Source organism: Hypanus sabinus, unplaced genomic scaffold, assembly GCF_030144855.1.
Source record: "Hypanus sabinus isolate sHypSab1 unplaced genomic scaffold, sHypSab1.hap1 scaffold_1077, whole genome shotgun sequence".
Lineage (NCBI taxonomy): Eukaryota > Metazoa > Chordata > Chondrichthyes > Myliobatiformes > Dasyatidae > Hypanus > Hypanus sabinus.
The window spans coordinates 85,635-151,108 of NW_026779133.1; the positions used below are offsets into that span (position 1 = coordinate 85,635).

A 65,474-nucleotide genomic window follows, 5' to 3' on the forward strand; every position below is an offset into this window, starting at 1 on the left:
GAGAGAGAGAGAGAGAGAGAGAGAGAGAGAGAGAGAGAGAGAGAGAGACGGGATGCAGTGTTGAGAAAAGCAGCTGTCTTCTACTGCTGCCCGAGTTGCTATGGAGAGAGAGGATGAGTTACATGATGGACAGCTGATGTTCAGCTGTGTAAGGTCGACTGTCTTTCTGGCAGACAAACAGAAGAGACTCACAGAGGCCGGTGACGAAGGAGTCACTGGATGAACTCTTCGAGTGCACACGAGGGTGGGTTGAGGATCGATCAAGTGAGATTGATCACAGGCCGTCACAGTGAGTGCAAGGGTGACGCTGTGCAACCTACCGGAGTGTTTAACCCTGGCCTGGGTCAGTAGATTTTCTACTGAAGTCGGTACCCTTAGGGGAGTCACATTTGACTAACTTGAAGATTTCAGAGGAGAACGGCAAGAGCAACGACCCCTGTTTATTCAGATTACAAATACCTCTCTCTCACCTCAGTTCTGTGGATTCAACTGAACTTTCTTCCAGACCATCGTCAGACTGTAACTCTTGCCAGCCGAACTTGAATGAGTTTGGGAACTTTATTTTATTCGCCTATATCAGCATAAATCTGCTAACTTTCGATTTACCTGGTTTAAGATGCTTTTTTAAGTGGTTGCTGATTGAAAAATGTTTGCTAACAGCAAGACCAGACTCCAGGTTTGTTCTATTGCTGCTGATGGTTTTATCACACACATTTCCGTGTACTTAACACTCCCTATCTCCGTTCTGAAAGGACGGACCTCCATTCCGATGTGGGTCCGCTGGTATTGACTGTCCCGCCACGGGGAACCTTCTCTCCACATCTACTTTATCGATGCCTTTGAACATTCGATCATTTCCAAAAACAACATCCGTCCCCCTCATTCTTCTGAGATCCAGCCATCAAAGGCATTACATGTTTGAATATTTTGCCTTAACTCTGTGTAAAGTTCAATTCAATGGGCATCGCAAACCCGCTGACACCCCTACACGCCCCACAGAGTGTCGCAGGGCAAGAATAATTTCGAACAGTTCACGAAGTGCCTGCCTCCAGCATAAAGTTACAAGAATACTGGTGAAAAGTTCAAGGTGCATTGGTTCTGAAATTATCTATGAATGAAACAACCTTAAGATATCCAACAACTCCAAATCACTAAATCTGTTTGAATCCTCAGATGAGTGTGTGAGGACATATTTGCCAAAACCAGTAAACATTCACATACTGGCCTGCACGCTCCTCGCTCATCAATGAGCGTTACAAATAAGTGTGCACCTCCATATTGTCGGACACATCACTGAATCTGTTCGCATCCTCAGATTAATGTGTGCGATCATATTTGCGAACACCACACTAAATCTGCGTAATCCCAAAAAACAGTGCTCTCCCCATACATGCTGAGTCTCCAACATGTACAATAGATTATCTCAGAGCAGGAATCATTTCAAATCGATCAGAAAATGACTGCTTCGACATTAAAATCAGCACCCATACCGAAATGCATCTTTAATTCCAGATCGTTTGACACATACAGATCTGGTTATAACCTATGTACCTCCATATTAGACAACAGACACCTAAATCTGCACACATTCCCAAATCCGTATTCAAACATAAATCCCTAAATCCATATGCACCCCAGTCCTGACGACCAACCCACATGCACGCTGGATTATCCGAAATCACGAGTCAGGTCAAACAGTTCACAAAATAGCTTCACTTTCAAAAATCTAAAAAAAAACTTCCAAGTTCTATTATTAAAGTACCTGTAATCGATACAACCTTGTGATTCGTCAGCCAACCCCAGCCAATCCACCGACACACCGAAATCCGCGTGCACCCAAACTCGCCGCGCACATGTCAAAATCACTGAGACCCCCCAAATCCGAGTACGCCCCTACATGTAAAATTGTTCATCCTAGAGCGAGGAAGATTTCAAACATTTCACAAAATAGCTTAATCCACTTAAAAAAAAATAGCAAGAACAAGGCTCAACGTTACGGTTAATTATTTATCCGAGTGTCTGTAAAAGAATCAATTTGAATTTTGGCAATTTTGAAAGAGTCCCAAAATCTAAAAGTCCCAAAAAGTAAGGACGCACATTCGGTTGACCCAGACGTAGAATAATTTCAAACACAAAATGGCTGCCTTGACATTCAAAGCCGCACGCATCCCAACAGTCGTGAGCATATCACTAAATCTGCCGATCAACCCAAATCCTTATGATCTCACAGATACACCCACAAAAATGTGGCGACTTCATATCCGCCGACAAACCCACAAATATGCTATCCCCAAATACGAGCGCATCCCCATAACACGAACAAACCCCAAAAGCCTTGCGCATCCATGTGCACCCCGAGACCCTGTGCAACCCATTTTCGCTGACACGCAATACCCAATACCCAGTGCAGATCGCACCCTAAAAACCCGCTGACACCCCCACATGTCAATGAGATTTTTCCGAGCAAGATGCATTCGAAACAGTTGAGAAATTGGCAGCCTCGACGTTAACAATCCGCACTCAACGCATTCGTGTGCAAATCATGATTCGCCAACACACCCAAATCTATGTGTATCCCCAAATATTTGCGCACGGGCATGTTTGAGACTAAATTTAGAGTGAAGTTTCTTCATTAATCTCACCGGGGATTCTTTTATTCGCATTCTCTTAAATTGCAACAACTTCTAAAACGCAGCGCAGTACCTTTAAAAGTAAATCTAAAATATGTTACAGTATTGATTAAGAATTAGACCAATAGTCTGTAAAGTTGCCCAGCGCTCAGGATTATCGGAATTTACTTTAGCAGAGGCAGTGCATCGATAAATCAAAACTGCCCGCCATGAATCCACAAAACACGTGCACATCAGCAACTCAGTGCGCACTCCAAACACACTGACACACCACATAAATAATAGACAATTCCAAAGCAGAATTCATGTCCAACCGTTCAGAAAATGGCTGTTTCAACATTTAAAATTCGCACCACACGAGAATATGATTGCAACTGTTGATTGGTAAACAAACAGCCCCCGAAATATACGAAGATCACAACATCCAATTACGTCCCTGTAATTGACTACAGACCCCTAAATTGGCTCGTATCCCCAAATCCTTGTGCAAATTTGCCGCCCAACCTTAAAGCTACGCACACCCAAAATCAGTGCTCACCCCATATATTTGAGGACTCAATTTTAAATCCGTACGCATTCCCAAATCCAAGTTCACACCATAGCAGTGTGCACGCCTTATTCTACGACACTGCCCGATATCTGCACGACCCAATTCAGTGCGCACCCCAAAACCGCTAACATCCTGACTTGCAGTTTAGAATCCTTTCAAGAATTCATAAAGTGGATGCCTCGACATTAAAACCCGCACACAGCCCAAAATTCATGTGCAACTTCAGATCCGCCAACACGCCCAAATATTTATCTCACCCCAAATCCGTGTTTACATGTACACAGTCCCAAATCCATGTACACCTCAAATATGGACACCACATCAACTAGGAGCGCACCCTAAAATTCATGCGAATATCATACCCGCGGAGAAACACACTCGCACATTAGATTATTATTAGATTATCATTATTATTAGATTATCATCTTTTAAAATACTTCACGTCAAATTTCAAATTAAATTCATTATTCACGTGATCGAAATGAAACAGCTTTGAGTTTCGGCACACATCCAAACCGCCGGCACCCGAAATACGCGAGAAATCCGTGCGCATCTCCAAAAGCAAATGCATCCCCAAAACTTCAAAACCGTGGGCGCACACCCGCTAATTAGATTATCTCAAAAGAAAAATTTCAGACATTCACAAGATGACAAAATCTGTGCACAGCGAGCCCCACAACTGACTGTGGGGGTTTCAGCGTGTTTGCGCTGCGCTTGCTGAGGCGCACCAATTGGACGATGCATTGGACGTGTGATGTTCGCTGATTTGGGTTGCCTTTTCGATCACGGGACACACATAGATTTGGTGAGTTGACAGATCAAAATTTGTGTGCGGATTACTAATGTCGATTTTCTGAATAGTTTTTATTTGATTGTTGCTCCGGGAAAATCTGATGTACAAGTGGCGGAGTCGCCGGGTTTCGGGTGCGCACTGAACTTGCGATTGCGCAACTTTATTTCTTGCGTCGAATATGGGTTGCACACGGTCTTGTGGTTCATAAGGTTGTGCCTGGATTTAGGAGAGTTCTCTAATAGTTTTTCAAACTGATTTAAGGGTGCGCACCTTTTTAGGGATAGCCAATTTCGGTTAGAGTCCCCACGTTTTGTGAGTGCATATCGATTTGGTGACGTACGTAGGGACTTTGGGATACGTGGTGGTTTTTCCCAGACACCCATTTTATTTTTGCATTGTTTATCCGTCTGGGTCATCTAATATGCCTGTGGGGTGCTCTCGTATTTAAGGATGTGCGCAGATGTGGGGGTGCGGACGGATTTTAGTGATCAGCGTCCAGTTTGAGGTGTAGTCTTGAATACGAGGCTGCACACTGATTTGGGTGGACGCGCTCATTTGGGTGTGTCGCCGATCTGCAAAACGATTTTGGCGCACATATGGCTTGCTAACCACGAGACGGTAATTTTCTGGAATGAATGAAATGTTGCTTGTCTGGGATAATCCATTATGCCTCTCGTGTGTCAGAGGGTTTGGGGTGCGCACCGATTTTGGGTTTGCGCAGATTTAGGGCTGCTTCGACATATATGGGTGGCAACCGATTTGCGATGCGAACAGATTTAGTGAAATCTGCGGATTTCGGGATACATACAGATTTGGTCTCGAGGAGAGTTTCGGCGAGGACGTGTTCACAGTGATGGGTGGATTTGGAACCACATACGTTTTGATTTCTGATTGGAAGTTTGTTTAAGATTAGGAACTAATATTGGTGCACACGACGTCAGTAAGGATTTGAGGTGCACACGGGTGCCTGACGATGCCTGAGGTCAGGTTTAGGTGCGCGTCGGCGCGTATGTGTGCACATAAATTTGTTAGAGTCTGTCGATTTGGGGTTGTGGTGAATCTCAAAGTCATTTCATTTATAGTGTCTCTGATAATAGCTGCACTATGTCCTCGCAATTTCTTAAGGTGACTCTTCCTTTGGGAAAATCAAATGTGTACACGGGAGTTTGGTGATGGACTCGATGTTAGATGCTCCCGGATTTGGGGTCCTGACAAACCTCACGGTTGTTTCATTGATAGGTACTTTACTAATAAATACACATCCTGTTTTCTACGCTGCTCTTGCTGTGATTTTTAAGTTGGAAGTTGATACTTTCTGAACTATTTGAAATTATTTCTGCTCTCGGGTAATCTGTCAGTGGGAGGTGTTGAGACGTTCGGATTGTGCACCCATTTGGTGTGCATACAGATTTGGGAGTTCACGTGGATTTTGGTTGTCGGACGAATTGGGTATAATGCCAAAATTCAAATTGTTTATTTTACAGATACTCGGATAAATAATACACTTTATCGTTGAGCTTGTTCTTGCTATTTTTTTTTAAAGTGGATTAAGCTATCTTGTGAAATATTTGAAATGTTTCTTTCTCTAGGATAAACAATTGTACATATAGTGGTGAACTCAGAGATTTTGACATGTGCGGGGCGAGTTTGGGTACACACGGATTTGGGTGTGTCGGTGGATGGGGGGTGACAAATTACAAGGTTGTTTCACTTATAGATAATTTAATAATAGAACTCAGAAGTTTGTTTTAGATTTTTGAACGTGAAGCTATGTCCATTGAATTGAACATTACGCAGAGTTAAGGCAAAATAGTCAAACATGTAATGCCTTTGATGGCTGGATCTCAGAAGACTGAGGGGGACGGATGTTGTTTTGCGCTCAGGTCAAGGGTCAACGCCTCTAAGCATGACACGGCAGATTTTAGTGAGTCTGGATTGCAGGAGGGACACTGACACTGACAGGCTCTGCACCGAGGCAGGGTCTCACCACTCAACGATACCAACACAGAGTCAGGCCCTGCAATGTAACTCGAATACAGTCCTCCCCGTATGCATAACACCCTCCCTCTCCGAAACCACTCCCCGACTCCGTCACCCTACTCCTACACGATTCCCAGTCACCGCCACACAGACGGCAGTGCACCGCTCCCGTTTCCGTCACCCATCCCTCGCCTACAAGCCATCCCGTCTCCTTGACCAACATCCTGTCCTGCCCATTTCGCCATCTCCATCATCCCGTACGTACCAATACGCCCCGCCCCGTCTCCATGATACACTCCAACCCCTAAACGCTCCCCAACTACGTCGTCCCTCTGCTCTCCTCCCACTCGATGTCCGAGAGACGGTCCAGCTGCAGTAAGTGCGACGCGTACTGGAGCTGCAATTGCAAAAGTAAATACAGATTCATCTGTGAGAAGTCGGCACATTTATACCAGGATATTACTGAAGAGATCCGAGGTCTCTGTCAACAGCCTGTCGGGTCGACTTCAATCAAGTGACTTCACGCCACTTATCCCCATTTAATCTACACCACTCTAACTCCCCCATCTTTTCTTACACTCCCACCCTCTCCACCACTCCTTCCTACCCCATTATCCTCCTATACTCGCATCCGCATACTCCTCCACTGCTTTTCCTCTCCCCATCTAGTCAACTCTTTTCCCTTCCCGGACCGAACTCCCCCGATCCCCCATTGAGTCTCCCTTTCTACTCCTCTTCTCTTTCTCCCATTCTCACCAACTCATTCCCTTTCCACCCCTTCTCTTCCTCTCGGACCCCATTCTCTGCCTTTCCTCTCTACGATCTCTCCACACACTCTCACCTCAGTTCTGTGCACTCTGGCTCTCCAGGGGAAAAAAAAAATCTGTGTACATTCACACTATCTGTGCCTCTCCTGGCTTCATACCCACGCTTCAAGGTACAAAGTCCCCTCCTTCTTGCCATCTCTCCATAACTCAGACCCTCGAGACCCGGTAACATCCTCGTAAATCTCCCACTACACTCTTTCCAGCTCAGTGGCATCTTTCCTTCAGCAGGGCGACCAGAACTGAACACCGGACTCCAAGTGCGGACTCACCGACACCTTGTACAACTTAAACGTGACCTCAGCACGGTAGAAGATGCAAAATTAAAGTAAATAGCGAAAAATAATAAATACTGGTTCAAAGGTGAATACCGAGGGAGCGTTTAAATGTGTAGGGAGTGTTCTTAAATGATGGCGAAGAGGCAGCAGCTGCTTGTAAATTGTTCAGTTTACAGGCGCCGGTACCCCCTCCCCGATTTTACCGATGAGCACAGGGCACTTACCCGGCTGGAGAGGGTCCTCGCTGATGGATGCGATCTTCCCGAGGCATTCCTGCTTGAACATGTCCTCGATGGAGGGGAGGTTTGTGCCCGTGATGGGGTTGACTGAGCCTAGAACCCTCTGCGGCCTCTGTCGACCCTCTGCGTTGCAGCCTCCACACCAGACGGCGATGCGGCAAGTCAGAACGCTCTCCACAGTACATCCGGAGAAATTCGCGAGTCGTCAATTAGAGACTACATCCCCTAATATTCCTAACCTTGCAATCTCTTCTGTACCGAGAGAGGTATGGATGGTGAAGAAGGCAAGGGCCGATTAGAGTCAAGAATACACTCCGGCTCAGACTGGAATTAAACAAGAGCACAGTGATGAAATCCAAAGATAAAGTCACAAACAGCAGTACAAGAAATGGATCCCGTACGGTTGAGCACTGAGTGCTCGGCGCGAGGCCTTCACCGACAGACATTCCATGAAGGAACATTGGCCGACAATAATTGGCGGTCTGAGTCTTAAAGGGAAAGTGACAGCGTCCTGCTCTCCGAGGAATGGGAGTGCTGAAACCTCGATATCTGCGGCTGTTCTGACAGGAACATGACCCTTCTTCGTATTACATGAATTTGTCGTGCCCAGTGTAGACCCTCTAAGTCGCTGATACCCACTATCCCAGGAACTTCAAATACGATCATACGGCAGAGTGGTAGAATTAAGCTATTTGCTCGATCGTGTCGGCCCACCATTTGATCATGGCTGATACACCCTTATTCCCAATGTTCAGCCTTCGCTCCGTATCTCTTCTGTTGCGAATTCACATCCCTCTATCCTGTGCCCGTCAATGGTATGATTGGAGAAATGAAAGTGCAGAATTTCCTGAAAAGAACAGCTGACCAACTGCTAAATACGTGGTGGATCGATCATGCTTGTTTCGCAGCCAGTGGCAGAGGGACAAATTTCACTGGTAGACGGAAGAATGCATTCAATTGAATTCTAGCGAATTCTGGAAGCAAACAGTAGACCGTCTGTAAAAATGAAGATGAAAAGAGGACGGCTTCTACAACAGGGTAATCATCTGAAACACATCCTAAACTCAAACTCCGCAACGGACTACTTCAAGAGGCGCGAGCTGAATGTTTTGCCATGGCCTCTCTGTCCCCCGACTTAAACATTATCGACAATCTGTGGATAGACCTCAAAAGAGCAGTGAACGCAAGACGGGCAAAGAATCTGGCAGAACTAGAAGTCCTTTGCAAGGACGAATGTGTGAAAATTGCACCAAACAAGAACTGAAAAACACTAAGCTGGATACAGAAAGCGTTTACAAGATGTGACACTTGCCAAAGTGGGCTTTACTAAGTACTGACCATTCAGGGTGCCTAAACTTTTGCTTCGGGCCCTTTTCCTTTTCTGTTATTTTGAAACTGTAAAAGATGGAAATAAAAAAAAGTAATCTTACTAAAATATTAACGAAATATGTCACCTTTAACATTCTGCCTTTTGGAATTCAGGTCCTGTTTTACTCACTTAGCTATTCACGATAACAGAAATTTTGACCAGGGCTGCCAAACTTTTGCATGTCACTGTCCGGGCAAACTGTTGGTAGGTTTGTTTTCACTTTATTCATTGTTTCCTTCTTTAAAATTGCACAATTAGAACTGTAAGCATGCCTGGTAGGAGAGTTAAATGCACCTCTTGCAGGATCTGTGACCGCAAACATATATACAATCAACTTCGCCTCTGATAATTGCATCCGGATGCAAACTCTAACACTCGGATCTATGGAGTTGGAACTGATACTGAATGAACTCAGCGTCATTCGGGAAGGTGAGGGGGTGTTCGGGAGGACATATTGAGAGGAGGTTAGACCCAATGTGCAGTTCACAGGAAACTCGGTGACAGTCAGGAGGTTGAGCGGTCACTGTAGAGAACCCCTGTGTCCAACTGGCTTAATAACAGATATACCACTTTGTAAACGTCTGGGTGGGTGAGACGGGTGGAAATGACCGTGAAGAGGAAAGTCTCACAGTTCCGGTCACTGGCTTCGTGTTGGTCTCTGTGGTTCAGAAGGGAAGGCGAGATGAAACAAGCTGTGGTTATCGGCGATTCATAGTTTGGGGAGCATAACAGTGGTTTTGTGTGCAGAATAGAGATTTCTACATAGTATTTTACCTCCCGCGTGTCAAGGCCGCAACCTCTTCGATCCGGTCCTCAGCAATCTCAAGTGGGAGGGTAAGCGGGCAAAGTTCTGCACGGGCTGGTGTCGCCAGAAATAGGAGGGTAATAGAGATTAACACGCGGCTAAGGTGTTGTGTTGGAAATGAGTGTTTCAGATAGTTGGATCACGGGGTTCTTGTATAAAGAAGGTGAGACCTGTGCATAAGAGACCGTTTCAATCCATCCGAGTTTAATTGTCATTCAACCATTCATCAGTAAACATGAATACAGTCAAACCCGTCAGCGTTCCTCAGCATAAAGAAACAAAATTCCAACAATCACACGCGGCACAAAACACACATATTACTGAAGTAGGTTTTGGGAAGAGGGAGGGGCACTGGAATTTGTTTGAAGACTCTACAAGGTTGTTGGGAGCGGGTGGTACTATTGGAAAATTTTGGGACGTCATGTGTCTGTCGGGGACGAACAGGACAGTGGGAATTCTTTGAGGTCTGGACGGGGACAGTGGGGAGGGATCAGCACACTGATATTATTTTGGGGACTGACTCAGGGTTGTGAGGATAGTGAGGTGAACTGCGATTAGTTTGGAGACTGACAGGAAGCTGTGGGGAGAGGGCAGGGCAATGCGTTTAACTTGGGGACTGTAAGAGAGTGGGCAGTGGAATACATGTCGGGACAGTTATAGGTCTGTGGGGAGATGGCGGGCCAGTGGGATTTGTCTGGGGGCTGAAACAATCTCAGGGGAGAACGAGAGCCTTGCCCATTCGTGCGGCGACTGAAAATACTGTGGAGAGAGTGTGTCACTGGGATTTGTTTGGCGATGGACCAGAGAGAGAGGGGGAGCGTGGTGTAGTGGGATTATTGTTGGCGACTGACACGGAGCTATGGGCAGAGTGTGCGTCAGTGGGAGTCGTTTGAGAACTGACATGTGGTTCTGGGGAAACAGTGGATCTGAGGGTTCAGATTGGAGACTAACTCTGGGTTGTGGGGAGATATTGGGTCAGTGGGATTGTTTTTGCCGATTGACACAGGGCTGTGGGGAGACAGTGGGTCAGTGGGGAAGAGTGGATTGGTGTGATTAGTTTGGGGGCAAACACAAGACTATGACGAGAGGGGGTTTAATGGCATTAGTTTGACGATGGTCCCGGGTTTCTGCTGGAGCTGTTTTGTCTCTGTTGAACATGTTTGACGCTCTTGGACAGCAATGTGGCCTCTGGTTTCCTCTACAAGATGAGCTGTGGAAAGTACGCCTGTAGTGAGTGCGAATCGTGAGTGTGGGGTTTGCCTTGCAATCGGGCTGAACGGTTCGGCTGCGAGAAATCTGTACCTTTGTTCTGGGATATTCCTGCAGAGATCCAGGGTCTCTTTTAACATACCCTGGAACCGACATGAATCTTTTTCCAGCTTCTCTCTCCTGCACTCACTCTCTGATCGTCTCAAATTCCGTCCTCACCTCCTCTATCCCTTATTGCTGCTACATTCTCCATTTTTACCGGAACACCATTCCCGATACTACACACCGACCAAGCTCTCTCCCCATCTATCCCTTTTTTCTCATCATCGAGACTGCTTGCCATTTCATCATGGCTGATCTATTCCCCTCCCAGCACCAGTCTCCCGCTTTCTCCCGCTGTCACTTCGGGCATTGAATAATGAGGAATTTTTCAAACTCTGACTTAAAGTTCTGAATGTTTGGGCCTGCACGACAGCCTGCGCCAATGATGTCCGCAGACTCACCACTATGGCCAAGAAAATTTCGCCTCATCTCCGTTCGAAAAGATAACCCGATTTTCTAAAGCTGTGTCTTCTGGTCCTAGCCTACCCTACAACAGTAAGCATTCTCTCCACATTCACTCTGTCATGGCATTCCGCCATCCGAGAGTTTTCAATAAGGTAACCCCGCATGCTTCTGAATTCCAGCAAGTTCAGACCCCAGAAACATTCACCCACCTTCAGTCAACAAGCCAGTCAAACCAGGAATCATGTTCGTGAATCTGATTTGAACCCTTTCCAATAGGAGAACATTCTTTTTTCGATAAGGGATCAAGACCTGCTGACAATGCTGCAAATGTGGCCTCACAGTTCCTTATTAGGTCTTAAAAACTTTGTACATTCCAGTACTCTCGAAATGAATGGGTGGAGGGGAACCGCACATAATGTCTGAACTGCGAGTGTGTGACGAGACGAGGAAGAAGAAGTTTCACTCTGAGTATGTACCATAGAACCATAGAACATTACAGCACATAAACAAGCCTTTTGGCCGTTCTTGGCTGTGCCGAACATTTCTTCTGCCTCGCCCCACTGACCAGCACGTGTCCAATATCCCTCCATACATCCTCACCTGTCCAAGGATTTTTCTTAAATGTTAAAAGTGACCCCTCATTTACCAGTTCATCTGGCAGCTCATTGCACAGTACCACCACTCTCTGAGTGCAAAAATGTTCCCTTTAACCCTCCCCCACCCTTTCGCCGTAACCAATGTCCTCTGTTTTTTCTGTCCCCTAGCCTCAGAGGAAAAAGCCTTCTTTCCGCAGGAAGAATGTGATGGTGCAGTGTGGAGGGGGCTTCGTCATGTGCCTGGCCACGGATCGTATGATGTCTAGTTGCTAATTGAGCGTTTCTCGGTTTCTGACCACAGGAATGTGTGATGGGAAGGTATGGAGGGAGCTTCACTCTGTATCTGATCCCAGGAATGCGTGATTGGACGGTGTGGATGGAGCTTGACTTTCTGTCTGACCTAAGGAGTGTGTAATGGCATGGTATGAATGAAGCCTCCCTCTCTGTCTCTCTAATGGCTTCACAGATTAATGTAATTTTCAGGCTGGGAAATCTTCCAGTCAGATATTGGGAGCGGGAAGATTGTGTGTTTTCAAAAGCAGCTCCTCGCAATGTCATTGATTTGCCGAACAACAAATCAACGAAGCCGGTAGATTAGCAGGGGAAAATAAAGAGAAGGCAGGGGTAAACAGTTGGAGGGTTTGGTTTAAGTATATTGATTGTTTCATTCTTCATAATTGCACAGTCAGAGCAGAAGACATGCTTGGAATGAGAGTTGAATGCTCCTGTTGCTGGACATGGGACGGCAGGGAGATCTGCAGTGTCTCCGACGACTTCATCTGCGAGAAGAGCATCCAGATGCAGTTTCTTACAAACCGTGTCAAGGATCTGTAAGTGGAACTGGATAACCTCGTGGGTGGGAAGGGGGGCATGCGGGAGGTAGTTTGACCAAATGTGCAGATCAGAGGAAACTGGGTGACGATCAGGTGAATGAAAAGGGTTTAAAAGTCAGGTACAGAGCAGAGTGCCTCCTGTGGCCAATCCCCTCAATGACAGGTATACAACTTTGTATACATCTGGGTGTCGGAGAGGGGTGCAAACGTCCAAGCAGAGATACGTCTCACAGGTCAGTACTCTGGCAATGGTAAAGAGTCTATGTTTGGGGAACAGAAACGTCGATCGTTGGGCGAGAGAGAGATTCCTGGGAGTTATGTTGCCTCCAGGCTGCCAGGGTGCCACCCATTGGATCGGTTCTCCAGCAATCTGAAGAGAGAGGGTGAGCAGGCAAAGTTCCGCTCGTGCTGGTGTGGCCAGCAACATGAAGATAATACATATTAACACGTGACTAAGTCGTTGGCGTAGGACTGAGGAACACACACAGCTGGATCTTTGGGTCCTTATTCCAAGGAAGTTGCGACCTGTGCATAAGAGACGGTTTGTACGCAATCCAAGATAAATCATCATTCACCTATACGTGAATATCCATGAATACACAGAACATAGAAGACTTACAGCGCAATAATGACCCTTCGACCCGCATTTGTTTTTTTTTTTTTACCGAACATGTCCCTACCTCAAAAATTACTAGGCTTGCTCACAGACCTCTATATTTATAAGCTCCATATACTTGTCCAAAATCTCTTAAAAGACCCTATCGTTTCCGACTCCACCACCGTTACCAGCAGCCCATTCCACAAACTCACCAGTCACTGGGTAAAAGACTTACCCCTGACATCTCCTCTGTACCAACTCCCCAGCACTTTAAACCTGTGGTAGCTTGTGGCAAACTCTTCAGACCTGGGAAAAAGCCTCTGACTATACACACGATCAATAATTTTCATCAGCTGATTCACATCAATTAGGTCACCTCTCATCATCCGTCGCTGCAAGGAAAAAAGGACGAGTTCGCTCAACTTATTCTCATCAGACATGCTCCCCAATCCAGGCAACATCCTTGTAATTCTCCTCTGCACCCTTTCTATAGCTTCTACATCCTTCCTTTAGTGAGGCGACCAGAAATGATCTCAGTACTCCAAGCGGGTTCGTACCAGGGTCCAATATAGCTGCAACATTACATCTCGGCCCTAAAATTCAATTCCACGAATGAAGACGGCCAGTAAAGCCAATCGAGACGGAGTTACTCCAGGGAAATCACAATAGCAACAAAAGGGGGAGTGGCTGGGTTTAATCTTGAGTTGAAGGGGGATGAAAAACAGAACAGCTTGACACATAGTGGAGAAGTAATTAAAACTTCAGGCCAAGTCGGGAAACAAAAGATTGAGCCTACTGGGACACATGTTCTGAGCTGCGGACAGTTCATTGCAGGAAGTATTGTCGGAAAGGTAGATGAGCTCAAGGCAGGGGTCAACACCTGGAAGTATGATATATTAAGCTAATGGTGATACTTTGTTGCAGGACCTTTATATAAATAACCCGGATTTGTTCTATTTTAATAGAGCTACTATGAAAGTAATTGAAGGAGAAGAGGTGGCTTTACCCCATGCAAGGCTGATTGAATAAGTAAGGAGGTATGGGATCCAGCGGGACATGGTTATGTGGTTCCAGAACTGGCTTGCGCAAAAAAAGGCAAAGACTGATGGTAGAAGTGTCAGATTCTGCATGGAGGCCATTGACCAGTGGTGCGCCTCAGTGATCTGTTCTAGGACATCTACTCATTTTGATTTTCGTAAACGACCTGGACGACAAAGTGAAGGGTAGAGTTAGTAAGTTTGCTGATGATACAAAGGTTGGAGGTGTTGTGGATAGTGTGGAGGGCTATCAGAGGTAACTTCGGGACTTTGATAGGATCCATAACTGGGCCGAGAAGTGGCAGACAGAGTTCAACCCAGAGTAGTGTGAAGTGTTCATTTTGTTACATCAAATATAATGGCAGTATACAGTTTTAATAGTTAGACTCTAGGCAGTGTGGGAGATCAGAGGGATCGTGGGGTCCGAGTCCAGTGGACAGTCAAAGCAGTTTGACTCTTGTGGTTAAGAAGGCATATGGTGCACTGGCCTTCATTGATCGTGAGATTGAATTTAAGGGCCGAGAGGTAATGTTGCAGCTATATAGGACACAGGTCAGACACCACTTGGAGTACTCTGCTCAGTTCTGGTATCCTCACTATCGGAAGGAGGTGAAAGCAATCGAAAAAGTTCAGAGAGTATTTACAAGGATATTGCCTGGATTGCCTGGATTGGGAGCATGCCCTACGAGAACAGGTTGAATGATCTCGGAGGATGAGAGGTGACCAGATAGAAGTGTATAAGATAATGATCAGCATTGATTGTGTGGACAGTCAGAGTTTATTTTTCTTGTCGTTTTTTTTTCCCCCCAGGGCTGAAATGGCTAGCTCGAGAGGGCACTAAGGTTCCTGGAAGTAGGTTCAGAGGAGATGTCTGAGAGTAGTGAGTGCGTGGACTAGGCTGGTGGCAGCAGTGAGGGAGGCGGAAACGATAGAGCCTGTTAAGAGTCTCCTGGATGTCTACATGGAACTCAGAGAAATAGAGGACTGCGTGTAAGGCCTTGGTAGATCTAAGATAGAGACTTGTTAGGCACAGCTGTGTGGGCCAGAGGGCCTGTGTTTTGCTGTATGTTTTCTATGTTTCTATATTTCTGTACAAGTTAATTATGGAAAAGGATAGGTCTGACCTCGGGTTTAGTTTCTAAATTGGAGAAAAACCTACTTTATTGTTATGAGGAATGATCTGCAAGTGTAAACGGGGAGGGGGGGGGGGCGGGAATACATATTCTTTGTAATGGGAAAATAAAGAAGACAGCGACTTCAGTGTACAAGATTGGTGTACCGAGGAACAGACGCACAAAGGAGATAGGAAAAATAAAACAATAGAACATTACAGCACAGAAACAGGCCTCTTGGCCCTTTTTCTCTGTGCCAATTTTTTTTTCTCCCTAGTCCCACTGACCTGCTCCAAGAACATATCTCTCCATACCCCTCTCATCCATGTACATGTCCAAGTTTCCCCTTTTCAAACTTACCTATGTCTTTTTTTTTCTCCCCTGGCCTCAGTGGATAAAGCCTGCTCGCATTCAGTCTATCTGTACCCATCATAATTTTGTACACCTCTGTCAAATCTCCACTCATTCTTCTACACTCCAGGGAATGAAGTCCTAACCTATTCAACCTTTCCTTGACCTCGGCTAAACTCCCCTTCCTTTCTCTTCCCGCAGCACACCAACTGGTCACACACACAACCATCTCCGAGAACCAGACACAATTCGAGACACGAACGCCGAAATGCTGGGTATTGGAGAGTAGGGAGAATGGAGGAGGGAGAGCGTTGAGTCGTTTCTCTGACTCCAGTAGAGTGTGTGCTGCGATGGTGCGGGAGTTACTTCACATGTCTGACCCCGGGAGTGTGTGATGGAACTTTGCACAGGGAGCGTGACTCAGTGTATGTTTTCAGTGTGATTGGACTGTATGGAGGGAGTCTCGCTCTGTCCGTAACTCCTAGTCATGAGTCAGTGGATTTCGGCATTTAAGCAGACTCCAAATAGAAATAGGGAGCAAGAAAATGGTGACTCACATGTTCTGCTCCAAAGGCTGCAAATTGGAACACCCTTTCAGTGGCCTCCAGTAATGTCCCCATCCTTCCGCTTCTCTCAGCAACCCATTCCTTCTGTATGATTTTAAGTGGATTAGTGAGCGGCCGTATCGGTACCAATGACATCGGCATGAATAAAGTGAAGGTTTTACAAAGTGAGATCAGTGATTTACCAATCAAATGAATGGACAGGACAACTATCCGTCCCAGTGAGGCCAGACCCAGGAAGACCATGCACTTCAACAAGAGGTACAAGTGTTGGTGTATTTGGGAGGGCTTCAGAATTTGGCATCATTGTGTTTTTTTTTCAAAGGATGGTGGGATCTGTACAAAAGAGATGGAAGACGGTTTGTAGATAAACTGGCGGGCAACTGAAATCCCATTGGGATTGTTTGCCAGTACTGTGCATGAGAGATCGCGGGTGAGTTGTGGATCTTGAGGAGCAGGAGAATGGGATTCAGTGTTCCAGCCGTTACTGGAAATTGGTTGCAAGAGGAGAAATTGGAACTGCAGAATATGACTGGTTTCCTTATTTTTAGGCGTGAGAAGGCGGAAGGAGTTGAAGGAGGAGGGGTGAGATTACAGGGCTGAGAAAATGTTCCCGCAGTGCACAGTCAGAACAGACAAGAGAACTCGCCCAAGTTAGGCTCTATGGGTTGGAATGAAGAATAAGGAATGTATGACCATGTTCAGAGGTCTGCATTATAGACCAGACAACTGTCCGCTGGATTAGGAGAAACAAATCTGTATGAAATCGCAGACTGTTAGAACCACAGAATGATAGAACATTACAACAGGGAAACAAGAATTTTGGCCGAAATATTTTTCTGCCTCGTCCCACTGACCAGCACCTGGAACATATCCCTCCATACTCCTATCATCCATGTACCTGGCCAAGTCTTTCTCTTAAGTATTGAAAGTGAGCACGCATTTGCCACTTCATCTGGCAGCTCTTTCCACACTTCCATCACTCTCTGTATGAAGAAGCCCCCACAGTTCCCTTTAAACATTCCCCCCTTCACCCTTAACCCATGTCCTCTATTTTTTTCTTCCTCTAGTCTCAGTGTAAAAAGCCTGCTGGTATTCACTCTCGCTCAACATATCTTAATTTTATATACCTCTCACAAATCTCCTCTATTTCATCGACACTCCAGGGACTAAAGCAATGACCAATTCAACCTTTCTCGTTAACTCAGTTTCTCAAGCCCCAGCAACATTCTTGTAAACCTTCTCTGAACTCTTTCAACCTTAGTAATATCTTTCCTGTAAGTTGGTGACCAAAGCTGTACACAATACTCCAAATTCGGTCTCATCAATGCCTTATACAACCTCAGCATAAAATTCCAACTCTTATACTGAGTACTTTGATTGTTGAAGGCCAATGTCCCAAAAGCTATTTTTACGAACCTGTTTACCTCTGAAGCCACTTTTACGGTATTTAGACCATACGACATAGGATTATGAGGTGCCAGAAGAAGGAGTAAATGCTCACTTTTAATATTTAAGAAAAATCTTGGCCAGTTACTTGTATTAGGATGTATGGAGGGATGCGGTCCAGATGCAGGTCAGTGGGACTAGGCAGAAAAATGTTACGGCATCGCCAAGAAGGGACTAAAGGCCTGTTTCTTTGCTGTCATGTTCTATGATTTTATGGTTCTAACAGGACATAGAATTAGGACATCCGGTTGCTGACACCCGGGAACCCAGGAACTTCGATTAAAGCCAGACAACATTGGATAAGAATTAGAACATCGGGACTGCTCGCCATTTCATCATGGCTGATCCATTCTCCTCTCAGATCCAGTCTACCGCCTTTTCCCGCTATCTCTTCCGGCCTTGAATAATGTAGAATCTTTCAAACTCCGCCTTTAAATTCCGCAGTCTCACCACTCTATGTCGAAGGAAAATGCTCCTCATCTCTGTTCTAAAAATATTTCCCGCTCTTCTAAATTTGTCTCTTCAGGTCCGAGACTACCCTGCAACAGGAAACATTCTCTCCACATCCACTCGGTCATGGCATTTCACCAACTGAGAGCTTTGAATAGTCACCCCACATTATCCGGAATTCCAGCCGGTACTGGCCCCAGAGCCATCTAACTGTATCATATGAGAATCAGTCCAATCCTGGAATCATGTTCGTGAATCTGATTTGAACCCTTTCCAATAGGAGAACATACTTTTTTCGATAAGGGATCAAGACCTGCTGACAATGCTGCAAATGTGGCCTCACAGTTCCTTATTAGGTCTTAAAAACTTTGTACATTCCAGTCCTCTCGAAATGAATGGGTGGAAGGGAACTGCACAGAATGTTTGAACCGCAAGTGTGTGACACGGACGAGGAAGAAGATGTTTCACTCTGTGTCTATACCGGAGAGAATGTGATGAAGCAGTGTGGAAGGAGCTTCACAAGGGTGTTGTGATGTCCCGTTGCTAACTGAGCGTCAGTCAGTGTCTGACTACGGGAATGTGTGTTGGGACGGTGTGGAGGAAGCCTTGCTGTTTGTTTGACCCCCGGAGTGTGTGATGGGATGGTACGGAGAGAGCTTCACTCTGTGCCTGACCCCGGGAGAATGTGTGCTCTCAAAAGCCGCTACTCGTTGATAAGTGAATGCAAGCAGGGTTTTTTCAGCTGATGCTTGGGGAGAGGAAAAAAAAAACAGGGGACATGGTTTAAGGGTGAAGAGTGGAAGGTTTAAAGGGAACATTGTGGGAGGGCTTCTCCACACAGACAGTGGCGGCAGTGTAGAATGAGCTGCCAGATGAAGTGGAAAATGCGGGCTCATTTTACCATTTAAAAAAAAACTTAACAAAAACCAACCAAGGCCCTCTCAAGGCACCTTCAGGCTCTCCTAATTTCTTTCCTAAGCTCCTTCCTATTAGTCTTACAATCTTCTAGATCTTTAACATTACCTAGCTCCCTGGACCTTTTGTAAGCTTTTATTTCATTCTTGACTTTATATATCACGGCCTTTGTACACCACTGTTCCTGTAGCTTACCATAAATTCCCTGGCTCATTGGAACGTACCAATGCTGAACTCCCCATAAATATCCCTTAAAATCTTGCCACATTGGCCCGTACCTTTCCCTGAGACCATCTATTTCCAGTTTAAGCTCCCAATCTCCTGCAGAATAGCCTCATAATTCACCGTACTCCCAGTAAACGCTTTTCTTACATGTCTGTTCCCATCTGTCTCCAATGCTATTTTAAAGGAGATAGTATTACGATCACTATCTCCAAATTGTTCTCCCATTAAGAGATCTGACACCTGACCAGGTTCATTTCCCAATAACAAATCAAGTACAGCCTCTCCTCTGGTAGGCTTCTCTACATGTTATGTCAAGGAACTTTCCTGATCATCCTAACAAACTCCAGCCCATCTTTACCTCTTGCTCCAGGGAGATGCCAATTCATATTGGTAAGTTAAAAATTCCCGTCACGACAACTCTGTAATTATTTTATCTTTCCAGGATCTGTTTCCCTATCTGCTCCTCGATATCCCTTTTACTATTGGGTGGCCTATCAAAACACCCAGTAAAGTTATAGATGCTTTCCTGTTCCTACATTCCACCTACAGGAACTCCGCAGAAAATCGCTCTGTGGCGTTCACCTTTTCTACAGCCCTTACTGTGTCTCTGATCAACAGTGCCAGCCCCCAACTCTTTTGCCTGCTCCCATATCCTTTCTGAAACCTCTAAAACCTGGCACTTGAAGTAACCATTTCTCTCCCTGAGCCATCCAAGTATCTGCAATGGCTACAACATCATTTCTCCAACGGAGATAGTGTTTAGTATTCTGCATCATTGACCATAGCATTGGAGAGGGCTGGGGATAGATAAGTTAGAAAAACTTTGAATTGAATAAGGAAAATATGAGGCTATCAGGCAGGAAGATGAAATCAAAAATTGGGATCAGATGTTCTCAGAAATGTGACAAATGTTCTCTGGATATTTGCGTGGAGTTCGGCATAGTTACCTTCCAATGAGTAAGGGAAAGGATGGTAGGGACGTTGGTGTACAAAGGCTGTTGGAAATATAGTCAAGAAGGAAGGGAGGCATGATGAAAGGTTCAAAACACGACTTGATGACAGAGGTCTAGAAGATTATAAAACTAACAGGATGGAGCTTAAGAAAGAAATTAGGAGAGCCAGTAGAGGACTTAATAAGGTCTTGGAGGACAGGATTAATGCAATCCGCAGCGTATTCTATAAGTATGTGACGAGTGAATGGATAAGACGTGAAAGACTACGATGAATCAAGTGTGAGGCTGGCAAAGTGTGCATGGAACCGGAGAAGATAACAGAGGTACATAATGAATACCTTCCATCAGTATTCACTCGTCTAAACTATTCTGGCGATTGTCAGAGACTTGCAGCGGCCTGAAAAGCTTGAGCATGTAGACATTAATAAAGAGGATGTTCTGGAGCTTTTGGAAAGCATCAGGTTGCGTTAGTCACCGCGAAAGGACGACCAGGGTACTGTACGACCCGAGGGGTGGTGTTGGTGATTGCTGAGGCTCAGGCGATTATGTGTGGACCATGAATGGGGACGGAGGAGATAGCCCAGGAAATGATAGACCAGCGACTCTTACCTCTGTGGTTGGTAGGTTGATGGAAAAGATCCTGAGAGTCAGGATTTATGAACATTTGCAGAGCTATAATATGATTAGCAGTAGTCATCATGGCTTTCTCAAAGGCAGGTATGGCCTTACGAGCCTATGTAAGTTTTCTGAGGATGTGACTAAACAGACTGAGGATGGAAGAGCAGTAGGTATAGTGTATTTGGATTTCAGCAAGGCACTTGAAGAGATACCCCATGCAAGTTTTATTCAGAAAGTAAGGAGGTATGGGATTCAAGGGGACATTGTTTTTTGGATCCAGAACTGGTTTTCCCACAGAAGTCAAAGAGCAGTTGTAGTCTGTCCATTGTCATCCGCCTCTCTATCTCTTCCAGACCCCGAATCCTCCCTTCTTTTAACCCACTCTCATTACTCTTTCCTCACACACCCTCATTTCTCACGACCACCCTCTGCAACACCCTCAATCTCTTTGCTCCCCGCACTTCCTTCCTCTCCTCTCGGTTCCTCTATTCATCAGCTCTTCATCCCATGTTGGTTGGTCACGGTCTAACTCACTTGTCAACACAGGCTTCCTCTGAGAAAGGTTGCTTCCCCTATCTGAGCTCAGAGACGCAGAGAACCCTCGGCAGGATGGACGGGAACAGTAGTTACATGGATATGAAGTGGGGAAAAACGGTCTCACGGTCACTTTCCCGTGGTGAGTGGGGCAGAGAGACAGACGACAGCTCGATTCTGCAGCTTATACCCAGAGTACGTGATCGAACGGGTGGAGGGAGTTTCACTCTGTGTCTGACCAAAGGAGAGCCTGATGGGCCGGTGCAGAGGGAGCTTCACTCTGTGTCTGACCCAGGGAGTGTGCGATGGGACGGTACACAGAGAGATTCACAGTGTATCTGACCCCGGGAGTGTGTGATGGGACGGTGTGGAGGGAGATTCACTCTGTGTCTGACCCCGGGTGTGTGTGATGGGACGGTGTGGAGGGAGATTCACTCTGTGTCTGACCCCGGGTGTGTGTGATGGGACGGTGTGGAGGGAGATTCACTCTGTGTCTGACCCCTGGAGTGTGTGATGGGACGGGGTGGAGGGAGATTCACTCTGTGTCTGACCCCTGGTGTGTGTGATGGGACGGGGTGGAGGGAGATTCACTCTGTGTCTGACCCCTGGTGTGTGTGATGGGACGGTGTGGAGGGAGAATCACTCTGTGTCTGACTGCGGGAGTGTGCGAAGGGATGGTGTGGTGGGAGATTCTCTCAGTGTCTGACCCCGGGAGTGTGTGATGGGACGGTGTGAGGGAAATTCACTCTGTGTCTGACCCCGGGAGTGTGTGATGGGACGGTGTGGAGGGAGATTCACTCTGTGTCTGACCCCGGGAGTGTGTGATGGGACGGTGCGGAGGGAGATTCACTCTGTGCATGACTCCGGGAGTGTGTGATGGGACGGTGTGAGGGAGATTCACTCTGTCTGACCCCCGGAGTGTTTGATGGGACGCTGTGGAAGGAGCTTCACTTTGAGCCTGACCCCGGGAGTATGTGATGGGATGGTATAGAGGGAGCTTCATTCTGTGTCTGACCCTCGCTGTTCTGTCCCCAGCTGAATCTGATGTATCATACGTGGAAATTAATTTCAATAACCTCTCGGCGCACCGAGTCCGGACAGATCGAGGTCAGTTTCATCTTTGTTGATTTGACCCTGTTCAGATGATATGTCCAATCCTGAGGAGAGATCTCAGGGTAAAAGTATCTAACGATTGCCTGTTTGAGCATAAGATGGAGGGAACGCTGGGAGAGCCGATGGGCGGTGAGAAATTAGCGTGACAGTGGGGAGGGTGTCGTGAGAAGTCGGCGCCCTAGGAGGGGCAGAATAGAGGGAGCGGCGTTGAATGGTTTGAGGAGAGTGTGCTATGAGAAGTTCGGTGAGGAGAGGTAGCATGGGATGTACCATGTGGAAAAAGGGGCGCTGCTGAGCGCGCGCTGTGGGAAGGAGTTGTGCAGATGATTGAGAGCCGTGTCCGTGTGGTGAGGGGCAAGCGCGGTTTAAATCCTTAATCGCTCTCTCCCCTTTTTCTTAACCCCACTCTCTCTTCCCTCTTTCTCCTCCTCTCCCATCCCTGACCTTCTCACACCCTTGGCGTTCTTCCTCTCTCAACCCCACTCCTGCCCAGTTTTCCCTACTGTCTCCCACTGTCAAGTTTTCTTCGCCCTATTTCTTTGCCCCCTCTCCCTCTCGTCCCTCTATCACAGTCACCGTCTCTACCACTCTCACTCTCCACCCTCGCTCTCTCTCTCTCTCTTCTCTCCTTCTTATCCATCCTCGCCCGCCCCTCCCGGTCATCTTACCTCTCTCTGTCTCTAAATCTTCCACTCATCTCCCCTCGCGCACTCTCCTCCTCTCTATCCACTCCTCTCTTCTTTTCCCCGATGCTCTTTCACCTCGGTGTGCTGTCTCTCTCTCAAGTTCTCCTCTTCTCTCTTCCCCATCCCTCTCCCACTTTTCTCCTCCCCTCTCTCTCCCTTTACTACCCCCTCTATTTCGCTCTCGCTCACTCCTCTCCCTATCATCTCACTCTTCTCGACACTCCCCCTGTCTCCGCCTCTTTCACCCCGTGCTTACTCCCCATTCTTTCTCTCGCATCTTCCTGTCCATCGCCCCTCTCGCTCTCCCCCGTCAGTTCATTTCTCTTCTTTTCTGCCTCCCTGTGTCTCTCCTCAATCTCCCCCTCTCACACACATTCTTTCGCTGCCTCATGGCTCTCCCTCTCTCTCTCACACTTACCTCTCTCGTCGTTCTCTCCTCGACACCCTCCTCCGTTCTCTAGCGCTCTCACACTCTTCCTGATCTGCTTTCCGACTCGCTCTCTCTCCCTCTCCAAGACGGTCTGAACTCCATCTACTCAGAGCTGAACTTTCGGAAAGTGGAACCCCGCATCGATGTGGACGAAGATCTTCCCATTTCCCTGGGACCAGGCGGGTTGTCAACCTCTGCACAAACAGGTCAGATTTCACAGCGATGACGTCAATTCGGAGGTGTCACGTGTCAATTCCAAGTCCAAGTTTCTATTCCATCTGCCTCGACAAATTGACCACCGTCTGGGTAACAACACGTTGTCACTCGACTCCCCAATTAAACCCTATCTGTGATGTTTATAAACGATCTAGATCCATCACAATACAGGAGCTTCAACCCACAAAACTGACCGAACATGTCCCTGCCTTAGAACAACCTAGGCTTTACCGATAGCCCTCTATTCCTCTATGTTCCATGCAGCCATTCAGTAGTCTCTTAAAAGACCCTCTCGTTTCCACCTCCATCACCGCCGCCGGCAGCCCATTCCTGGCACCCACCACTATCTGAGTAAAAAAAAACTTTCCCCTGAAATCTCCTGTGTACCTACTTCCAAGCGCGTAATACACCATGCACTCTCGTGCTGGCCATTTCAGCACGGGAACAAGCCACTGTCTATCCATACAATGAATGCCTCCCATAACATTATACCTCTCTATCAGGTCACCTCTCATCCTCTGACGCTCCAAAGAGTAAAGACCGAGTTCACTCAACCTATTCTCATAAGGCACGCTCTACAATTCAGGCAAATCCTTGTAAATCTCCTCTGCTCCCTGTCTCTTCATTTCACATCCTTCCTGTGGCGTGTAACCAGGGTCCTATACACTGTCGCTGTAAAATTACCAATCGGCCCTTAAATGTGTATAAATGATCTTGGATGAAATTGTAGATGGCTGAGTTAGTATGTCTGCTGTTGATACGGCTTGAGGTTGTCTGGCTAGACAGTTTGACGGGATGGTTCAGAAGTCCTATGGCATTCTTGCCTTTATTCCTCGGTGCATTAAGTACAATTGTCAGGGAGTTAAGTTGCAACTTTACAAAAATCACTAGATAGGCCGAATCAATCGTTTTGTATACAGTTAGAACCATAGAACCATCGAACCCAACAGCACAGTACGGGGTACTTCAGCCCACCATGTTGTGCCGACCCATATAACCCTTAAAAAAGTACTAAAACCCCACTTCTCCATAGCCCTCCATTTGTCTTTCATCTATGTGACTGTCCGAAAGGCTCTTAAATACCCCTAATGTTTTAAACTCCACCATTATCCCTAGCATGTCATTCCTGTCTCTTACAACCCTCTGTGTAAACAAATTATCCCTGATGTCTCCCCTAAACATCCTTCCTTTAATTTTGTACCTATGCCCTCTGATGTTTGCTATTGGTGCCTGGGACTGACTATCCACCCTATCTATGCCTCTCATCATCTTGTCGACCTCTATCAAGTCCCCTCTCATTCTTCTACGCTCCAAAAAGAAAAGTCTCAGCTCTGTTAACCTCACTTCATATGACTTGTCCTCCAATCCAGGCAGCATCTTGACAAATCTCCTCTGCACCCTTTCCATAGCTTCCACATGCTTCCTATAATGAGGTGACCAGAACTTAGCACAACTTAGCTCTAAGTGCGGTCTCACCAGAGATTTGTAGAGTTGCAACATTACTCTTGAAGGCAATTCCCCCTGTTAATGAAGCCTAGCATTCCATAGGCCTTCTTATCTACCCTTTAAACCTGTGTAACGACCTTGAGGGATGTATGGATTTGATCCCCAAGGTCCTTTTGTTCATCCACACTCGTAAGTAACTGATCATTAATTTTGTGTTCTGTCTTCTGGTTTGTCCTTCCATAATTCGTCACCTCACACTTATCCAGATTCAACTCCATTTGCCAATATTCTGCCCAACTCTGCAACCTGTCTATATCCTCTTGTAATCATCTACATCCTACAGCTCCATCCACTACTCGTCCAATCTTCGTGTCATCCTCAAACTTACTCAGCCATCCTTCAAACTCCACATCCAGGTCATTTATAAAAATCACAAACAGCAGGGGTCGCAGGACAGATCCCTGCGGCACTCCACTAGTCACTGACCTCTAGGCAGAATACTTTCCTTCCACAACTGCATTCTGTTTTTTTTTTCCCTTTAAGCTTTTTTTTATCCAAAGAGGCAAGGTTCCACTTAACCCATGCCTCATGACTTTCTGGATGAGTCTCTCATGACAGACCTTGTCAAGTGCTTTGCTAAAGTCCATGTGGACCACATCCACTGCCCTACCCTCATCAATTTCTTTTGTTACCTCTTCAAGAACCTCAGTTAGGATCGTGAGGGACGATATTCATTTCAAAAATCCATTTTGACTGTTCATGAGTAGACTGTACTTCTCCAAATGCTCGTAGATCCTATCCTTAAGAATACTTTCCAGTAGTTTGCATATCACCGACGTAGACGCACCAGCCTATAGTTCCCGGGTTTCTCCCTATTACCTTTGTTAAGCAAGGGAACTGCATTTGCCATTCTCCGGTCCTCCGGCTCTTCCCCTGGAGCCAAAGAGCATTCAAAGATCATGGCTAATGCTCCTGCGATCTCTTCTCTCAATCCCCACAACAACCTGGTGTGTATCATATCCGGCCCTGGGGATTTATCAATCTTAATGTTTTTAAGATCCAGCAGTTCTTTCTCCTGAATTTCCACATGGTCGAGCACACAGGCCCGCTATACGTCGACCTCATCCTGATTAAGATCCTTCTCACTAGGGAATACTAAAGCGAAGTATTCATTTATGACCTCCCCAACCACCTCCTCCGCTTCCAGACACACGTTGACCTTTTTATCATTTAGCCGTCCCACCTTCGTTCTGGTCATACCCCTATTCTTCACATACGCATAGGACGCCTTGGATTTCTCCTTAATCCTACAGGCCAAGGCCTTCTTATGCCCCCTTCGAGCTCTCCTTATACCCTTCTTTGCTCCTTTCTGGCAACCCTATATTTCTCATAAGCCCGTCCTACTTTCTGCTTCTTATATCTAACATATGCTTCCTTTTTCCTCTTAACGAGTTGCCTCACATATTACATCAGCCACGGCTCCCATATCCTACCATTTTTTCCTTGCTTCAGTGGGACAAAACTATCCTGAACACACTCAAGTGGTCCCGAAGCTTCTCCAACATTACTTCTGTGTTTTCCCCTTTGAACATCTGTTTTCAGTTTAAGCTGGCTAGTTCCTGACTCATCTCTTCAAAGTTAGCCCTTTCCCAGTTAGGCACTTCAGAATTTTGCTTGATTTTATCCCTGTATTTAGCTATGCTGAAGCTAAGGGAGTTGTGGTCATTCTCACCAAAATGCTCCCCCACCAGGAGGTCTGTCACCTGACCAGGTTCATTACCCAGAAATGGATTCAGTATAGCCTCTCCGCTCGTCGGCCGATCCACATACTGTGTCAGGAATCCTTCTTGAACACACCTGACAAATTCAGCCCCATCCAACCCCCTTGCACTCAAGAGTTGCCAGTCAATATGAGGGAAGTTGAAATCACCCATAACTATTACCCTGTATTTCCTGCACTATTCTAAAATCGGCCTGCTTATCTGCTTCTCGGTGTCTCGGGAGCTACTTGGGGGCCTACTGACTACTCCCAGCACTGTGATTGATCCCTTCCTATTTCTGACTTCCATCCAGTCTGGCTCCGTGGACGCTCCCTCTGCAGCGTCCTCACTTTCTATAGCCGTGATACTATCCCTGACCAGCAATTCCACTCCCCCCTTTTGTACCCCCCATCCTATTCCTTTTAAAACACCTGAACCAGGGGACCTGCATTATCCAATCCTGCCATTCCTCCAACCAAGTTTCAGTAACGGAAAAAACATTGTAGTTCCACGTGCTAATCCATGCTGTAGATTCATCCCCCTTGTTCCTAATACTCCTAGCATTGAAATAGACAATCAAGTGTACAAATGACATTCTTTCCCCTGCCTGTCCTTCCTTATCAGCTCAGAACTCTTAGCATCATGCCCTTACCATCTGATTTTCACCACTCTGCCAAACTAGTTTAAACCCTCGCCAAAAGCACTATCAAGCCTGACCGCCAGGAAATTGTTCACTCTGAGATTCAAATGCAACCCGTCCTTTTTGTACAGATCACACACGCCCCAAAATAGGTCCCAATGATCCAGAAATCTGAATTCCTTCCCCCTGTTCCAATCCCTCAGCCACGCATTTATCGTCCACCTAATTCTGTCCCTATTCTCACTGTCGTTTGGCACAGGCAGTAATCGCGAGATTTCTAACTTTGAGGTCCTGCTTGTCAATTTCGTTCCCATCTCCCTGTAGTCTTCTTTCAGGACCTCTTCCCTTTTCCTACCTGTTTCCTACCTCACATATCTGACACCGACCACAGAAAACTAGCCTCACACACATACTACCTCCTTCTGTAATCAACAACCGCCTCACCTTGTCCCGTTAACGCCGAAGCCCGTTGAACCAAAGCCCTTTCACTCTGCTGCCTCTCACACCGCCGTCCGCCCGGTATTTCTGCCTGCTTTTTAAACTGTTTGCGCTCAGCTGGCGGACGTCACACGCCTGCGCAGTCTGGCCTCCCTGTTCCCCCGAGAACGCAAAATGTCTTCCCGCTGGAAGTACTTAGGTACTCTCCCGCTGCCTTCTTGTACCGAATCTTGTCCCCCCATTACCGGAAGGATGTCAGGGCGTTGGGGAGCCTCCGGAGAGGTTTAACAGGACTCTGCTGGGATTCGGTGGCATGTGTTACAACGAGAGGTCGGACATCTGGGTTGCTTCCTCTGGAGCGGAGGAGGTTCGGGGGAGATCTGACTGATCTCTGGAATCCGTCAGACACCTGTCAGCCTTTGGCCAAGGAATTTGGATTTTCGGAGATGACGGCTGGAAGTAGATGAGATTGAAAGAGGGAGGGGCTGATCGTGGTGGAAGGAGCGAGCGCGGATGGGGTTGAAATGGAGTCACAGTGGGGAAAATGGCTGAATTCACACAGACAATGAATGGGCTCTCTACAGCTGCGCAGGAACAGGAGACGAAACAGAACATCGGAAAAATAACCTGCCTTAAGATCTTCCTACTTTGCCTCGTTATGTTCAGCCTCGTCGCGGTAGTGGCCGGGCTGTCGATCTATGGTGAGTCGAACGGAACTTGATGACAGTGAGGACAATATGAGTCAGGTTGAAGTTTTGGAGCATGTTGATATTAAGGGAGAGGACGTGTTGGAATTATTAAAATACAGTTGGACAGAATATTCCCTAAGCTTCTACACGAGGAGAAGAGATTGCTGAGCCTCTGGCTGGAATCGTTATGTCTCTTTGTCCTTCCACGGGAATGGCATCGGGGAATTGGACGGAGGGGAATGTCATCCCCTTGTTCAAAAAAGGTGGTAGGGATAGCCCGTGAAACTATAGACCAGCGAGCCTTACGTCTGTGGTGGAAACGTTGTTGGAAAAGATTCCTATAGATAGGATCAGTGGGTATTTATAAAATCATGGTCTGATCAGGGACAGTTAACATGACTTTGGGAAGGGCAGTTCGTGTCTAACAAGCCTGTTAGATTTCTTTCAGGAGCGACCAGGGATATAGATGAGGGTAGTGCAGCGGATGTGATCTACGTGGATTTTTGTAAGACATTTGACAGGTTCCACACGGTAGTGTTATTCAGAAAGTCAGAGGCATGGGTTCCAGGGAAGTTTGGCCAAGGGGATTTAGAATTTGCTTTCATGCAGAAGGGATACATTCGGAATGGAGTGTTGTGACTAGTTCGGTTCTGGCACCTCTCCTTTTTTTTTGTTTGTTGTTATCCACCTGGATGTAGGGGTAGAAGGGTGATGTGGCAAGTTTTGCAGACGACCCAAAGGTTGGTGTTGTTGTGGATAGTGTAGAAGATTGCCGAATATTGCAGAAAGACATTGATAAGATGTTGATGTGAGCTGAGAAGTAGCAGATGGTGTTCAAACCGGAGAAGTGTGAGGTGGTACACTTTGGAAGTACAAATTAAATGGCAGGATACTTGGTAGTGTGGAGGAGCAGAGGGATTTGGGGATACATGTCCACAGATCCCTTAAAGTTGCCGCAAAGGTTGGTGGGGCAGTTAATCAAGCTTATGGGGTGTTAGCTTTCATAAGTCGAGGGATAGAGTTTCGATGTAATTATGCAGTTATTTAAAATTCTAGTTAGGCCACACTTGGAGTAAAGTGTTCAGTTCTGGTTGCCTCACTATAGGAGGGATGTGGAAGCATTGGAAATGGTACAGAGGAGATTTGCCAGGATGCTGCCAAGTTTAGAGAGTGTGCATTATGATCAGAGATTAAGTGGGCTTGGTCTTTACTCTTTGGAGAAAAGGAGGATGAGAGGAGACAAGATAGAGGTATACAAGATCATATACCAGGTCATCACTGCTCAGTACAAGAGGACAAGGCTTTAAGATAAGGGGTGGGAAGATCAAAGTGGATATTAGAGGAAGATTCATTTCTCAGAGAGTACTTGGTGCATGGAATGCATGGCCTGAGTCATTGGCGGAGGCAGATGCACTAGTGAAATTTAAGAGACTACTAGACAGGTATATGGGGAATTTAACGTGGTGGGTTATATGGGAGGCAGGGTTTAAGGGTGGACAAAATATTGTGAGCTGACGGGACTCTATTGCACTATTCTGTATTCTATGCTCTATTACACGTACACACCGCTAACCGGGATGAAAACACGGCCTTTACGTAACACAATCAAGACTCGCCCTGACACCGACACGTCATTCACCATAACATCAACAATAATACCATAGCACGGTCCCGACCTTCAACGAGACACAGATATACTCCTAAACGCGACATGAACACGACCATCGCCGTGACACACACATGACCGTCACTCTGACCGCAATGTACCCCTCACTAACTTCGATATATCCTGACACTATTTCCTTCTTTCTTTTTTTAAATATATGTATTGATTTTCAAACAAAACATAGTAACAGTAGAAATACAGAGAGGGATTGGGAATACATCGTGAATAGAGCAGTATATACAAGTATAAACTATTGATAACACAAATGTGCCAACCCTCCCAAACTCATTCTGCATTTGTAAAGAAAGAAAATAATAAAAAAAAACTAACTTGCAAACAAAAAACCGGGCTGTTATATTTTAACGGATATAAAGAGTAGTGTCAATAACTCCGCTCCTCTGTCCAGATATTTAAGGGTAATGAAAACACGTTCGGGAAAGGTGGATTTAGCTCATATGAAAGTGTTGAATCAATGGCCTCCAGCGTTCTTCAAAGTTAATCGAATGGTCAGTCAAAAGTAACACTTCTGATTTTCTCTAAATTAAAACAAGATATAGTTTGGGAAAACGATTGAAATGTAGGTGGACGATTCATCTCTTTCCAGTTCAATAGAATGGATCTTCTAGCCACTAATGTAACAATTGCAATCATCAGATGAGTTTAATGGGATAAATAGCTATTATCCACCATGAGGATGTAAATTCATACTCATAACTATTGAAATAATACCAAAAATATCTTTCCAATATTTCTCCGAAAGAAAAGGGCAAGACCAGAACATGTTAGCCATGTGAGATGCTGCTTCGGAATGGCACCTATCACAAATAGGATTAACGTGGGAGTAAAACCGAGCAGGTTTGTGCTTAGACATATGGGTCCGATGCACCACCTTAAATTGTATCATGTCGTCTTTAGCACACATCAATGACGAGTTAACGAAATGTAAAATTTTCTCCAATTTCTCTGTATGTAAGGAAAGCAGATGTTCTTTTTCACTTTTGTTCTTAATTTTATCTCATATATCTCGCTGTGTTTTCATGTTCATATCATAAATGATTATTATTAAACTTTTCTGAGAAGGGTTTTTAACCATTTTTTCCCGTGATGTCAGCTGGGCATGAGTTCGAAAAGTCTGTAACATATAATCCAAAAGAATTCTAATAGGATCTGGGGAAAATTATATTTATTATACAACTGTTTCAAAAAACATGAAACAGTTATCCAGGAATAAGTCACAAAAAAACATGTTAGACCAGTCATGGGCAAACTACGGCCCGTGGGCCATATGCGGCCCGTTAAGAATTTTAATCCGGCCCGCAGAACATGATGAAATTATATTAATAAGCCTTGTTAACGTTTTTTTTTTTTCCCGCAATTCTGGCGTTTTCCCAATAGATGACGCACTCTATACACATTGACCTTTGTTGAGGTGCAGCGTATTACTCCACATTTGCGCTTTACTTTGTGACCTTGTGGCGACCCATTTCCTGGCACATCCGAACCGGCTCACAATTAGCCAGCGTTCCGGCTAAGGGAGATAGCCTGCGGGGAATTGCGAGCACAGAGCTCCGCATACTGGCGCGCTGGCCCTGTTCTTGTCTTTGTGCTGGTCGTTGTTGAGTTTTGGCACAGGAGACAATTGAATAAGAAGAAGCAGGACAAGTAGACCTGCATCTCCTTCCGTTTCTGAAATAAAGACAGTCAGGAGGAGAGTGATGATGATAATATCTTGAAGGATAACAGAATTTTCAGTGCTTTAAATTAATAACTGTTACTATTAAAAAAAGCTGTATTTTATTCATTTAATTTTCAGTGTTTTAAAAGGCATTTCAATAAATAGCTAAATACCATGGGACTTCAAAGACAGATATTTTGTTTAAATGCATTTGTTAAGTTTCAATTGATATTAAAGCACATGTTTTCTACATATCCCATGATATTTTATTTTCTCTTATGAGGTGTATTACCAAAACACTCCGTCCATCTGCTCCTGGTCCGGCCACCCTGTCAAATTTTAGAACCCTTTGTGGCCCTCAAGTCAAAGAGTTTGCCCACTCCTGTGTTAGACCCTTCATTTTCCATATCAAAAAGGCTTGGTCCATAACAGTGGGATGGAAAAAAAAAAGTCAGATACAACAGGGTTAGATTAAATAAATTTATTCAAAACAAAAAAAAAAAGAAATCGAAACCATATTGGTAATGGTAATATTGGTAATATTTAATTATTGGAATATCCAATTGTTTATTCACGCTCATCACCGTGACACTGAGGTACCGTGTATCGCGACACCTTCACTCTCCTCAACGTGATCCGCTCCGCATCGCACCGTAACAGAGACTCACTGTAACAAGACAGACTCACCTCTCAGCAGAACACAAACGCACCGCTCATTCAGGCAAGTTCCCACACCTCACCCTTACACAGGCAAACTACTTAACGTGAAACAGACTCCTAAATTCACAATGCCACAGAAATAGTCCTCTCCATAACACCGACATTTCCCTCAGCGTGACACTCTCACACCCACCGTGGCCATGACATGTCTCTCACCGTGACACAGACATACCCCTCTCTGCGAGAACGGCACACCATTACACAGATACTCCACACTCGGTGATACCACAAGGCCCCTCACGCTGACATTTTCCTGTTTTCCACATCGTGATACACTTCATTGTGACCAGACACATCTCTCGCCGGGGCACAGAAACTCCTATGACGGTGACAACGACGCGTCCCTCACAGTAACTCGGAAATGCCCCGCACGATACAGACGTAGACCTCAATGGTAACAACAACAAAACCTGCAGCTGGGCACTGAAATACCCCTCAGAGAGACACAGACACGCCCCTCATGGTTACGCCGACGCCTCTCGCTGTGCCACGAGCACATCCTTCACTGTGACACCCTTCACCGTGACACTGACACAACACTCTCTGTGACCCGTTCGGTAGCGTGACGCTGACTCACGAGTCACTGCAAACGCTAAACATCCTTTACCATGTCTCTCAGTGTCACAGATTCGTCAGTCTAAGGAAACCTGTCACCGAAACTACAATGAGTTAAACTCAACCCTTCAAACCAAGCTTTCTGCGCTCAACTCAAATCTGTCCGTTTTTAAACGAAAGCACAGCGATATCCATCACCAGTTCACTGAGATGGAAACGAAGTACAGATCTGTCATCGAAAGCAAGGCTCGAATCTGTAATTTTTGGACTAGCAGCAGAGGTGAGGCATCATCCCCCTCTTTCACCCGCTCCTCATCGCATGGCAGGTATGGAGAGAGGAAGCTTCACTCTCTGTTTGATATCAGGAGTGTGTTAAGGGATGGTTTGGAGGGTGATTTGCTCTGTGTTTGCCCCGGTGAGTGTGTGATGGGGCTGCATGGACGAACTTTCACTCTATCACTGAATCCAGGAAAGTGTGATGAGACGTTGTGGAGGTGGATTCATTCTGTATCTGGCCACGGCGTCGTGAGACGTCACATTTCAGCGTCAACCTATGTCCGGGAATGTCTTATGGGACAGTATGGATCCAGCTTCACTCCGTGTCTGACAGCGGGATTGTGTGATGGGACAGTGCAGATGAACGTTCATTCTACGTGACGTCAGACTGTGTGATTGGATATTGTGGAGGGAGTCTGACCCCGTGAGTGTGTGGGCGGAATTTCGCTTTGTGTGTGAACACATTGGGGTGTGATGGGACGGTTCAGAGAGAGCCTCACTCTGTGACTCGCCAGGAAGTTTAATAGGACGTAAGGAGTGAGATTCACACTTTGTTAGAATCGGGAGTGCGTAATGGGGCCGTGAGGAGGCAGCTTCCCTCTGTGTCTGACACGTTGCTGCGTGGGGTGTTGAGAAGCTCTTGAGGGAGAATCACTCTTCCTCTGACGTTTGTCCTGTGTGCTGAGGGAGTTTCTTCTCATGTCCGACTGCTGGAGCGTGTGTTATGGCCGTGGAGAGAGAGATTCACACTGTGTCTGACCAAGGCTGTGTGTGTTTGGAGTTTGTGGAGGGATCTAAATAGTGTTCTCTGACCCCGGTGGTGTGTGATGAGACAGTGTGGAGGGAGTAACGCCCAGAATCTGACTCCGGAAGAGTGTGACACGACGGTGTGCAGGATACCTCACTCCACGTCTGACCGCTGGAATGTGAGATGAGGCCACGGAGTTAGCGGAGGGAATTTCACTCTGTATCTGCTTCCGGTAGTGTGTGGTGAGACGGTGCCGACGGTGAAAACTGTTTTTAACCCTGCGCCTGTGTCATGGGAGAGTGAGAAAGAGCTTCACTCCATGTCTGGTGTCCGTAATCGGACGCTGCTGAAGGAGCTACACTGTGTCTGATCCGTGGAGTGTGCGATTGGACACAGTCACAGTAGCTTAGCTCTGTGTCTCACTCCATGAACGTGTGACGGTTTGGAGGGAGCTTCACTCTTTGTCTGTCCGCAAGAGCGTGAGATTTGACACTGACCAGCGTGCAGTCTGAACCCATGTGTGTGTGATGGAGTAGTGGAGAGAGAGAGAGAGAGATAGAGAGAGAGAGAGAGAGAGAGAGAGAGAGAGAGAGAGAGAGAGAGAGAGAGAGAGAGAGAGAGAGAGAGAGAGAGAGAGAGAGGGAGAGAATTTCATTCTGTGTCTATGGAGAGTGTGGGGGAATCTGTATTCTAGATCCGGCCCAGAGGCTGGGTGACGATGCGCAATGGATTGCGATTCATTACATGTTTGATTCAGGGTCTCTGATAGGACGATGTGGAGGGAGCATCGCTTTTCCTCTGACACACTGAGTGTGTGATAGGATGGTGTAGAGCGAGGATCATTCGGTGTCTGACTGCGTGTGTGTATCATGGAACTGTTAGAGGTAGCCTCAGTCTGTGCCTGACCGGAGAGACTGTGATGGATGATGTGGAGTGACCTTCACTCTGTGTCTGATCCTGTGAATCTGTGACGGGACGTTATGGAGGGAACTTCATTCTGTGTCTCTCCCCAGTCATGTACGATGAGACAGTATGGGACGAGATTCACTCTGTGTCTTGACCCCGTGAGTGTGTGATGGATGGTCTGGAGCGACCTTCACTTTTCCTGATCCTCGTTAATGTACGTTTGGACGGTGTGAGGGGAGATTCACTCTGTGCTTGACCTCAGGTGTGCGTGATGAGACCGCATTGCGAGAAATACACTCTGTGTGACACACCGCGTGTGTGTGATGGGAAAGTGTGACGAGAGATTCACACCGTGTCTCACTGTTCCTTGTTCCTGAGTTCCAGAGCAAACGTGTTCCAAGGACTGGGTCACAAATACAGACCGGTGTTATTACGTATCCACGTTTGAAACTTCATTCCCAAGAGCAATGCAAGGATGTTCAAACCGTGATTCAAGCCTGCTGGAAATCAATTCAAGGGATAAAGCGGTATGTGTCACAGCACGATAAGATCCCACAGTAACACAGGAATCATCACACACCCGCGGGGTCAGGCACTGAGTGAAAACCCACAGTAACCTCCCGTAACACACTCCCGGGGTGAAACACAGAGTGAATCTCTCTTCTCACCGTCCCATCACACACTCCCGGGATCAGACACAGAGTGAATCTCTCTTCACACCGTCCCATCACACACTCCCGGGATCAGACACAGAGTGAATCTCCCTCCACACCGCCCCTTCACAGCACGAGAAGATCCCACAGCAACACAGGAATCATCACACACCCGCGGGGTCAGGCACTGAGTGAAAACCCACAATACCCTCCGGTAACATACTCCCGGGGTGAAACACAGAGTGAATCTCTCTCCACACCGTCCCATCACACACCGCGATCAGGCACAGAGTGATTCTCCCTACACACCATCCCATGACACTCTCCCGTAAACAGCTTTCGATTCTCGGCATTAATCAAAGGGATTTAATTTTACATAGTTTTGTTTCACGGTCTCTCGTTCGCCGTAACCTTCCTTACTGGATTGGACAATGCGAAACCGGGTGAGAGTTGGACTGATCTGTGGTGTGGGAGTTGGGGAATGACACTGTCGTGAGGGGAGAAAATGGGATTAGTTTACGGACTGAAGTAGGTTTTTGAGAAGAGGGTGGCGGGTGGGATTTGGTGTCGGGGGAGAACGATACAAGGGGAATATTTTAGGAAAAGATACCTGTCTGTCACAGGAGAGGGCAGCGAATTATTTGGACGATTTGCTGTGGGCCCCGGGGATTATTTCCATGGGGTTATTTTGGTGTCTGACGCAGGGCTGTGGGGATTGGGAGATACAGTGGAATTAGTTCGGAGTTTGACACAGATCTGTGGGGAGCAGGAGGCAGAGTCGGATTAGTTTGGCGACAGGCCTTGCTCTGTGAGAAAGAGTTATCGGCAGGATCCGTTTGTGGTATGACACTGATCTGGGGGGAGAGATTGGGAAAACTGGATTAGTTTGGAGACCGATTCGGGAGTGTGGGCACAGAGGCGGTCAGTGGGTCCAGATTGCCGACTGATGCAAGGCTGAGGTAGCAGTGAGGGGCAATGGGATTAACCTGGAGACGAACATAAACTGTCGGGAGAGGAAGAGCCGTGCGATGGATTTGGGGACCGACAGAGGGTTGCAGGATCAGATTGTGCCGATGGGAGGATGGGAGAATAAGATTTGTTTGGGGACTGGGGGAATAGATCTGAGGGAGAAAGTGGGTGTGTTCCATTCGAATTGGGACTGCCACAGGACTGTGGAGACCGCGGGACGACAGGCAGGAGGCTATGGGGGAGGTGGTGTAGTTGGATTAATTTGGTGACTGGCGCACAGCAGTGGGGAGACATTGGGACACAGGAAATATTTTGAGGACGACACAGGGCTGTAGTGATTGCCCGGATTTAATGGGATTAGTTTGGCGACGGTCTCGTGTTCCGCCGGATCTGTTTAGACTCTGTTGAAATTTTTTAACCATTTACTGACAGGAATACCGTCCATGGTCTGATGTACAAGGTGACCTCCGGAAGTTCCTCCTGCAGTGAATGCACTTCGAGTGGAGGGAGTGACTATTGCCTTCATGATAAGCACCATTTCATCTGCGAGAAGTCCGCCCCCTGCTGTCCGGATATTCCTGAAAAGATCCAGGTTCTCTGTCAACAGCCCGGAGAGCCGACTAGAATCAAATGATTACACTGTCTTTCCCTTCCTTATCCCTGCTCCAATCACACTCAGTCCATCATCTCAAAATCCTCCCTACATTCTCTGCCCTACCTGCTTCTCTATTCTCATCTTTTCGTAACCCCTTTGTCCCCACCACCACACATGGAAAACCCCAGTCTCCAACTATCCCGTTCTTTCTCGCCATCCCTCTCCATCCCGCTCTTTCTCACTCCCTCTAACTCTCTCTACCCCATCTCCTCACCCTACTTCCTCGACCTTTCTCTGCTCCTTCTTCCAACCTCTTTATATTTATCTTACTTTCCCCCTCTATACCATACTCTCTCACTCTGCTCTCCGTTCCCTCAAACTCCTGCGTCTCTCTGATCTCTCTCTCTACCTCTTTTCCACCAACTCTCACCTCTATCCTGTGCCGTCTGGGTCTCGATACCCCAGCTCTGGGTAAAATTCTGTGCGCATTCCCAATGCCTGTGCCCCTCTTGAGTTTATGCAACTCTGTAAAGTTACAGCAACGCTTCAGGGAATAAAGACCCCTTTATCTGAGACTAACACGGCCTGCAATTTCTTGTTCTGAAGCATCAGTATGGATCAAAGATGAAATATTAATGTAACTTACAAATATTAATAAATACCGCAAAAACTGTGGAGTTAGTTCTCGTGCGTTGAAAGATGTGATGGCGCAGAGGAAGAAGATGCCCCATTGCCTCTCTGTGTTTTGGAATTTCTCCCCGTTTAGACAATAGTCCTCACTTTCAATTCTACAACCAATGTGCACGACCATGCATTTTCCAATATTCTGTTTAATTTGCCAATTTGTTGAACATTCTACTAATCTGTCTGTCCTTCTGCATCCTGCCTTTCTACCGGTTGGTAGGTTGATGGATAAGATCAACAAAAATGAACCATTTCACACTTATCTGGTTTGAACGTCTGTAATTTTCTTCCACACTTTTGCATCTTACCAGTGTCCCGCTGTTACCAGTGACAGCCCCTCACACTATCCACAACACATCCAACCTTTGTGTCATCAGCAAACGTGTTAACGCGTCGCTCCACTTCCTCATCCAGGTCATTTGTAAAAATCACGAAGAGTAAGGGTCCCAGAAGAGATCCCCGAGGCACTCCCCTGGTGACCGACCTCCATGCAGAATATGACCCGTCTGAAAGCACGCTTTACCTTCTGTGGGCAATGTCCTCTTTGATCCTACGCCTCCTTACTTTCTCAGCAAGCCTCGCTCGGGTTACCTTATCAAATGCCTTGCTGAAATCCATATACATTAAATCTACTGCTCATACTTCATCAATGTGTTTAATCACATCCTCAAAAAATCCAATCCGGCTTTTAAGGCACGACCTGCCCTTTAAAAAGCCATGCTGACTACTCCTCGAGTTTAGTTTATAAATTGAAAAAAGGCCAATATGTTTGGCGTCAGGAATGATCCGGCAAGTGCGGATTCGGCCAGGTTGTTTTCTGACAAAGATGTACCTGCTAAGTTGGAGCCCAGGCGCTGTTTCATGAGAATTGTGGGAAGTTTGGAAGCAGAGAAGAACTTCAGTCTAGAGGATTGGGGACCACACACTGTGAATGGCGAAGAGTGCCGGGAAACCAAGGGGATGAGCAGATAAGAGTTGAGACTGGGATTGACGTTTCGGAGATTCCTGATTCATTTCTGGATGCTCCATTAAAGGAAGTGTCAGTGTCTTTGGGGAGGATTCAGTGGGGATTCACTGGGATGCTGCCCGGTATAGAGGACACTATCTGTAGGCAGTGGTGAGAATTTTCGGTTTCTTTACTCTGGAGCGGCGAAGGCGGAGGGGACAACTGGCAGAGGATTATCTCACTAGAACAGACACTGATGGACCAAGGAGCGAGTGTTATAACGCCCAGGATAAAAATGTCTCGTACAAGAGCTCATGCATTGAGGTGTGAGGGATAAGTTCAGAGGAGGTGAGGTTGACAAGATTTTTTATTCACACAGGGACTGGAGGGTGATTGTACTGTGCTACCAGAGACGGTGGTGAGGGAAGATCGATAGAGCCGTTTCAATGGCTCTTTGACAGTCACGTGGACTTACAGGGAATTGATGAGGTTGGACGTGTGTCGGCAGAAGGGATTTAGATTAATTGGTATATCAGAACATTGCGGGCCGAATGGTCTCCTCTGTTCGGTGATTGACGTTCACAGCTCTACAGGAGGGTCAGGGAGAGTTTTGAACTGATAGGATGGGAAACGCAGGGGGCGGGGTAGATGAAGGAATATGACGCTGCATTGAGAAACTCAGGGAGCGACCTCTCGACATCGGCAGTAAACGAGCCACACAGCCCTCACTACTACACAGACACCCCTTCACTGTGACACCGACACAGCCCTCACCGTGATGCCGTCACAGCTCACACCGAGACATGAACGCGCCCCTCATCGTGACACCGTCGCACAGACACGCCTTGCAACATAACATGAACACACCGCCCAACGATACCGACAAACTGTCACGATCTTCACTTTAGCAAGGACACAGTCCGCTGCGTATGCATAATCCTCTCCCCAACTTCATCTATCTTCGCTCTCCTGCAATACTCCCCCTCTCAGTCACAAACTCCCTACTTTACACCAGTCTCATACCCGTCACCTCTCGTCCCTCCCTTACAAGCTGCCCCGTCTTCGTGACACACTCCATCTCTGCACACTCTCCGTTATCTCCTGTTTTCCCTCCGCCACAACCCGTCTCGGTGCCACGCTGGATCCCGTAAAGGTGCACCGAGATTAGTCTGGATAATGACGCGGGGTCGTGGAGAGTGATCGGTGTAGTGATCGGAATAGTTTGGATTCTGACGTGCGGCTGCGTGGAGATCGCGGTGTAGTGAGATTAGTTTAGAGACTGACACGGGCCGTGGAGAGCGTGCAGCAGTGGGTATGTTTCCAGAAAACATTTTTGCTTATTTTGAGATTTCCTAAACCCGTTTGATAGTAAGGTGGCCTCTCATGTCGTCTACAAGATGAAATCTGGAAAGATCGAATACACCGAATGCAAAACGTCCAGGAAGAGTTCGTCTTGCGATCGTGATAAACACCGTTTCAACTACGAGACGGAGGGAGCGGTGTTGCCCTTGACGGTACTGGCTGAGTCTACATCCCTCTGCTGTCTCTGGCCACCCTGGGCGTCGTCGACTCCACACCAGGAGGTTATGCGACCGGACAGAGCGCCTCCCAGCGGACATCCATAGAAATTTACTTGTGTTCAATGAGAGACCAAATCGTCACAAACTCCTGACGTCACAATAGCTTCCGTGGCCAGGGAGTTATGGATGGTGTCAACCCAAGTGCAGAGTAAGGTCTGGAATTAACTCAAACTTAGACTAAAATAAACGACGGCAGTAACTACATCCGAAGTGTCAATCACAACCCACAGTGCTGGAAATGGATTTCCTACGGTTGATCACTGAGAGCTCAGCACAATCCATTTAATTACAGACATTCCAGGAAGGATTGTGACAGGCAGAAATTGCTAGTCCGAGTCTTAAAGTGAAAGTGACAGGGAAGCACCCTCCAAATGAGTCTAAACCAGAGCCTTAAAATTAAATCCTTGCCCGGGAAATGAATGCAAACCTTTTATTAGCTTCCTCACCAACGACTCTTGAACAGTCCAACCTGTTGGTGGCAAAGGTTTTCAGTACCCTACTAGAAACACATTCGGAACCCGATGCCTTGAGAGGGTTCACCCACCAGAAGGATTATTCTTACATCGGCCGAGAAAATAGAGGTTGCAGAAGAGGTCTGTCAGTCCGTCGCTCTTCCCCACTCTCGTTTCCAGTCACTCTGTCCCTCCCAATCAGCCATGCCCATCTCCATGATCCCCTCGCTCTTGTACACACCTCCAGTCTCTGTCACTACCAGTAGTGCCTGCACCCTACCCTGTCTCCGTCAGCCCCTTCCTCCGCTACGACTCCCCTCGTCGTCAATCCCTTGTTCCCCGACGATCAACCTCATCAAAGTCAGACAAAATATCCTCTACGTCACACACTCCCCCGTTGTCGTCATAGCTTCCCTTCTTGACACCTCGACTCCATTACTACTTTGTCTCCTGCACCTCACGCCGTCTCTGTCATCTCCCCCTTCCAACTCCTCTCCCCGTCTCTCTGAAACGCTGCGTCCACTGCAACCTTCCACGTTTCCGTCACCCGGCTCCCTCCTCTACCCCGCTCCCTTTCTGTGTTAATGTGGAATTGTGGGGAAGAGGGAGCCGTGATTTATGTTGTTACATCACCACACTACAACATCCTCCACCCGATGTTGATTTCCCCTACCTTCATTTCCATCACCGCAATCTTCTTTTACACACCCCGACTCCATCAACCCTCCGTCTCCCGCATTCCTTGCTCTCTCCGTCATATCTTCCTTCCCCATTCCCTATCCCCGTCTCCCTGACCCGCTCCGTCCCTTACACACTCCACGGTTCCATCGACATTCTCGATCCTCTACCCCCCGACCCCGTTCATCTGGAATTCTGGGAACGAAAGGGGAGTGGTGACGTCTGGTGTTACCACTCACAACACCATCCTCCGGAAGTCGATCTCGCGGTTCTGATCCTGTTCACTGATCTATGTGGAAAGGCCGGTCTCGCGGTTCCACACCACTTTCTCCCAGTGACCACTATCTCAACACCACGTCCCTACTCCCTCCCCGTCAACCTCTCCCACTTCTCTGCTCTTCACTTCTCACCATCTGCACACGAACACACGCACAGTCTCCGAGACAGACACACAATGAAGGACTACTCGAACGGCGCAGTGCTGGGGGTGGTGAGAGTAAAGCAGCTTCTGATCCCCGGAGTGTGTGACGGGACCGGGAGGAGAGAGCTTCAATATGTGCCTGACCCCGGATGACGGGACGGTGTGGGGTGAATTTCAATCATTGTTTGAGTCTCTGTATCGCTGTAATGAACCGGAGCAGAAGGTGCTTAGCTCGTAGTAAAGTTGTGGGCAATCGCAGCGGACATTGTTCGAGTTAGAGGGCTTATCCAATTTGACGCTGTAAGGAGGAGAGTCTCGGATGATAGAAGGCGCAAAACTGTTGGTAGATTTGTTTTCAGTTTATAGATTGTTTCGTTTATAATTACAGTTAGAAGGAGCAGTAAGCATTACTGCAGGAGAGTTGACTGCTCTGCCTTAGGGCTGTGGGAAGGCATGGAACCTCCAGAGTCCCTGACAACTTCTCCTGTAAGAAGGTCATCCAGCTGACCCGTCTATCACTGTGCGTAACAGAGTTCGAACTGGAACTGGATGAACTCGGGATTATTCGGGAAGTTGAGCGATGATAGCGAAGTTATATAGAGAGGTACTTACATTCAAGGTGGAGGATACAGGAGTCTGGGTGGAAGACAGGAACGTGAAAGGGGCTAAACAGCCAGAAACCGTGCAGAGGCCTCTTGTGGCCAACCAGGACAATAACAGGTAGACCACTTTAGATACTTCTGGAATGGAGGGGAGAGGTGCAAATGACCAAGCAGGGGTCAGTCTCACCGGTCAGGTCTCTGGCACTGAGTATGGATCAGTGGCTCAGCAAGGAGGAGGGTGAAATCTGACGAGCTGTATCGATTGTGTTGTCTTTCTTAGGGGAACGGAAAAGCGGTACTGTGGACGAGAACCAGATTCCTCGATGGTATGTGGTCCCCAAAATACAAGGTTCATGCTGGAATTGGTGAGCATGCCTTATGAGGTTGAATGAACTCGATCTTTTCTCCTTGGAGCGACGGAGGATGAGCGGTGAACAGACAGATGTGTACAAGATGATGACAGGCATTTATCGTGTGGACAGTCAGACCCCTTTCGCCAAGGCTGAAATGGCTAGCACAAAAGCGCATTGATTTATGGTGCTAGGAAGTATGTGCAGAGGAGCTGTAAGGGTAAGTTTTTTTACGTAGAGTGGTGAGTGCGTGGAATGGGCTGCCGGCGGCGGTGGTGGAGGCGAATACGATAGGGTCTTTTGAGATACTCCAGGCTGGCTGCATGGAACTTGGAAAAATAGAGATCTATGGGTAAACCCAGTTCCTTCTAAGATAGGGACATGTTCGGCACCGATTTGTGGGCCTAACGGCCTGTATTGTGCTGTAGATGTTTCTATGTTTCCATGTTGCCTATGTTATAGACACAGGTATATAGGAGCGAAGAGGGACTCGTTTCTGTAGATGTGGCCGAAATTAAAAAGTAACTTTCAGTTTAACATTAGGGTTGGAATGAGAACTTCAGACATGTGTATCACTAGATTCTCTTCCACTGAAGGTGCGAACTCTACAGACGGAACGGTTTCATTTCATTTTAATTAATTTCAATTTCTGTTTCATTGTAAAGTCATCACAATGAATACATCCAGGACTTGACTGCTAATTGCAAAACCAACAGTCCCACATGGCACAAAGCACACACATTATGTATAAAATGGACAGGTAGCAAGCTTATGTAGGATATCAGTAAAACACATTCACGTATTGTGTACACGCGCACGCGCACGCGCGCGCACACACACACACACACACACACACACACACACACACACACACACACACACACACACACACACACACACAAACACCCACACACGCACACGCACATTTATGCATCTTTAAGCTCCTGGGCACTTTGAATACACGGTAATTTACATTGTTCAGAAAGAGATTGTCTTCTGCCGAGCGAACACTGGGGGGCAGCACACAGACTCCTGCCTGGAGACAGCGCCTTGCCGCCTCCATCTTGCGCAGCTCCTTCATTTAGTCTCCCATGAGCAACCCTCTCACTTTACACCCGAGCTTTATTGGAACTAATAAACCATCGATAAGGTTTGCCATTAAAAAGGGAGAGTGGTGAAACATAATAGAGTTGCAGGGACATGTAAACAAGAACGCCATTGCTGATAGCTGAGTGGTTGTTGGGACAGATGTTGTTAAGGCCTCCGACAAAGTCACGAAGCAAAGCGTTAAGCCTGCTGAGACTCATGTTCTGAGCTGCGTACGTTTCAATGCAGGAAGTACTGTACTAAAGATCGATCACCTTAGGGCAGGGGTCAACGGTTGGAATTATGACACTGTACACATTAGTGAGACGCCGTTGCAAAGCGGGCAGGAGCGTCAGCTCCACGTTCCCAGTTGCGGTTGTATTAGTCGTGAAGAAGCGGGAAGTATTGAAAGCGGAGGCGAGTTTTTATTGGTGACAAGAGATACATTGACAAACTCGGAGGGGAGTTATGTGCCTTTTTTGACAGCGACGTTCATATATAGAGAATACAGGGAGATGGTTGTTGTGCAGTCAGACGTGATTTAGCTCAATTGGCATATCACAGCATTGTGGGCCGAAGGGTCCATTCTGTTCAGTGATTTACGTTCACTGCTCTGCAAGAGGGGCAAAAAGACAGATTTCAACTCATCGAGTGGGCTGATAAGGGGATGGGGTAGATCAATGACTTTGACGATAGATTGCGAAACACAGAGAACAACCACTTCACAGACAGCAGAGACAGTGAGCGAGTCACACAGCTGTCAGTTTGACACCTACTCACCCCTCACCATGACATGGTCACAACCCCGACCGGACGCTAACCGACCCCATATCGTGACACCCACACACATCCTGCTGTGACACTCTGGGGAACAGCTTTGGAACTGGAACTGGATGAACGGGATCATTCGGGAAGCTGTCGGGGTGATATAGGGAGGGCATATAGAAAGGCATTTACACCCCCCCCCCCCCGTGTAGGGTACAGAAAACTGGATGACGGACAGGAACGGGTTAAACAGGCAGAACCAGTGCAGAGACCCCTTGAGGCCAACCCGCTGAATAACAGGTAGACCAGTTTGGTTGCTTGTGGAGGAGAGAGGTGCAAATGACCAAGCAGGGGAAAATCTCACCGGTCAGGTCTCTGGCAGTGCCTATGGTTCTGTGGCTCAGCAGGGAGGGGGGTGAAATCTGACGAGCTGTATCGATGGGATTGTCTTTGTTAGGGGAACTGAAAAGCGGTACTGTGGACGATACTGAGATTCCTCGATGGTATGCGGTCGTTACCGTCACCACTATATACGTAGAAAAAGGGAGCCGGTGTGCAGGTGTGGACAAAATTAGAAAAAAAAATACATTCAGTTTAAAACGTGGCTGAAGTGTTATGGTTGCAGCGTACATAATATGTATAATATATCAAGATAGCAAGCATATGCAGGATATCAGTCAATACATTCACGCATTACATACACACCCACACACACACACACCCACACATACATATACACACACACACACACACACACACATTTATGCAGCCTGAGACCCCTGGGCATTTTGAATGCCACGGTAATCTACAATTGTTCAGAGCCGAGACTGTCTTCTGCCGAGCGAGCACTAGGGGGCAGCACATACTGCTGCCTGGAGGACGCGCCACACCGCCTTCACCTTGCTCAGCTCCTTCATTACCTCTCCCATGAACAACTCTCTGAATTTACACCTGGACTGGAATCGAACTAACGTCTGTTACGTACTCATGACACATGACAGTGGAGCCCTTGTCATGTGACTGAGGTTGAAGCTGTACTGGCCTTGAGGTGATGGTCTTGTGATGGTGGAATGATGTCATTTTCCCGCCAGTAGAGATCATGTGACAGGTTTTTTTTACAGGTTATAAAAGGTAGACCCCACCCGGTGAGGAGGGGCAGTTCGTGGATGGATTTGCCAAGTTGACTTCATGCCACTGCGTGTTTGAAGTGATGACGCAGTTTAGTTGAAGGATGAAGTTTTTATTTAATGTCTAAAGTTTAAAAGGTCATTGCCAGCAGGTTCTTTATGATTCTGTTATTTCGCAATTAGAGGAGAGTGAAGATTCAAAGTTGGAAGTTAAAGATCGAGGAGAATCGCTTTCTACGGTGAAACGGGGGCGACCTTTGTTTGATCCTTATTTGGAAGGATTTCGTTGACTATCTTCGTATTAATCCCTAGGTTTAACTAGAAAGGATTGAAGGTAGTGGAGAAGGAAAGGTCAGTGCCTTTAAGCCGTTCTGTTTCGTGAATTCTTCGTGGGAAGTTCGGGGATCGAAGCAAGCGACGTGAAAGAGAACCTAAATCGACTTGTAAACTCTCTCCTTTTAAATGGACTGTGAGCATATTGAACTTTTGGCAATACCACTTTAAAGAACTGTTTTGGAATACCACTTTACGAACTGTTTGAACAGCCGCTCAGCAGCTGTTTCCGGTTACGGTAGTGTTTGTTTACTTTTGGGGGGTTTGTTTTCTGTGTTTAATAAACGTGTTGTTTGTTATATGAAACACTTGCCGATCTCATATATTTATTGTTGCCTGAATACGTAACACGTCACAGCGGTAAGCTTTGTCATTAAAATGGCAGACTGGTAGTATAAACTGGAGTTGCACGGTCAGGTAAACAAGAACGCCATTCCAGATAGTTGACTGGTTGTTCGGACAGATGTTGCTAAGATTTCTGAAAAAGTCACGAAGCAAAAGGTTGATCCTGCTGGGACTCATGTTCTGAGCTGCGTACGTTTCAATGCAGGAAGTATTATTTGAAGGGCAGATGCGCTCAGGTCGGGTCTCAACGCTGATGCCCCTCCGCTTCTTACCCCATCCCTGATACATTTAGTTTGTTTTCTCTCTCTGTCTCTCTGCATTATAACTCACACCGTTCCAGCGGATGTTGATCGCCAGAATCTGAATCTCTCCACAACTCTGCATGCACAGGCCGGTCATGTGCTTCCACACCACTTGCATCAGTGTTTGCATTTCCACCACCCTTTCCCTGGCCTCCTGTCTCCTCCCCTTCCTTCCTCTAACGGCAGCACACAATCCGCTCACAGACACACAAACACCATCTCCGAGAGACTCACACAGTTCAAGACTACTGGAAATCCGAAAGGCTGATAATGGTGAGTGGGGAGAACGGAGGACGGAGAGGGCTCCGTACTTTTCCTGACTCCGGTAGGGTGTGCTGCGACGGTGCGGGATGTACTTCAGATGTCTGACCCCGGGAGTGTGATGGGGTAACATTTACGGAGCTTCGCTGGTTATCCGACCCAGGAACTGCCTGTTTGGATGTTGTGGAGGGTGCTTCACTCGGTGTGTGACCACGGACTGTGTGTTGAAACAATGTGGACGGTGCTTCACTCGGTGTGTGACCCCGGACTGTGTGTTGAAACAATGTGGAGGGAGATTCACTCGGTGTGTGACCCGGACTGTGTGTTGAAACAATGTGGACGGTGCTTCACTCGGTGTGTGACCCCGGACTGTGTGTTGAAACAATGTGGACGGTGCTTCACTCGGTGTGTGACCCCGGACTGTGTGTGGAAACAATGTGGACGGTGCTTCACTCGGTGTGTGACCCCGGACTGTGTGTTGAAACAATGTGGACGGTGCTTCACTCGGTGTGTGACCCCGGACTGTGTGTTGAAACAATGTGGACGGTGCTTCACTCGGTGTGTGACCCCGGACTGTGTGTGGAAACAATGTGGACGGTGCTTCACTCGGTGTGTGACCCCGGACTGTGTGTTGAAACAATGTGGACGGTGCTTCACTCGGTGTGTGACCCCGGACTGTGTGTTGAAACAATGTGGACGGTGCTTCACTCGGTGTGTGACCCCGGACTGTGTGTTGAAACAATGTGGACGGTGCTTCACTCGGTGTGTGACCCCGGACTGTGTGTTGAAACAATGTGGACGGTGCTTCACTCGGTGTGTGACCCCGGACTGTGTGTTGAAACAATGTGGACGGTGCTTCACTCGGTGTGTGACCCCGGACTGTGTGTTGAAACAATGTGGACGGTGCTTCACTCGGTGTGTGACCCCGGACTGTGTGTTGAAACAATGTGGACGGTGCTTCACTCGGAGTGTGACCCCGGACTGTGTGTTGAAACAATGTGGACGGTGCTTCACTCGGTGTGTGACCCCGGACTGTGTGTTGAAACAATGTGGACGGTGCTTCACTCGGTGTGTGACCCCGGACTGTGTGTTGAAACAATGTGGACGGTGCTTCACTCGGTGTGTGACCCCGGACTGTGTGTTGAAACAATGTGGACGGTGCTTCACTCGGTGTGTGACCCCGGACTGTGTGTTGAAACAATGTGGACGGTGCTTCACTCGGTGTGTGACACCGGACTGTGTGTTGAAACAATGTGGACGGTGCTTCACTCGGTGTGTGACCCCGGACTGTGTGTTGAAACAATGTGGACGGTGCTTCACTCGGTGTGTGACCCCGGACTGTGTGTTGAAACAATGTGGACGGTGCCTCACTCGGTGTGTGACCCCGGACTGTGTGTTGAAACAATGTGGACGGTGCTTCACTCGGTGTGTGACCCCGGACTGTGTGTGGAAACAATGTGGACGGTGCTTCACTCGGTGTGTGACCCCGGACTGTGTGTTGAAACAATGTGGACGGTGCTTCACTCGGTGTGTGACCCCGGACTGTGTGTTGAAACAATGTGGACGGTGCTTCACTCGGTGTGTGACCCCGGACTGTGTGTTGAAACAATGTGGACGGTGCTTCACTCGGTGTGTGACCCCGGACTGTGTGTTGAAACAATGTGGACGGTGCCTCACTCGGTGTGTGACCCCGGACTGTGTGTTGAAACAATGTGGACGGTGCTTCACTCGGTGTGTGACCCCGGACTGTGTGTGGAAACAATGTGGACGGTGCTTCACTCGGTGTGTGACCCCGGACTGTGTGTTGAAACAATGTGGACGGTGCTTCACTCGGTGTGTGACCCCGGACTGTGTGTTGAAACAATGTGGACGGTGCTTCACTCGGTGTGTGACCCCGGACTGTGTGTTGAAACAATGTGGACGGTGCTTCACTCGGTGTGTGACCCCGGACTGTGTGTTGAAACAATGTGGACGGTGCTTCACTCGGTGTGTGACCCCGGACTGTGTGTTGAAACAATGTGGACGGTGCTTCACTCGGTGTGTGACCCCGGACTGTGTGTTGAAACAATGTGGAGGGTGCTTCACTCGGTGTGTGACCCCGGACTGTGTGTTGAAACAATGTGGAGGGTGCTTCACTCGGTGTGTGACCCCGGACTGTGTGTTGAAACAATGTGGAGGGTGCTTCACTCGGTGTGTGACCCCGGACTGTGTGTTGAAACAATGTGGACGGTGCTTCACTCGGTGTGTGACCCCGGACTGTGTGTTGAAACAATGTGGAGGGTGCTTCACTCGGTGTGTGACCCCGGACTGTGTGTTGAAACAATGTGGACGGTGCTTCACTCGGTGTGTGATCCCGGACTGTGTGTTGAAACAATGTGGACGGTGCTTCACTCGGTGTGTGACCCCGGACTGTGTGTTGAAACAATGTGGACGGTGCTTCACTCGGTGTGTGACCCCGGACTGTGTGTTGAAACAATGTGGACGGTGCTTCACTCGGTGTGTGACCCCGGACTGTGTGTTGAAACAATGTGGACGGTGCTTCACTCGGTGTGTGACCCCGGACTGTGTGTTGAAACAATGTGGACGGTGCTTCACTCGGTGTGTGACCCCGGACTGTGTGTTGAAACAATGTGGACGGTGCTTCACTCGGTGTGTGACCCCGGACTGTGTGTTGAAACAATGTGGACGGTGCTTCACTCGGTGTGTGACCCCGGACTGTGTGTTGAAACAATGTGGACGGTGCTTCACTCGGTGTGTGACCCCGGACTGTGTGTTGAAACAATGTGGACGGTGCTTCACTCGGTGTGTGACCCCGGACTGTGTGTTGAAACAATGTGGACGGTGCTTCACTCGGTGTGTGACCCGGGACTGTGTGTTGAAACAATGTGGACGGTGCTTCACTCGGTGTGTGACCCCGGACTGTGTGTTGAAACAATGTGGACGGTGCTTCACTCGGTGTGTGACCCCGGACTGTGTGTTGAATCAATGTGGACGGTGCTTCACTCGGTGTGTGACCCCGGACTGTGTGTTGAAACAATGTGGACGGTGCTTCACTCGGTGTGTGACCCCGGACTGTGTGTGGAAACAATGTGGACGGTGCTTCACTCGGTGTGTGACCCCGGACTGTGTGTTGAAACAATGTGGACGGTGCTTCACTCGGTGTGTGACCCCGGACTGTGTGTTGAAACAATGTGGACGGTGCTTCACTCGGTGTGTGACCCCGGACTGTGTGTTGAAACAATGTGGACGGTGCTTCACTCGGTGTGTGACCCCGGACTGTGTGTTGAAACAATGTGGAGGGAGATTCGCTCGGTGTGTGACCCCGGACTGTGTGTTGAAACAATGTGGACGGTGCTTCACTCGGTGTGTGACCCCGGACTGTGTGTTGAAACAATGTGGACGGTGCTTCACTCGGTGTGTGACCCCGGACTGTGTGTTGAAACAATGTGGACGGTGCTTCACTCGGTGTGTGACCCCGGACTGTGTGTTGAAACAATGTGGACGGTGCTTCACTCGGTGTGTGACCCCGGACTGTGTGTTGAAATAATGTGGACGGTGCTTCACTCGGTGTGTGACCCCGGACTGTGTGTTGAAACAATGTGGACGGTGCTTCACTCGGTGTGTGACCCCGGACTGTGTGTTGAAACAATGTGGACGGTGCTTCACTCGGTGTGTGACCCCGGACTGTGTGTTGAAACAATGTGGACGGTGCTTCACTCGGTGTGTGACCCCGGACTGTGTGTTGAAACAATGTGGACGGTGCTTCACTCGGTGTGTGACCCCGGACTGTGTGTTGAAACAATGTGGACGGTGCTTCACTCGGTGTGTGACCCCGGACTGTGTGTGGAAACAATGTGGACGGTGCTTCACTCGGAGTGTGACCCCGGACTGTGTGTTGAAACAATGTGGACGGTGCTTCACTCGGTGTGTGACACCGGACTGTGTGTTGAAACAATGTGGACGGTGCTTCACTCGGTGTGTGACCCCGGACTGTGTGTTGAAACAATGTGGAGGGTGCTTCACTCGGTGTGTGACCCCGGACTGTGTGTTGAAACAATGTGGACGGTGCTTCACTCGGTGTGTGAGCCCGGACTGTGTGTTGAAACAATGTGGACGGTGCTTCACTCGGTGTGTGACCCCGGACTGTGTGTTGAAACAATGTGGACGGTGCTTCACTCGGTGTGTGACCCCGGACTGTGTGTTGAAACAATGTGGACGGTGCTTCACTCGGTGTGTGACCCCGGACTGTGTGTTGAAACAATGTGGACGGTGCTTCACTCGGTGTGTGGCCCCGGACTGTGTGTGGAAACAATGTGGACGGTGCTTCACTCGGTGTGTGACCCCGGACTGTGTGTGGAAACAATGTGGACGGTGCTTCACTCGGTGTGTGACCCCGGACTGTGTGTTGAAACAATGTGCAGGGTGCTTCACTCTGTGTGTGACCCCGGACTGTGTGTTGAAACAATGTGGACGGTGCTTCACTCGGTGTGTGACCCCGGACTGTGTGTTGAAACAATGTGGACGGAGCTTCACTCGGTGTGTGACCCCGGACTGTGTGTGGAAACAATGTGGACGGTGCTTCACTCGGTGTGTGACCCCGGACTGTGTGTTGAAACAATGTGGACGGTGCTTCACTCGGTGTGTGACCCCGGACTGTGTGTTGAAACTATGTGGACGGTGCTTCACTCGGTGTGTGACCCCGGACTGTGTGTTGAAACAATGTGGACGGTGCTTCACTCGGTGTGTGACCCCGGACTGTGTGTTGAAACAATGTGGACGGTGCTTCACTCGGTGTGTGACCCCGGACTGTGTGTTGAAACAATGTGGACGGTGCTTCACTCGGTGTGTGACCCCGGACTGTGTGTTGAAACAATGTGGACGGTGCTTCACTCGGTGTGTGACCCCGGACTGTGTGTTGAAACAATGTGGACGGTGCTTCACTCGGTGTGTGACCCCGGACTGTGTGTTGAAACAATGTGGACGGTGCTTCACTCGGTGTGTGACCCCGGACTGTGTGTTGAAACAATGTGGACGGTGCTTCACTCGGTGTGTGACCCCGGACTGTGTGTTGAAACAATGTGGACGGTGCTTCACTCGGTGTGTGACCCCGGACTGTGTGTTGAAACAATGTGGAGGGTGCTTCACTCGGTGTGTGACCCCGGACTGTGTGTTGAAACAATGTGGACGGTGCCTCACTCGGTGTGTGACCCCGGACTGTGCGTTGAAACAATGTGGACGGTGCTTCACTCGGTGTGTGACCCCGGACTGTGCGTTGAAACAATGTGGACGGTGCTTCACTCGGTGTGTGACCCCGGACTGTGTGTTGAAACAATGTGGACGGTGCTTCACTCGGTGTGTGACCCCGGACTGTGTGTTGAAACAATGTGGACGGTGCTTCACTCGGTGTGTGACCCCGGACTGTGTGTTGAAACAATGTGGACGGTGCTTCACTCGGTGTGTGACCCCGGACTGTGTGTTGAAACAATGTGGACGGAGCTTCACTCGGTGTGTGACCCCGGACTGTGTGTTGAAACAATGTGGACGGTGCTTCACTCGGTGTGTGACCCCGGACTGTGTGTTGAAACAATGTGGACGGTGCTTCACTCGGTGTGTGACCCCGGACTGTGTGTTGAAACAATGTGGACGGTGCTTCACTCGGTGTGTGACCCCGGACTGTGTGTTGAAACAATGTGGACGGTGCTTCACTCGGTGTGTGACCCCGGACTGTGTGTTGAAACAATGTGGACGGTGCTTCACTCGGTGTGTGACCCCGGACTGTGTGTTGAAACAATGTGGACGGTGCTTCACTCGGTGTGTGACCCCGGACTGTGTGTTGAAACAATGTGGACGGTGCTTCACTCGGTGTGTGACCCCGGACTGTGTGTTGAAACAATGTGCAGGGTGCTTCACTCGGTGTGTGACCCCGGACTGTGTGTTGAAACAATGTGGACGGTGCTTCACTCGGTGTGTGACCCCGGACTGTGTGTTGAAACAATGTGGACGGTGCTTCACTCGGTGTGTGACCCCGGACAGTGTGTTGAAACAATGTGGACGGTGCTTCACTCGGTGTGTGACCCCGGACTGTGTGTTGAAACAATGTGGACGGTGCTTCACTCGGTGTGTGACCCCGGACTGTGTGTTGAAACAATGTGGACGGTGCTTCACTCGGTGTGTGACCCCGGACTGTGTGTTGAAACAATGTGGACGGTGCTTCACTCGGTGTGTGACCCCGGACTGTGTGTTGAAACAATGTGGACGGTGCCTCACTCGGTGTGTGACCCCGGACTGTGTGTTGAAACAATGTGGACGGTGCTTCACTCGGTGTGTGACCCCGGACTGTGTGTTGAAACAATGTGGACGGTGCTTCACTCGGTGTGTGACCCCGGACTGTGTGTTGAAACAATGTGGACGGTGCTTCACTCGGTGTGTGACCCCGGACTGTGTGTTGAAACAATGTGGACGGTGCTTCACTCGGTGTGTGACCCCGGACTGTGTGTTGAAACAATGTGGACAGTGCTTCACTCGGTGTGTGACCCCGGACTGTGTGTTGAAACAATGTGGAGGGTGCTTCACTCGGTGTGTGACCCCGGACTGTGTGTTGAAACAATGTGGACAGTGCTTCACTCGGTGTGTGACCCCGGACTGTGTGTTGAAACAATGTGGACGGTGCTTCACTCGGTGTGTGACCCCGGACTGTGTGTTGAAACAATGTGGACGGTGCTTCACTCGGTGTGTGACCCCGGACTGTGTGCTGAAACAATGTGGACGGTGCTTCACTCGGTGTGTGACCCCGGACTGTGTGTTGAAACAATGTGGACGGTGCCTCACTCGGTGTGTGACCCCGGACTGTGTGTTGAAACAATGTGGACGGTGCTTCACTCGGTGTGTGACCCCGGACTGTGTGTTGAAACAATGTGGAGGGAGTTGCACTCTGTGTGTGACCCCGGACTGTGTGTTGAAACAATGTGGACGGTGCTTCACTCGGTGTGTGACCCCGGACTGTGTGTTGAAACAATGTGGACGGTGCTTCACTCGGTGTGTGACCCCGGACTGTGTGTTGAAACAATGTGGAGGGTGCTTCACTCGGTGTGTGACCCCGGACTGTGTGTTGAAACAATGTGGACGGTGCTTCACTCGTTGTGTGACCCTGGACTGTGTGTTGAAACAATGTGGACGGTGCTTCACTCGGTGTGTGACCCCGGACTGTGTGTGGAAACAATGTGGACGGTGCTTCACTCGGTGTGTGACCCCGGACTGTGTGTTGAAACAATGTGGACGGTGCTTCACTCGGTGTGTGACCCCGGACTGTGTGTTGAAACAATGTGGAGGGAGATTCACTCTGTGTCTGACCCCGGGGTGGGGGGGTGGGTGATGGTTCGTTGCGGAGGGTGCGTTACTCAGTGCATATTTCCAGGTGAGTGTGTGATCGGAATTTATGGAGGGATTCTCACTCTGTCTGTGACTCCTGGCCATGGGTCAGTGGATTTCGGCGTTTAAACAGACTCCATTCAGAGATAGGGAGCAAGAAAATGGTGCCTAACACGTTCTGCTCTAACTGCTGCAAACTGAACACCCTTTTTGTGGCCCCACTCTCCGCCTCTTCATTCCTCTTTTCACAGCACAGCACTCCTTCTCTATGATTCTATTTATTTGTAATATTTTTTATTGAAGAAAGGTCTTTGTACAGAATAATAATGGATTACAATTTCCTCCATTTTGCTTTTGTATCTTACCCCTAAAGAATCCTCCCCTCACCCGCCCTCCCCGAACATATAATGACAGCTAATGTATTTACAATACAAACCTTCACAAATACAAGTACGGACATTTCACAGCCATACCCCCTACATTACTTCAGGACGATGTCCCATACACATCTACAACTTCTCGGATGATCCAGAATACACTCATATTATAATTCATCAACCACCCTGTGAGGTAAACCATATGCGTGTTAAAAGGGAAGCAACTGCCCAAGTACAATCAAATGCCCTCAGCTAGTAGGTAATTCCTTAAGACTCCCAAAATATGACAAGAGAGACCCCCACTCCGAATAGAACTTTCTCACAGACGCCCTCAGAGTGAATTTATTTTTTTTCTAATTTCAGAATAAAACATTGCGTCCTCTAACCAAGCAGCAGCAGATGGGGGAGTGGCAGATTTCCAGACCAGCAAGATTCTCCTACGGGCCAAAAGCAATGTACGTGAAATGATATCCGACTTGATTGCATTTAAACCCAAAACGTCATCTGCCTTAACAAATACCGCTATAAGCGGGCAAGGTCTCAGTGTCACCGCCCAAAACTCACCGATAATTTTAAAAAAACCTGTGCCCAGTAGCCATCAAGCCGAGGGCAAGATCAAACTGCATGTACTAAACCAGCCGGAGATAGGGAACACCTGTCACAGCCAGCGTCTGTCCCAGGATATATGTCAGCACGCCTGGCTTTACTTAAATGGACCGTGTAAAACATTAAATTTTATGAGCCCGAATCTAGCACATTATTGCGAGGCATGAACCCTTTTCAGTGCTTAGGCCCAATATTCCTCAGCCAGATCCACACCAAGGTCATCCGCCCAGCTGGTCTTAGTTTTGTTTAGTTCTTGAACTCCCAAAGACATCAGCTGAGAGTATAGTACAGAGATCAGCTCTTTATTATTAAAGCGAAGAGTGAGTTTGTCCCACAACATAGCAGGTGGTACATCAGGAAAAGAGGGAATCTTTTCCTTGACGAAGTGGAAAATATGGAGGTACTGAGAAAAGATGATTATGCGGAAGGCCATATTTACTGCACAGGTTATCAAAACTATTGAATATATTTTCAGTACACACGTCCTTAATGCACACAAACCCCATTGTCTAAAAACTGAATCGAGTGTGGAGGGAAGAAATAGATGGTTTCTATGAATGGGACCCAAAACTGAACTGATGTGAACGTACCGTGGTAGCGAAATTGATTAAACATTTTGAGGGTGGATAACCCGACAGGGACAGATGTGAATTGAGAGGATTTCAATGATAATGTTCTATGACCCCTCACCTAACACCTTGAAATAATGTAGTCGACTTAAGTGCAATAGAAAGAGGCTCAACTGCAATTGCAGAAAGATTCTATGATTCTTAAGTGGGTGAGTGAGCAGCTCGACGTCTTGGTCCACATATGTACCAAAGCAATCGGTCTGTATGAGAAGGTGTTTCTGCACAGTGAGGTCAGGGAATTAGCTATTAACTTAAAGGACAGGACCATCACCCCTCCCAGTGTGCCCAGACCGAGGAAGACCATACAGTTTAGCACGTGGCTCAAGCTACGGTGCAGATGGGAGGGCTCCAAAATTCATTGTGTTTACTCCAAGGAACGTGGGATGTCTACTGAAGAGATGGAATACAGCTTACACATATAGACAATAGTAGGTGCAGGAGTAGGCCATACGGCCCTTCTAGGTAGCAGCACTATATACTGTGATCATGGCTGATCATACACAATCAGTACCTCGTTAATGGCCTCTCCCCATATACCTTGACCCAGCTATCTGTAAGACATCTATCTGACCTCTCTTGAAAGCATCAGGAACCCTCGCCTCCATTGCCTTCTGGAGCAGAGCATTCCATAAATCCATCACTCTCTGTGTGAAAAAGTTTTTCCGCATCTCTGTTCTAAATGGCCTACCGCTGTTCTTAAACTGTGGCCTCTAGTTCTGGAATCACCCATCAGCGGGAACATGCTTCCTGCCTACAGCCTGTCCAATCCCTTCAAAATCTTACATGTTTCAATCAGATCCCCTCTCATCATTCTACATCCCTGTGCATACAAGCCCAGTGTCTCCAATCTTTTAACATATGACAGTCCCGCCGTTCCGGGAATTAATCTTGTGTACCCACGCTGCACTCCCTCAATAGCAAGAATGTCCTTCCTCAAATTTGGAGACCAAAACTGCACACAATACTCCAGGTGTGGTCTCACCAGGGCTCTGTACATCTGCAGAAGGACCTCTTTACTCCTATACACAAATTATCTTGTTATAAAGGCCAGCATGCCATTAACTTTCTTCACTGCCTGCTGTACCTGCATGCTTAGTTTCATTCGCTGATGTACAAGAACATCTAGATCTCTTTGTACTTCCCCGTTTCCTCACTTGACTCCATTTAGATAGTAATCAGCCTTCCTGTTCTTGCTACCTAAGTGGATAACCTTACATTTACCCACATTAAACTGCATCTGCCATACATTCGCCCACTCACCTAGCCTGTCCAAGACACCCTGCATTCTCACAACATCGTCCTGGCATTTCACACTCCCACCCAGCTTTTTGTCATCGGCAAACTTGCTCATGTTACTTTCAATCCCTTTATCTAAATCATTAATGTATATTGTAAACAGCTGCGGTCCCAGCTCCGAACATTGCGGTATCCCACTGGTCACAGCCTGCAATTCCGAAAGGGGCCCATTAATCGCTACTCTTTGTGTCCTGTCAGCCAGCCAAATTTCAATTCATGTCAGTACTCTGCCCCCAATACCATGTGTTTTAATTTTGCCAAATTACCTCCTATGTGGGCTTTTATCAAAGGTTTTCTGAAAGTCCAGGTACATTACATCCACTGGCTCTCCCTTGTCTATTTTCATAGTTGCATCCTCAAAATGCTGCAGAAGGTTACTCAAGCATGATTTTCCCTTCCGAAATCCATGCTGACTCGGACTGATCCTTCTACTGCTATCCAAATGTGTCGTAATTTCCTCTTTTATACTTGACTGCAGCAACATTCGCACCACTGACGTCAGGCTAACCTGTCTATAATTCCCTGTTTTCTCTCTCCCTCCTTTCTTGAAAAGTGGGACAACATTAGCCACCAATTCGCAGGAACTGATACTGAATCCATAGAACATTGGAAAAATGATTACCAATGCGTCCACGATTTCGAGAGACACCTCTTTCTGTACCCTGGGATGAAGACCATCAGCTCTCGGGGACTTATCAGCCTTCAGACCCAACTAGTCTATCCAACACCGTTTCTTGCCTAGTATAAATTTCCTTCAGTTCATCCATTACCGTAGTTTCTTTGGTCTCTATTACATCTGGAAGTTTGCTTGTGTCTTCCCTAGTGAAGACAGATCCAAAGTAAATGATCAGCTCATCTGCCATTTCCTTGTTCCCCATAATAAATTCACCCGTTTCTGTCTTCAATTGCACAATTTTGATCTTAACTGTTTTTTTATTCTTTTCACATACCTAAAGAAGCTTTTACTATCTTCCTTCATATTCTGGGTAGTTTGCCGTCGTACCTCATTTTTGTTCTGCGAGCTTTGTCTTTTTTGTTATTTTCTGTTGTTCTATAAAAGCTTCCCAGTCCTCCGTCTTCCCGCTCATCATTGTTATGATATATTTCTTCTCTTTTATTTTTATGCTGTCTTTACTTTTCTCGTCAGCGACGGCCGCCGAAAAACTCCCCTAAAGGATCTTTCTTCCTCTTTGGAGTGAACCGATCCTGCACCTTCTGCCCTATTCCCAGAAATACCTGCCATTGTTGTTCCATTGTGTTCCTTGCTAGGGTATTGTTCCATTGAACTTTGGCTAGCTCCTCCCTCATAGCTGCATAGTTCCCTTTGTTAATCTGTACTACTGACACTTCCGATTCTCCCTACTCCTTCTCAAATTGTAGGTTAAAATACATCATTTTATGGTCACCACCTCCTCATGGCTCCTTTAGCTTGAGGTCCCTGATCAAATCCCGTTAATTGCACAACACTAAGTCTAGAATTGCCTTCTCCCTGGTAGGCTCCAAGATAAGCCGTTCTAAGAATCCATCTTGGGGGCACTCCACAAACTCCCTTTCTTGCCGTCCAGTACCATCCTGATTTTCCCAGTCCACCTGCATGTTGAAATCCCCCATGACAACTGTATCATTACCTTTGCGACATGCCAATTTTAACTCTTCGTTCAACTTACACCCTACATCCAGAATACTGTTTGCATGCCTGGAGATAACTTGTATTAGGGTGTTTCTACACTTAGAATTTCTCAGTTCTATTCATACTGACTCTGCATCCCCTGTGGACTTTGTGGGTGGAAATATCGAAACATAGAAAACTTACAGCACAATGCAGGCTCTTCGGCCCACAAAGTTGGGCTCAACATGTCCCTAGCTTTAAAATTACTGGGCTTACACACAGCCCTCTATTTTTCTAAGCTCCATGTACCTGTACAAAAGTCTCTTAAAAGAGCCTATTGTATCCGTCTCCACTTCCGTTGCCGGCAGCCCATTCCACGCACTCACCACTCTCTGCTTATAATACTTACCCCAGACATCTTCTGTGTACCTAGTCCCCAACACCTTAACCCTGTGACCTCTTGTGGCAAAGATCTCAGCCCTGGGAAATGCCTCTGATTATCCACACTATTAATGCCTCTCATCATCTTATACCCCTCTATCAAGTGGCATCTGATCCTCCGTCGCTCCAAGGAGAAAAGGCCAAGTTCCGTTAATCTGTTTTAATAAGTCATGTTCCCCAGTCCAGGAAAATTCCTATATACTTCATAGAGTGAAGCAACCAGAACTGAGCACAGCACTACACGTGGGGTCTGACCAGGGTCCCATAAGGCTGCAGCATTACATCTCTGCTCCTAAATTCAATCGCAGGATTGATGAAGGCCAACACATCGTATGTCTTCTTAAACACAGCGTCAACCTGCGCAGTTGCTTTGAGCTTCCTATGGACTCGGCCCCAAGATGTCTCTCATCCTCCACACTGCCAAGAGTCTGACCATTAAGACTTTATTCTGTCATCATATTTGACCTTCCAAAATGAAACACCTTAGAGTTATCTCGGATGAACATCATTTGTCACTTCTCTGCCCAGTTTTGTATCATAAGAATGGCCCGCTGTAACGTCTGACAGCCCGCCACACTATCCCCGACACATACCTGAGAAATACCTGGTCTGCTACTGCGGCATGAGACAAGGCAGGTGTCAGAGTTTTATGTCAGGGTACACATTGTATCTAGTGATGAGAAAGTCATTAGTTTCAAATAATTATCGGAAACGATAGGACGGTCCTCAAGTTTAGATTCTAAATTGGAGCAAGGCGAAATTTACCTTGGATCAGAAAGAATCCGGAATGTGTGGATTTGGAGAAGATGTTTTCTGGCAAATCAGCTCTTGGTAACTTGGAGCCCAAGCGGTGTTTACTTCGTTGTAGCCGGGAGCGACCTGTACTGTGAATCGGGGGAAGTGTTGAAGGAGAGATGAATTTTAGTGTACAAGCCTGGGGAATACACAATGTGAAAAGAGGGACCTCTCCCGTCCCCTTCACTCTACCCTCCCTTAAAAAACTCCATTACTACGAACCGAATTCCCTCCCCCATACACTTCCTCGCATGCGTCACACCCGTCCTCCCCTATAACCCTCTCCTCTTCCGTCTTCCCATACCTACACTACGCCCCCCAGTATATCTGTACCTCACTCCGCAGCACCACTCCCTCTCTGTGATCAAAGGGATGTGTGATGAGGAAGGGGAATATTGGTGCCACTTGTCACACCTCCTCGTTTCCTCCGGATATTGACCTCTGGGTTCTGAATCTCTCCACAGCGCTGCGTGGATACCACTCCCTCTAGTGTCCGCTATATCACCAGCAATATATTCCCATTCCGGTCTCTGCTCTCCACACAACCCCGCCCACCGCCCACCCCCCCCCCCCCCCCCCCCCGCCACATACATGCACAACAACACACTTCAGATGCTCGTGTGTGTGTGTGTGTGTGTGTGCGTGTGTGTGTGTGTGTGTTGTGGTAGTTGCTGGCAGCAGTTTGGTTGCTCTGTTTAATGTTATGTGCCTCAGTGGGGAATGTGAGGGAGAGCAGAGGCGAGCTGTCCTGACTGGGGTTACGTTAAAATGGGTAATAAACGGAGTCTGTGTGGAGAGAACGGGAGTCCTGGATGGTATGTTCCTGGGACCCATGTTCTATGTTGCGTAGTTTTCATAGAATCATTGAAAACCTACAGCACAATACAGGCTGTTCGGACCACAGGTCAGTGCCGAACATGCCCCTGCCTTAGAAATTACTAGGCTTACCTATAGCCCTTCACTAAGCTCCATGTACCCATCTAAAAGTCTATTAAAATACCCTATCGTATCCGCCTCCACCACTGCTGCCAGTCGTCATTTCCATGCACTCACCACTCTCTGAGTAAAAAGCATACCCCTGACATCATCTCTGTACCTACTCCCCAGCTCCTTCAACCTGTGTCCTCTTCTGGCAGCCATTCCAGCCCTGGGGGAGAAAAGCCCATGACTATCCACACGATTAATGCCTCTCAGCATGTTTTCCAGCTCTGTCATGTAACCTCTCATCCTCTATCACTCCAAGGAGAAAAAACCGAGTTCACTTCACCTATTATCATAAGCCACGCTCCCCTATCCAGGCAACATACCTGTAAATCTTCTTTGCATCCTTTCTATGTATTCCACATCTTTCCCGTAGTGAGGCGACCGGAATTGAGTACTCCAGGTGGGGCATGGTCAGGGCCATATATAGCCGTAACATTACCACTCGGCTCTAATTTGAATTCCAGGATTGATGAAGGAAAATACGTCGGACGCCTTCTAAACCACAGAGTCAATCTGTTCAGCTGATTTGAGCGTCTTCTGTACTCGGACACCAAAGTCTCTCTGATCCAGCACAGTGCCAAGAGTATTACCATTAGTACTGTCATTATTGAGCTACCAAACAGAACCACTTCACAAGTGTCTGGGTTGAACTCCATCTGCTACTTCCCAGACCAGTTTTACATCCAATCAATGTCCTGCTGTAACGTGTGACAGCCCTCTATACTGTCCACACATCACCAACCTTTGTGTCATCATCAAACTTACGAAGCCATCCCTCCATGTCCTTATCCAGGTCATTTATAAAGATCACGAACAGTAAGGGTCCCAGAACAGATCCCTCAGGCACCCCACTGGTCAACGACCCCCATGCAGAAACACCCACTCTTTGCCTTTTGTGGGCAAGTCAGTTCTGTATCCACAAGGCAAACTCCCCTTGAATCCCATGCCACTTGACCTCCTCAATAGGCCATGCATGGGTACCTTATCAAATGCCTTGCTGAAATCCATATACACTTTATCTACTGCTCTTCTTTCAGCAACTTGTTTTGGCACATCCTCATAAATTCAATCAGGCTCGTACGGCACAACTTTCCCTTGACAAACCTATTTTGACTGTTCCTAATCATATCATACTTCTCAGAAAGTTCATAAATCCTGCCTGTCAGGAGCTTCTCCATCAACTTACCAAACAGTGAGGTAAGACTCACTGGTCTATAAATTCCTGGGCTATCTCTACTCCCTTCCTTGAATATAGGAACAACATACACTACCCTGCAATACTGCAGATCCTCTCCCGTCCAACGGATGTATCAAATATCATCGTCAGGGGCTCAGCAGTCTCCTCCCTCGCCTTCCATTGTAGCTGGGGTACATCTCATCCGGTCCCGGGTTGTTATCCAACTGGAACTTCTCAAAGCTCCAGCACAACCTCTTTGTTAATATCTACATGCTCAATCTCTTCAGTCAGCTGAAGTTATCACTACTATCACCAAGATCCTTTTCCGCTGTGAACACTGAGGAAAAGTGTTCATTAAGTATCTCAGCTATTTCATCCGGTTCCGTACACACTTTCCCACTGTCACTCTTGATGTGTCCAATGCTTTCACGTCTTATCCTCTTGTCCTTCACATACTTGTAGAATGCCGTGGGGCTTTCCTTAATCTTGCTCGCGACGGCATTCAGATGTCCACTTCTGGCTCTCCTAATGTCCCTGTTAAACTCCTTCCTATTCGCCTTATAATCTTCTAGATCTGTAATACTACCTAGCTCTAATAACCTTTAGTAAGCTTTTCTTTTCTTCTCGACAGAGATTCGTCACTCTCCGATCACTTCCGACCGAACACAGAAGGCTCTTTGGGAACAATATCAGCAGATGAACAGCAACCGGTGCAAATGCCGTCTAAATGTCTATGAGCTGCATTCGAACATTCAATACGGGATAACTGCGAATTCCATTCTGTTCCTTTGCCAGACAAACTGTCTCGAGAATGCTGACACCCTCAACAAAATCCTCTCTATTTACAAAAGCAAATTCTTCTGCCAGCTGTTGACCAGCAGGAATGGTGAGGTAATCTTAAGAAAGAGAGAGTGGAAGAGAGAGTGGGAGTGAGAGAGAGAGAGAGAGAGAGAGAGAGAGAGAGAGAGAGAGAGAGAGAGAGAGAGAGAGAGAGAGAGAGAGAGAGAGAGAGAGAGAGAGAGAGAGAGAGAGAGAGTGAGAGAAAGAGAGAGACGGACAGAGAGATACAGACAGACAGATAGATAGATAGATAGATAGAGCGGAAAACTCTGTGTCTGACACCGGGAGTGTGTGATGCGACGGTGTGGAGGATGATTCGCCCTGTGTCTGAACCCGGAAGTAAACATAGAAACATAGAAAATAGGTGCAGGTGTAGGCCCTTCGGCCCTTCGAGCCTGCACCGCCATTCAGTTTGATCATGGCTGATCATCCAACTCATAACCCTGTACCTGCTTTCTCTCTGTACCCCCGATCCCTTTAGCCCCAAGGGCCGTATCTAAATTCCTCTTAAATATAGCCAAATAACCGGCCTCAACTGTGTCCAGTGGCAGGGAATTCCACAGATGCACCACTCTCTGTGTGAAGAGGTTTTTCCTCAGCTCTGTCCTTTATCCTTAAGCTGTGATCCCTCGTTCTGGACTTCCCCAACATCAGAAACAATCTTCCTGCATCTGGCCTGTCGAATCCCTTTAGAATTTTATACGTTTCAATAAGATTCCCCCACAATCTTCTCAATTCCAGTGAGTATAAGCCTAGTCGATCCAGTCTTTCTTCGTATAAAAGTCCTGCCATACCAGGAATCAATCTTGTGAACCATCTCTGTACTCCCTCTATGGTAAAAGTATCCTTCCTCAGATTATGGAACCAATGCTCAACACAATATTCTAGTTGCCTTCTCACCAAGGCCTTGTACAACTGTAGTAGAACCTCCCTGCTCCTGTACTCAAATCCTTTTGCTATGAATGCCAACATACCATTTTCCTTTTTCACCGCCTGCTGTACCTGCATGCCCAACTTCAATGATTGGTGTACAATGACACACTGGTCTCGTTGCACCTCCCTTTTTCCTAATCGGCCACCGTTCAAATAATAATCTGTTTTCCTGTTCTTGCAACCAAAGTTGTTAACCTCACATTTATCCACATTAAATTGCATCTGCCATGAATTTACCAACTCACCTAACCTATCCAAATCACACTGCATCCTCTTAGCATCCTCCTTACTGCTAACACCGCCGCCCAGCTTCGTGTCATCCGCAAACTTGGAGATGCTGCATTTAATACCTTCATCTATATCATTAATATATATTGTAAACAACTGGGGGGGGGAGCTTATTGAAAACTATAAAATTCTAAAGGGATTGGACTGGCGAGATGCAGTAAAATTGTTTCGGATGTCGGGGAAGACCAGAACCAGGGATCACAGTTTAAGGATAAAGGGGAAGCCTCTTAGGACCGAGATGCCGGAAAATTCACTTTAATGACTTCTTCACTGTAATTGAGATTCTTCCTGAGAATCTGTGGAATACTCTGCCACAGAAACAACTGAGGCGGTTCATTGGCTATATTTAAGAGGAAGTTAGGATAGTGGCCCTTGTGGCTAAAGGGATCGGGGGTATGGAGAGAAAGCAGGTACAGGTTTCTGAGTTGGATGATCAGCCATGATCATACTGAATGGCAGTGCAGGCTCGAAGGGCCGAATGGCCTACTCCTGCACCTATTTTCTATGTTTCCATGTTTCTTGTGGCTTCGTGCTTCCAGTCCTTTCCATTTTTGTTTCCTATTCCAGGATTGCCAACTCACTCACGTTGCATCAGATCAC

At 47.5% G+C, this 65,474-nt stretch overlaps 1 protein-coding gene across 1 annotated transcript; it reads left to right on the top strand.

Moving 5' to 3' along the window:
* Positions 1–28,691: 28,691 nt before the first annotated feature.
* LOC132386260 (uncharacterized) lies at positions 28,692–37,638 on the top strand. The gene is made up of 4 exons (XM_059958537.1): positions 28,692–28,848; positions 33,517–33,732; positions 35,767–35,851; positions 37,437–37,638. The coding sequence occupies exons 1-4, from the start codon at positions 28,692–28,694 to the stop codon at positions 37,636–37,638; spliced, it is 660 nt and encodes a 219-aa protein (XP_059814520.1).
* Positions 37,639–65,474: the final 27,836 nt, after the last annotated feature.

What these genes read in the sequence shown, in the direction of transcription:
- LOC132386260 (XM_059958537.1), top strand. Translation starts at nt 28,692, where the DNA reads ATGGCTGAATTCACACAGACAATGAATGGGCTCTCTACAGCTGCGCAG. An exon ending in GGCCGGGCTGTCGATCTATG is followed by an intron (nt 28,849 to 33,516) that starts GTGAGTCGAACG and finishes CATGTCTCTCAG; the next exon opens with TGTCACAGATTCGTCAGTCT. An exon ending in ACTTCATTCCCAAGAGCAAT is followed by an intron (nt 35,852 to 37,436) that starts GCAAGGATGTTC and finishes ATTTACTGACAG; the next exon opens with GAATACCGTCCATGGTCTGA.